Source organism: Lissotriton helveticus, chromosome 4_1 (genome assembly GCF_964261635.1).
Source record: "Lissotriton helveticus chromosome 4_1, aLisHel1.1, whole genome shotgun sequence".
NCBI classification, from domain to species: Eukaryota; Metazoa; Chordata; class Amphibia; order Caudata; family Salamandridae; genus Lissotriton; species Lissotriton helveticus.
Window position 1 is genome coordinate 1,240,536,691 of NC_136063.1, and position 72,089 is coordinate 1,240,608,779.

Below are 72,089 nucleotides of genomic sequence, written 5' to 3' on the forward strand. Positions count from 1 at the left end.
GAAATAACAAAAGAGGGACAGGAGAAGAGTGACAATACAACGATGGAGATTCCAGCGACATTAAAAGCACTAAAAATAACATTGCTCACTCAATTAGGAAAGCCAGGGCTGAAGGAGCACCAGGGCCCAACAGTCCTCCCCAGGCCCTGTTTAAATCAGATGTAGATATGTGGTCAGAACACTTGGCTCCCCTGTATCTACACTGCAGGCCAAATAATACCATCCTGGAATCTTGGAAAGGTGCTATTATCCATCCCATCTATAAAAGTGAGAAGAGAAATTACCCTAAAAATTATAGAATGGTAGCTCTCCTTGACGTCGAGTCTAAATATTACACCAGCATTTTATTGGAAGAACTGTTGGCCTGGGCAGATACAACAAACCACCTTCCTTTCAACCAAACCAGCTTCGTGGCAAATTCCGGAACAACAAGCAATTTACTCACCCCATCCGTCTTGGTAGAGAAAACGTCAGTCCAACGTAACCAACTTCACTGCTGCTTTGTCGATTTTATTGCGGCTTTTCACAGGGTGCCCCGTGGTCGGTTATGGCAGAAACTAGAGCTCTGGGACATACCTCCTAAATATTTTAAAAGGAGCTTTTTTATATCAGCCCCTACCTGGAGCGAGAGTCACTTCGCCCCAGGTCTCTCTCTCGCATCCTACAGCGCCACTGTTGCCAGGCGCCAGGCACTTCACGAGAATCTTCAGCCGCCATCTTGGCCTGGGGAAGGCTCGCGTTAGAGATCTCCGCCCCTCCGCCCGCCCAGGATACTTAAGGGTTGGACTTCCTTGTGCTCGTGATACTTTGCCATTACTCACCCTTGAGGCGGAAGCCGGGGGTTCTTTGCGCTCTCTTGCGCGCTGTTATTATTGTGCTCACAGTTGGTTCTATTTGACTACTAAATACACTCACTTTTAAAACTTGTAAATATTTTAAAGGGAGCTTTTTTATATCAGCCCCTACCTGGAGCGAGAGTCACTTCGCCCCAGGTCTCTCTCTCGCATCCTACAGCGCCACTGTTGCCAGGCGCCAGGCACTTCACGAGAATCTTCAGCCGCCATCTTGGCCTGGGGAAGGCTCGCGTTAGAGATCTCCGCACCTCCCGCCCTCCTCCCACCCCTTTAGATGCATATAAACAATCGACCTGCCCGTCCGCGCAGCGGGCGGGCGCAGCGGGCGCGCCAAAGGCAAGCCTGTCTGCGCCCGTCCGCGCCCATACAAGCCCAGGCCCAGTCATTATGCCAAATTTACCAAGTGCCTCTTGCATTTATTCCCGAGATGCACTACTTTGTGCTCGCTCTGTGCCACCCTCATATTGTCTTTCATTTCAAGTGAACCCTCTTCCTTTTACTCACTGTACACTCTGCCACCCCCCCAACCGAGTAGCGGTAAAACACACATTACGGCTGGGTCTTCTGAACTGTAGATCTCTCCCCAGGCACTCGCTTGAGGTTAACCTCCTCATTTCTGAACAGGAATTGGACATGTTGTTTCTTACTGAAACATGGCTTACGCAAGGTTCAGACGCAGATATGGTGAACGCCCTTCCCCCTGGCTTTTCTATCCTTACCCAGGACAGGCCATTGGGTCGAGGAGGAGGCATCGCCATTCTGTATAAGAATTGACTGACCTGCAGAACCCAGAAAGGGGAGGTGGAAGACTGCGAGAGCTGCAAGTTCTCCTTCCAAATCTCTCACACTGTCGCAATGTCGGGGCTGTTAGTTTACCGCCCCCCAGGAAACATTGGAAACTTTGCCAGCTCACTTATGGAAACGGTAATGGTCTGTGCCGCCTCTGCCACTAATTTCATTACCCTGGGAGACCTCAATCTCCACTTCGACGACCAGGAAGACCGGTCGGCGACTGCCCTCCTGCATGATCTTAGAGCCTGCGGGGTTGATCTCATTAACCTGGAGCCCACTCACAACAAGGGCCATTTGTTAGATTCCATTTTTGCAAATATCCCCACTATGAAAGCAGCCCCTCCCATCCCCTTGCCATGGACGGATCACTTTTTGATCCCTTTCACCTGGGAAATTAAAACTGAGAATTTCCCTCCCTCCAGTGTTGATGCACTAGAAAGACCTTGGGCCAGGCTATCTGTCGAAAAATTTTCACGAAGCCTTGAAGCCTCACGCCCACCGCTTTCACAGGACCCTGTCATAGCAGAAGCTGATCTCTGTAGGAGGATGTCGAACACTCTAGATGCCGTCCACCCCAGGAGATCGGCAGGAAAAAAGGAGAAAAGACTACATACTGCCCCTTGGTATACACCCGGAATTGAGGGCTATGCGGAGGGAATGTAAAAAACTAGAGCGTTCCTGTAGAAAAAATTGGGAAGTAGCTAGTAAGACGGAATACCGATCAGCGATAAGGAGCTATAAGCTCTCTATCCGGCTAGCCAAAACTCAGTTCTTTGAGGAGAAAATTAGTAATGCCTCAAACTCCGCAAGAGAAACGTTCTTGGTGGTTAAAGAACTCTTGAGGGCTCCCACACCTTCTGCCCCCTCGGAGAATTTGGAAAACAAATGCAACAATTTGGCAGAATACTTCCACTCGAAAATTGAAAAAATGTTGAGCTCCCTACCTCAACCCAAGATAGGACCTGAGCCTCTGGAGAATGAGAGCCTGCCCCAGAAGATCTTGGAATCCTTTGGCCCAATTACTCATGATGAATCCCTTAAAGTCCTCCTTTCCATTAAGAGTGGCTCTCCCTGGGATGTCGTCCCCATGAGAATTCTTAAAATGATCACCCCTTCCATTGTGGAGCCCGTCACTGAAGTTATCAACGCCTCTCTAGGCGCGGGCATTGTGCCTCCCAATTGGAAGAGTGCAATAGTAAAGGCTCTCCTAAAAAAAACCAGCCTGGACCCCTTAGATATGGCTAACTATAGACCCATCTCGCTCCTCCCGGGACTCAGCAAAATGACGGAAAAATTGGTTAACTCTCAGTTGTCCAACTTCCTCGAGTCCAACGGTGTGCTAAAAAGCTCTCAAACAGGTTTTCGCCCGGGCCAAGGCACTGACACCGCCTTGCTGGCAGTCACAGAGGAGGCACGCTGCATTTTGGATTCAGGAGGATCAGTGGCAGTGATCCTCCTGGACCTTAGTGCAGCATTTGACACTGTCAACCATCGAGTATTACTCCAGCGACTGTCAGACACCGGAGTGAGGGGGACTGCGCTGAACTGGCTCAGGTCATTCCTCAGCGAAAGATCCTTCCAGGTCTGGAAAGGAGGCTCACGATCGGCATCCACCCACCTCCATTGTGGTGTGCCTCAGGGCTCATCCCTGAGTCCCACACTATTTAACGTGTACATGGCCCCTCTGGAGGATGTGCTGGCTCCTTTTGACATCAAGATCGTGAGCTACGCCGACGACACCCAACTGGTGTTCGCCCTCTCCCAATCCACGGAGAACTCTCAGACACTTCATGCGTGCCTTTCAAAAGTCCATTCTTGGATGGGGGACTCAGCACTAAAACTGAATGGGTCTAAAACGGAAATAATGCTGTTGGGCCCTAAAACTCCCTCTCTTCCCTGTTCGGCCTGGCCTAGTTGTTTAGGATCTCCTCCCGAACCCAAGGCTGAGATCAAGAGCCTGGGTATTTGGTTGGAACAAGACCTTTCCTTTAGGACCCAGGCCTCTAAACTAGATGGTCTCTGTTTTGGCCTCCTTCGATCGGTACGTAAAATACTGCCCCTGATACCCCCTCTATCTCGGAAACTTGTAATCCAGGGCCTGATCATGTCCAGGCTGGACTTTAGCAATGCGATCTACCTTGGGGCCCCTGAGGCCACCCTGAACAGACTCCAACAAGTTCAGAACGCTGCCGCACGAATGCTATATAACATCCCTATGTCTCGTTCGGCCAAACCAGCTCTGAGGGCGCTACACTGGTTGCCCATACGGGAAAGGGTGAAATTCAAATCCCTTTGCCTTGCGCACAAAATCTTGCAAGACAAAGGTCCCCCAGCCCTGCAAAAGATGGTGGTCCCATATAAAGCCTGCAGAAGCTTACGCTCGGACCAGCAACACCTGATCAGCGTCCCCAGAGTAAGAAAGGCCCGATCAGGAGGAAGGAGATTCTCCGTTAATGTCGCCGCCCTTTGGAATGCCCTCCCCCTAGGTCTACGCGCGGAACCTTGCATTTTGCGTTTTCGTAAACAGTTGAAAACCCTTCTTTTCTGCTAAATCTCCTTTTCCCCTCTGCTCGTATTAATACTCTGTTTGGCAAAAGCGCTGGGATGCTCCAGGGTAACCGTGCGCTGTACAAAACCGATTTAATAATAATAATAATAATACCTCCAGCCCTTTTAAATGCCTTTATTCAACTCCATTCGGAACTTGGATCCAAATTAAGTTGGGAGAAGGCTCCCATGTATCCAGGAAGATTGAGACCAAAAGCGGGGTCAAACAATGCAGCGTGTTGGCCCCACTTCTTTTTAATTATACTCAACAGCATTACCAGCCCTCCCTCCAAATAGACGGAACCCGCATTAGCAACTTTTTATACACCGAAGACCTTGTGTTATTAAGTCACACAAAAGTAGGCCTACAGAGGCTACTTAATAAGCCGCTCCGCTATACAACAAAAAACCTCCTTGACCTGAACGTATCAAAAACAAAAACAATTTATTTTGAGAAGCAAAAGCTGCAGAGTGGAGGGTGGCTCTTTAACAACAAAAAGGTTGAATCTGTATTGCACTACAAATACTTGGGAATTGTTCTTGACACCAGAGGCTCTTTTGTAAAGCAGAAAGAGGCACTAAGGGCCAAAGCACTGTCACTTCAGGTTGCCTCAGCGAAACTTACAAAAAAACTACTCGGCACAAGCCTAACTCTAAAGCTAAAAGTGATGAAGGCAAAGATAACCAACTCCTTGTCATACGGGCATGAGATCATGAAGGGCGCAATAAGTATTTTATTAAACAAATTAACCATCAAAATCTTCAATCCCGCTTTTCACTTGCCAAGATCTGCATCGCCAGCCCAAGTTAGACTTGAACTAGGCTTATTAGACAACCACAGTGTTGAGGCAGGTGCGTTTATAAATCTTTGTAACAGATTACGCAACGCCCGGGAGGGCAGCCTGGAGGCCAGATTTTGGATCGAAATATCAAACTGCCAATCCAGCCACAAACATCAGCATCATCTGAACTACTGCCTGCAACTACTCGGTGTCAAGGGATATTGGTGAACAAATGCATCTCAGCCGGCGTGAAAGGCAGTCATCAAGAGAAGCATCCGGCTGTGGTCTTTCCATTCCAACTGGACAACACTGCCCAGAAGGAAACATGCCTGGGTGAAAATTTCTGATTTTAAACCAGGGGTAGAATCATCTTATTTATCAAGCACGCTTGTACTTTTTTGGAAGCTAAAGTTTATGGTCCGAGGATGGGAGAATGTCCTTTTTTAAAGAACCTGCCCAAATGGCGCCGCTCCAGTACTATTACCAAATGCAGGAAGTTTGGCTATCACTCTGAAGCAATGGAGCACATAGCCTGTGAATGTCCCACCCTGCTCTTTGACAGACGGTCCTGACTGTACGTACATGTCGACAAGCCATAATTGCTGCCTTGAACTCAGACAATACGAAGCTTCGGTTCATAAATGTGTTATCAGAGCAGCCAATTCGCTGTGAAAAAACAGGTCCTCAAATCTCCCTCAACCTGGCTGCGCTGTTACGTCACTTCAAGTTCAACCCACGGACTCTTGATCACTCAGTACCGTTGATTGGAATATTGCCTTTTGCTTAATATTAAGGGGCAGATTTATGTTAACTGGCGCATCCCCAGGGATGCGCCAGTTAACATGCGCCACAGTGCGCCACAGCTCCGCCACCCATGGTGCGCCGCATTTATGATGCGGCGCACCATGGGGCAAAAACGGCACAGATGCGTGACGCATCTGTGCCGTAAAGGTGACGCATTGCTGGAGTTGCGTCGCAAGCGCGACGCAGCTCCAGCAAGGCTCGGGGGTGCCCCATCTCCACAATGCTGCGTCAAGACCTACGCCTGCTTCAAGCAGGCGCAGGCTTTTGACGCAGCATTGGCCTGAAAGTGACTGAGTGAAATCTTGTAGATTTCACTCAGCCACTTTTGCGAGGCGCACCTGCCCCGGAACGCCCACCCTGCGCCGGAACGCCCACAAGCGGCGCAGGGCTTTACAACGTGACGCATCTGCCTAGATGCGTCACGTTGTAAATCGTTCGTAGGGATGCGCCACGTTTACGCCGCCTTGCGTGACGCAACAGCGGCGTAAACGTGACGCAAGTGCCTCATAAATCTGCCCCTAACTGTTTACATTCCTTCAGACTGCTTTTTGAAAATGCTTGTTTAGCTGTTTGCCTCCAGATTACAAAAAAAAACGTTTCGACCGACCCGACACCCAGGTTCCTGAACGTCATAGGCAATTAATTAACATTAGAATATTTTAATAACACCTTCCTATTTTAGATTGTCATAGTATTAATCTGAGTCTTCTAAATCTTTGTTTTCTGTACATATGAATAGTACTCGTTTTTTAATCTCAAATAGAAAAATGTTGATGGTTTAAGTAATCACGCAATAAAGTATTATTATTATTTGTAGGAGAATAGCTCTTGATAAAGATCTGTTTGTTTCAAAACAACTCAATACTTGTGTGCTGATGTTCGGGTTTGGTAGCAGGGTTGTACATTTTCTTTAGCGGATTAAAGATTCGCAGACAAATATGTCTGACTGCTAACGCTCTTCCTCATAAGGGCATACCTCTTTACAAGATGTGCGAGAACCCTGCCAGTCTGAAAAAGTTGCAGTTACCTTCTGCGGATTAAGCAATCCAACTGGTTTAACCCTCCCTTAAATTTAAGGGAATTCAGCACTCCAGCGGTGAAGTGTATTGTGTGTGTGGAAATCTGGATAAGCCTCACCAGAGTTTTAGGCTGTGATCTAAGGGTACAAATCTAATTTGCAGCTGTCTCTCTAACTTACTGAACACTTTGAAAACACAATTCTATGCAGGAGTGAATGAGCGAGGTGCGGTTGTGTTTAGGTCAGAGGTGTAACAATGGCATTTTAAATGCTTTATGGTCTCAAAAACAAGCAATGAAAATCTCCCTTGTGCCTACCATTTCGGTAGTGCAAGACATCCACCCAAAAATGAGGTGCAGTGGACCTCTCACAACCACAGGCCCCTGTGGCACTGTAATTACTTCACGTTTCATAGCCACACCCAGGGTTTAGGGGCTTTTTAAATTTTTACTAAGGGAAATTATGCAACCTATGAAGGGTCAGATGTAGGTAAATTCAATTTAGTGAGTCCTTAATAGCGATTTTTACCCATTCGCTATTAAGGACTCGCTAAATTGAATGTAGGTAGGATTCGCAAAAATATTTGCGATTCCTTAATATTCCTTAATTGCAAATCGCAAATTGGGATTCGCAATCAAGGAATACCATCCAATTCATTCCTATGGGCCAAGAGGCCCATAGGAATGAATAGGATTTGCGCCGGCAATTTCGGGCGCAATCTCAAAGGTGCAGGAGTTCCAAAAGGACACCCTGTTGCACCCCTTAAATTGGCATGTGTGCACATGTGGTGCACATACATGCTCTAAGGGCATGAATGTGTGCCACATGTGCACTTTTAACAAAGCAAAAAAGTGTTTTTTTTAAAGGAAATAGCTAATTACCACCAACTTGAAGTTGGTGGTAATTAGCGATTCCTTAAGGCTAAAGTGCACTTTCTTTTGTGCTACTTACATTGCATTTAAGGAATCGCAATTTGCGATTCCTTAAATGCAATCGCAAAATAAGGAATCACAATTTTTACGATTCCTTATTTTGCGAGTAGGTTTAATCTTACCTACATTGCTCAGAGCCAAATTGCGATCGCAAAGGCTGAAATTCTGCGAATTTCTGCGTTTTGCGGTCGCTATTTGGCTTCCTACATCTGGCGCTAAGTTCTCTGCATTGACAGTTGTGGTACCTCCTGAAATTATGTTTGATGCAATATCTAGATAAAGTTACACTTTATCTCTTCCTAAAACATGTTAGTTTAGATCCTAATGTAGAAATCTAAAACATCAATCATGGCAGACTGTTTGTAGGTCTAAAGGGGTTGAGTGAAGGAGCAGATCTGTTAGTCGAGCATCGCCTTGCCTCATGTTGTTGTTCCATATTATCAATCAACCCGATTGCAAGTGGAAATAAGATACTACAATATTGATAAAACAATATAGGTTGGAATGTTTCATTATTTGCAAACTGCAAGCCCGCTCGCAAGCCATTTCTTGCCATTGGGACTCTTGTTGGGAGCCTGCCCATACCACGGACTCTGCCCATACCGCGGACTCTGCCTAAGGATTGTGGAATCAAAGGACTAAAGCAACGCTGAGGAGGGCGCATTGTGGGGATATCGACAGCAGCAGCAGCGTGGGCCGGGACTGCGAGAACCAGCATCCCAAGCGCTATCAACTCAGCGCAGCTGGTGTCTCTTCCCGCCCCCGCCCTCTGTTAGACTATTTACGGGTGCCGCTCGCAAGCCGTTTCTTGCCATTGGGACTCTTGTTGGGAGCCTGACCATACCACGGACTCTGCCCATACCGCGGACTCTGCCTAAGGATTGTGGAATCAAAGGACTAAAGCAACGCTGAGGAGGGCGCATTGTGGGGATATCGACAGCAGCAGCAGCGCGGGCCGAGACTGCGAGAACCAGCATCCCAAGCGCTATCAACTCAACGCAGCTGGTGTCTCTTCCCGACCCCGCCTTTCAGCCACCCCTCCCGCTATATTAACACGCTCAATCCCGCGCATTGCGGGACGCGCGCGAGTCGTAGCCCGGGACGAAGCCCGGGCATAGGGCGGGCCGTTTGAGGCCGTTAGAGGACGGTAGAGACCGGACCAGGCCTCCCCTCTAACGCCTTACCTCCTAGGTCACCTTTACCGCCCTGCCCAGCCTGGACGCCCAGAAGTGGGGGATCAAACAAAATGTCTACAAGAGATACCAGAAGCAAGGCAGCCTCCATGGCTTCAGGTACTTTGGATAAATTCCTTGCCAAGGCAAACACAGTGGTTAATAAGGGACTAACTGTGTTGGAAAAGCAAATTGTGGAGGGTATAGAAAATTCGCATCTGGCTCCACCGGGGTCACCATCTAATGTCAGGTCAGCACTGCTTCTTGATGCCACGCACTTATCACTCATGGATAACATTGACCAAACCATAGAGTCGGTCCTACAGCAGCTAAGGACACCATCCAACTCACACAGGGACAGTGACTCATTACGTATTATTGATGAGGTGGAACCCTCCCACACTGTTGAGCCAGTACCAACTAGGGCTCTGGGGGATGGTCCTACATCAAATGAATACATGGGTCACAGAGAGGACGCTGCCCTGAAAAGAAAAAGATCTAGGAAGTCCAAAGGTGTCAAAAGGGCTAAAGTTGACTCCATCATGAATACAACTGTAGATAGCCTGAACGCCCCTAGAACATCTGTCCTTGGGAACGTTATGGAAACGGTGAGTATTCCACCTCCCACTCCGATTCCCCCGCACACCGGTCCATTTATTTTCGGTAGGGCTATTTCTAATACCACAGAGCATACTATCTGCTCACTCACTGGCATCCTTAAACGCCTTTTGGATCCTCTCTCCCTTAAATTAGATTCCATAGAGGCTAGACTTGTAGCTATAGAAAGACTAAGTGGAAGTGGTGGCGGTCAGTTAGGACCAAGAGTAAGCATACATGGAGCCCATGGGGATAATGCCGGGATTTCTCATCCCCCTATTGTTACAACCACTGTGGCCCCTATTCCATCAATAGCCCCCTCTGGGGATAACACTAGTATAGCCACGGTGCCACAGCCTGCCCCTGTACCTCTTCCTAGGCAACTGCTTCCGGTACCAACTGTAAGGAGGTCGAAGCTACCCACCTCAGCCAGGTTACTTGGCCAGGAGAGACCATTAAATGGAACAGCTAACTGCTCAAATCGGTTAGCTAATTCCAATAACCGGCGAAAAGCAGTTAACTTGCCTCCAGAGGCGGCACCCTACACTGTGATTCTGATGGGGGCACCAGAGCTTTCTAGCGACGTGGTAGAATCCTATGATTCCCTACGCAATAAGGTCATCAGTTGGTTAAATATTCAAAGGCCCTTACCACCTAATCTAAAGGGAGAGGTTCTTATGGTTAGAAGGGTTCCATGGGTTGGGCACACCGCCAAGAAATGTGTAGGGGACTGCCTAATTGTAAGTTTTAAGAGTCCCCAGGTTGCTACCTACATCTGTAATTGGCTTGGGGGTGCAGGAAATACTTCCATAGAATTGGTTCCCCTGTCATACTTCTACCCTAATGTACGTGATTTGACTATGAGGAGAGATGATGGCTGGACAAGGGTGGGCTTTGCTGTTGATGGGTCAAGATATAGGCCCACTCGCAATGTTACTCCTGCCTGTGGCACCTATGTACACCCCAACAGATTCAGCTGTCTCGATCAGGTCAATTGACTCCAAAAGGGTGCATATTCACGACGTACCCAAAGTATCGTTAGTGAATCTGCTGGCGTCATTGATGATATCATTCGAGAAATTGATGTATCCCCCCCGGGAAAGCTTAATTCCTACTGGCTCCCAGGGCCGAGTAAGTGACTTGCCCTGTAGTCCACCTGGCCATGGTCTATCACCCGTAGCTCCGCCTGGTCCTAACTTAATACCCACTGCCTTATCCATCCTGGAAACATCACTGCAAGGGCCCACAGTTCCATCACTGGACAGTAAACCAGAGAAAACCGGGGGGTTGGGCTCAAAATCTCCAGCTAAAACCCTGAAGGTCCTCTCTTGGAATGTAGCGGGTATTGTTAATAAACTACACACAAACGATTGGGATTCCCTAGTAGGCAGTAGTGATATCTGTCTCTTCCAAGAGACATGGGCCAGGGAACCTCTGTGTAGAGTAGGATATGCAGTTTTTGAAATTCAGGCCAGGTGGAGTGGTAAAGGGAGGCCCTCAAGCGGTTTGGCGGTTTGGGTAGCTAGTCACATTGGGTGTAATGCGGAGAATGTACCGACGTTCTCGCAAGACATCCAGTGTGTTCTACTCAGGTGGCCTAATGCGGTAAATCTGGCAATTATCAATGTATACTCTCGCCCAGTCAGTGTGGCCATGGATTCACCTACACTAGAAGATCTCTCGTCATTCCTGGGCCAACTCCCCACTGATTGTAAGATAGTGATGGGCGGAGATTTTAATTGTCACTTTGAACCACTGGAAGGTTTAAAGGAGGGTGCCCTTACTGCTGAAGATGACTTTTGGGGTGTTCCGTTATGTCAATCCCCCCACCCTAAATCCTGGTCCCCTCTCGCAGTGCAAATTATGTCCCTAACACTAAATTTCGCGTTAAGGGCCTGTAATGGACGCACTCCTTCTGACACCCCTTCATCATGCACCTTCAATAGGAAGGACCATGAATCAAGGTTGGACTACATTTTTTGTGGACATTGGTCTGTGGTCCAAGGTTCAGGATTTTAGGGTAATTGTAAGAACAGACATTGACCACAACGCACTTTTATTAGATATGGTGCATCCTGCACCTGCGGTTGGGTCACTATCCGGTAATCCCAGTGAAGATCCAGGGAATTTGGTTCTTAGCTCTAATAGACGTAGGGTAAAATGGGGGAAATTGGCAAATTCAGAAGAGAGTTTAACTAAAATCTATGAATTAGCACTCCCTAAGCTAAAAGAACTGGATGTACTAATTAATCAGCCTAGACCACCAGACTTCAATCAGAAAGTAGCTCAAATTCATGTAGACCTAGTGGGAGCTCTAGGTGAGGTTCTTTACCCAGTGGTAGTCCCACGGAAGAGAAAGATTCGTACTCCAACTTGGTACAATTCTTTCTGTAAAAAGATCAAGACAGAGTTAATAGCTACAATAAAAGCAGGTTCTGATAAGGGTAAGGTCGCCGAGCTTAGGTGGAAATATAGGGGAGCCATGGCAAAGGCAAGGTCGGAATGGGACTGGAATAGATGGCAGGACCTCTTTCCCTAGCGCTAGAAGCAAGGGATTTCAGAAAATTTTGGTCTTTGGTAAACTCAGTCACAGGAGAACCTAAAGCTGCAGTGGAGCCAAACATTGCATATTCTGTCTGGGAAGACCACTTTGGCAAATTATATCAAGATACCTTTGAATTTGTCAATGATGTGGACCCCGATGCTATATTCGATTCTGTAGTCGGATTTGAATTCACCCTCGGCGAGGTGGTCAGTGCAAATAGAGAGACTGGCGAAGGGGAAGGCCCCGGGACTAGACAGATTGCCCGGCGACCTCTTTAGACATCACCCAGAGATATGGGGCCCGTACCTCCTCATTCCGTTCAATTCAATTGCGGGAGGTATGGAGATCCCCTGTACTTGGCTGGGGGCGGAGATAGTGCCTATTTTTAAAAAGGGCTCTCCTCTTCTCCCAGCCAACTACAGGCCGATCAGCCTGATAGATGTCCCCCAAAAACTATTTTCCCGCCTCCTCCTGGACCACCTTCTAGATTGGATGTAGGAAAATGAAATTCTGAGTCCCCTCCAGGCTGGCTTCAGAAAAAACACGTCCACCATGGATCAGATTTTCCGCCTCGTTCTCCTCTATTGGAAAACTGTGAGGATCGAGCGGGGGAGGCTGTACATGGTGTTCGTGGACCTAAGGTCAGCCTTTGACCTTGTCCCCAGAAAAAATTGTGGGAAGTTCTTAAGAAGCTGGGTGTCCCTACCCACCTACTAAATGCCATAGTTAGGCTCCACGCCAGTAATTTTGCACAGGTTAGGTGTGGGAGGGATGGAGCATTGTCATCTAGGTTCCCAGTGCTTAGAGGGGTAAGACAGGGTTGCGTTTTGGCGCCAACCCTGTTTTGCCTCTTTGTTAACAGTGTCATATCTCATCTCGACAATGTTAGGGACAATGACGCTCATTTTTTGGCAGGCAGGAGTGTACCGGCTATCATGTTCGCCGATGATACCCTCCTGCTATCCAAATCCCCGATGGGGATTCAGCGGATTTTAGATGGATTTGGTCTTTTCTGTAGACAACATGGTCTTGAGATCAATACAGAAAAGACCAAATTCATGATATTTAATCCCTCCCCCAAAACTAGACCTAACCCATCCTTGGGCCCAGCAAGACTGGAAAGGGTAAAAACCTTTCAGTATTTGGGTGTAACCCTACAGGAGAACCTATCTTGGGATCCCCATATAGCAAGATCCCGGCTAAAGCTGTCTCAACTGTCGGGTGCAATTTTGAAGGTCGCGAACACTTCAACTTTTAAGCCCATTACCCCGGAATTAGAAATGTATAAAACCCAAGCTAAAGCGGCCGCTTCCTATGGAAGTGAGCTATGGGGGTATAAAGCAGGGACAGAACTTCTGAGTGTAGAAAATATTTTTCTTAGACGTCTCCTAGCCCTCCTCGTGGCACACCCCTGCTCCCCTTGAGATTAGACGTGGGTCTCCCTTCCATAGTGGATGATCTAGAATTAAAGCCTTTAAGATTCTGGCATAGGCTTGAGACTGATCCAGCGGCCTATAAGAAATATATCATAAACAACGCTACCCACCTTCATAACCTATAAACAAAATTCTACACTAACTTATGGACCCATTTATAAACATGACATATTTGGGCCTACTGAATCAGGTGGTCAGATTAAATCTATATACACATTATTTACAAACTATATACAAATTTATACATCTGCGTAAGAAATATTGTCATTAGAATAAATCCTAACCATTTAAACGACCACCATTGGCGATGGGATCTAGCTAATAGTAACCTGCACTTCTGAATAACCAAGACCAGCTTGTATGTCAAAAGTAAGATTTTATTTACTAAATTATGGTATTTCAAAATGTAATTTTATTATTGTAATTTTATTAGCATTAAAGTAAGCATGTTTTAAAAGCTTCATGAGAAAAATACAGTTTAAGTAAGAAATTCAAAGTTTAAATAAAATTTTAACAGTTTAGCATTTCTAAAGCCTAAGTCCCTAACTAAGCTAAATAAATGGAAAATAAAGTAAAGTTCTTTGAGGATTCTTACGTGCTCCACGCAAAGTCCAGCAGCACTTCACCCTCATCTGAAAGTCAGAAAGCAGCAGCCAGCCCATCCCTAAGGGCATGACTTTTTATACTTTTCTATGCTAGCTAAACTAAGCGAAGGAAAGTTTTCATAAATCCACGAAGTCCCATTGGTTGAGAGTGACAAGTGACATGTCACCCACATTTCAAAAGTTCCATTAGGTCACGTTTCTTAAAGACCATTGTCTTTTCCGAATGCAACCAGGAGCTTCCTTGGTTTGCAACAATTGTAAATTAATGTTCTCACAGTGTTCATTTCATTTCCGCGGGTGCCAAGTTAGAGCTGACAAAATTGTCCTTTATCACTGACTTCCGACCTTGGCCACGTCCGACAAAATGGTGACAGCATGTCAGATTTGCTTAGTGAATGCAGCTTTGACGAACACTTTTTCAGAATGGGCATCTCGTGACTTGTGCAGAAGTAAAATTCAGCTTTAGTAAACTCGAGCAAACTAGGCCCAAAAGCAGGCAACTTATGCTTTCTAGTAATAAACAAACACAAGAAAAGTATTAATGTAAGAAATAATGTTGATTCTGTATCCACCCTAGGTTTACTAATTAATTAACCCTCCCGATTAGTCTAATGTTACCTAGCAAATGCAAACAAATAAAGCAGCGTTTATATCTACCAGTCTTCATGAATCCATGAAACTTATGTGTACCTAGAATAGTAGAAATGACATCACATAGACAAGGAAAAGCAAAATAAGCACATGCTTCTTTTAAGTTTGCTGCAGTTAATAATGACAAAAACGAAAACAACAATTTATTTTTATTATTTTGCACGAACAAAAAGATGCAACATTTATGCACGTTTATGAGCACACATGTTAGTCCCCCCATGTGTAAAGTTTAATCTAGATTGAATTAGCACGATACATCACAAATCATTAATATTATTATTCATGTTATGGAAATGTGATTTTGCGAGTTTAAACAAAATTTTGTTTTCTATCTCGCTCCATCAACTCCCTCATCTGGTGATTAACAAATCACCACACCAACACCCAAAATTTTGGTAATTTAAATTTCCGAGAAATTGATTCAAATTCATTTGTATCAATAATCCTAAAAATCTGTTTCTGCATAATCTTTGGAATTAGCATAACACTCTCTATGTAACTCCTGTAATTCAATCTCCCTTTCTTCTTCTTTTCTAAGTTTATAGATTCTTTTCTTTTCTTTCAACTGCTTCTTTCTCTTATGCAACAAACAACCTATTTTTGTCAAAATAAAAATGAATACTATTATAATCAAAGGTGCCAAAATCTTGCCAAGAATTGAACTACCAATGTTATGAAACCAAATTTTAATTGCTTGGAATCTTTTTGAAAGTTTCCCTGTAAAATCATCTTCTTCTAAAGGAATTATCTCTGAATGCATTTGTGTAATGTTTTTAATGTACATCTCTATATTCTTACTTTCATCAGGTATGTATGTGCAACAATGTTGTACATGTAAAATGCCACAGACTCCTCCCTCCTTTGCTAGGAGTATGTCTAAAGCAAGGCGATCTTGAATCACCATAGATCTGATTGCAATTACCTCAACATTCACTAATTGGAATCCATCAGCTGTGTCTGTTGACAATCTGTCAACAATTGTGGACAATTTTCTAATTCTCCCTGCGTTTAGGGTTATACCAACAAAAGGTATCACTGCTTGAAAAATATCTCCCAGAACTTCTGTAAAAGTTTCTCTTTTGACTCTATTTACATAATTATGAATTTTGAACAATCCTTCTGAATCTCTATCAACATGAAACACTTTAGGAAAAACAATTCCCACATAACAAGTTCCATACCAATGGTCTGGAAGGTTGTAGTAGGCTTTGTCACCACAAACAAAATAAATCCCAGGGAAGATTGGATCTTTTCCACCTTTGAATCCCCAACCTCCCAAAATCTGATAAGTATCTTCACAGTTACTTGCACCTACAAAATAATTATCAAAAAGTGTATTATCTCTTCTAATGCAAAGCTTTCCACTAACTGGTTTATCTATGTGAATTGCAACATTTTCAAGCATTTTGCCATTTAATTTCTCATCCTCTTTTTGCCAAAATTTTGACTTAGTCTGCTTGACTAATTCATTTCTTTTGTAAATTGCTCTTCTCTCCTCAACCATATTCAAAAATTTCTTTCCCTCAGCACTCAATTTGCAGGTTAGATTATTCTTATAAGCATACTCATAAGTGAGTTCATTAGTAACAAGGAAAAATTCTCTCATTTGTTTGGCTTTCTTGTGCTTATTTAAAGCACCCTCAATCTTTATATTCGCAAAAATCTCGTCAAAATCTGAATAGTAATATTCTAAGCGTCCAGTTTGATAAAATAAGCTAGTTAACACACTACATGTTACACCATATGTAAGAGGAAGCATATTGTATGTCACTCCCTCAGAAACAGAAGCAGGTAACTTGACGCAGACATAGCAGTCTTTAGCATCCATTACCTTGACATATTCACTCAAAAGCTTAGTAAATGTATTACTTGAAAAATCACTAATAGATTTATCTTGATGAATGTTAGGTTGATGATCAATAACTTTAGCAGATGCACTATGTTTAGTTTGACTAACCAAAGCTTTGCTTGTCATGTTAACTTTGTGTAATTCTCTATTCATCTCTAATGGGATGATCACAGCTAAAACTAACCAGAGCAGAATTAAAATGAGCAGACACACCAGAGTCATCTTACAGCATCTCTTAAAAACAGAACACTTTGAAGTGCTCTCCTTAACATAAGGCATTTTGGTTAGTTTTGCCACAAAATTAAAAACAAAATTTATTTTAAAATTTCTAAGAATTAAACTATTTATACCCCCCTTTTAAAATAATTTTATTTTTAAAACCCTAAACAAGTTTTCTTCGACCTTATGTCATACATAAGATTTCTTCAACTAAACAGTTTTTCTTCGACCTTATGTCAGCTAACAAAATTTCTTCAGCCTTTTGCCAAATTAAAATTTCTGTACTTCAATCATTGTCACTAATTTCCTCTATTTCGTTTTCTTCTTCACTACTACCATAAATGTCAATAACGGGTGGAATTACTAAATAAGTCCACTCAGGAGACTTGTATTTCTGGTTTGGTCTCACTATTCTTTTTCCTTTTCTCGACACCACTTCAATTTTCCTTCCAACTCCCACTTCCTTTCCAGGACTCTTTTGACTACTGATTTCTTCAACTTGCTCTTTAGGTTTCTTGATCAACCTGACTCTCAATCTTCCACCAGGCCAGTAGTCTGCTTTTCTCACGTATTTCTTCTTTGGTTCAGAAGCATTTGATTCTGACTTCCAAGCCCTTTTCTTTCTGTTTTCACTTTCACCATCCACGTCACTTTCTTCAGTTTCGTAGTCTGAAATTTCAATTGACTCAGGAACTTCTCTATTCGGCAGTTTTACTCCTTCAGGAACACTTCTCTGATTTCCAGTACTGGTACTTGGTAATTCGTCTTCTTCTTCTTCTTCAATTACCTCCAACTTCCCAGACTTTGGATTTCTGTTCCTTACTCCAGAGTTTGTTTTCTGCTTTTCGATACTCTCCTGGTCTGAAACTTCTTTTTGTTTCGCTTCTCTGTCTTCAATAGAAATAACTGAATCCTCAGTTATCTTTCCTTTTAACAGATTCTCTTCACCTTCAGAATCTATTTCGATAATTTCCAAGTCTTTTCTTGTCAAATTGTCATTCACAGGTACAGGTTCCAGATGTCGACCTTCTTGTCGATCTTCAGAATCTGGATTTATTTCACCTTCTGCTTCAGAATCAGAATCATCTGTAGTATCACTTTCAACATCAGAACTTTCAGGAGTTGGTACTGGAATAGTATGACTAGGATGAATCCAATGTTTCAATCCTTTGCATTTTACAGCATTAGTAGTGATCAAAATTATTTGCCTAGGCTTCTGCCATCTAGGAGCCAGACAATTTCTTCTCCGATGTACTTTCGTTCTGACCCAATCACCAGGCCTCAGGTCATGTGTCAAAACTTTTTTGTTTGATTGTGCTTCAGTTCCCACCTGATTAGATACAGAAGTCACTATATCAGATAACCTTTTACAGTAATCCAAAATAGCACTGTCATTTATGCTCAACAGTTTACCTACAGGTACAAAGGCTTGCCTCATAACTCTTCCCATTAAAATTTCATGAGGACTCAAACCTGTCTTTTTATCTGGTGTACTTCTTAATGACATCAAAACAAGTGGAAGAGCATCTGTCCACTTTACACCTGTTTCAAGACACATTTTTCCAATTCTGTTTTTAATTGTTCCATTAATCTGTTCAACTACCCCAGATGCCTCTGGTCTGTATGCACAGTGTATTTTCTGCTCAATGCTCAAAGCTTCACAAATTAACTTCATCAGTTTGTTATCGAAATGGCTTCCTCCATCACTCTCAATAGTGACTGGAAAACCGTACCTTGGGATAATTTCTCTGAGCAGTAGTTTTGCTACTGTAATTGAATCACAATGTCTTGTAGGAAATGCTTCTACCCATCTTGAAAATAAACAAACGATCACAAGAACATATTTTAAGCAATTGTGTAAGGGCATTTCAATGAAATCCATCTGTAACCTGGTAAAAGGACCACCCTCTCGACCAATTATTCCTGTCCCCACCAATGATTTTCTGTTTGGATTCATTTGTTGGCATGATAAACACCTTTGACAAAAAGATTCTGCAATTGTTCTGAATTTAGTATTGAACCAAGTTTCTCTGAAAAGTCTAATCATAGAATCTCTTCCAAGATGTGCTGGGCCATGATATAATCTGGCCATATCTGCAATCAAGCAATTCGGTAAGACTACTCTGCCATCTTTGTAAACCCACACTCCATCTTCATCACGTGGTCTACAATCTGATCTTAACCACAGATCTTTTTCCTCATCATCTGCTTCATTTTGTAATTCTCTAATCTCATTCCATGTTTCTACAACTGTTGTTAGCATTAATGAATTTGAATCAGTTTCTTTACTTCTTTCCCGATTGTATGAATAACCTTTTCTTGCACAGAATTTTGCCGTTTCATCTGCAAATGCATTGCCTTTTGAGATATAATCAACTCCTTTAGTGTGCGCTGCACACTTGACAATTGCGATTTCTTTCGGCAATTGTATTGCTTCAATTAATCTCCTTATGAAAACTGCATTTTTAATTGGAGATCCTGCTGATGTCATATAGCCTCTCTGAGACCAGAGTTGTCCATAATCATATACAACTCCATACCCATACTGACTATCAGTAATGATGGTAACTCTTATATCCTTTGATACTTCACAAGCACGAATTAAAGCAATCAATTCAGCCACTTGTGCTGATCGAACTCCTTCAAGACATGATGCTTCTTCAACATCTGCAACTGTGCAGACTGAATATGAGGCTTTCAAGACACCTCCTTCTGATCTCAAACATGAGCCATCTACAAAGTAGACAAAATCTGATTCAGATAGAGGTCTATCTTTGATATCATGTCTTGGTTTCGTGCAGAATTCCATAACATCTAAACATTCATGTTCTGTTTCGATGTTATCAATGATCTCAGAATCAGGCAGTAATGTAGAAGGATTCAGATTCAAACATCTTGAAATCGAAACATTATCTGCTCCTAGTATGATTTTCTCATACTTTGTCAATCTGCTGCTTGTCAGATGCTGAGTTTTACCTCTTGTCAGCAATATTTCAACTGAATGAGGCACAAAAACTTTTACAGGAAATCCCATAATGATTCCTTCACTCTGTTCAAGACTAACACTTGTAGCTGCAACTGCTTTCAAGCAACCTGGTAATGCTTTTGCAATGGGATCAAGAACTGCAGAGAAGTATGCAATAGGTTTCTTTAAATTCCCATGTCTCTGAATCAATACAGACAATGCACATCCTTCTCTTTCGCTGCAATACAGTTCAAAATCTTTCTCATAATTCGGCATACCTAAAGCAGGAGCTTGGCATAAGCTCTTTTTCAAATTCTCAAAAGATTCCATCTCAATTTCATTGAGAATAATTGGATCTTTTACATCAGACTTTGTCAGTCTCTGTAGTGGTTTTGCAATTACTGAAAATCCACTTATCCATTGTCGACAGTAACCAACCATTCCCAAGAACATCCTGACTTGTCTCTGTGTTCTTGGAGGTTGCATTGCTTGAATCATTTTAATTCTCTCAATTGTCACTTGTCTTTTTCCCTTTGCAATTCTGTGACCAAGATATTTTACTTCTTGTTTGCAAAACTGTAATTTTCCTGGAGACACTTTATGTCCCTCTTCTGCAAGGCGATTTAACAGTATTATTGTGTCTGTCACACAATTTTCTCTTGTCTTTGCAGCTATCAACAAATCGTCAATATACTGCACTAACGTAGACCTACCTGGTAAGTCCAAGTTTTCCAAAGATCTTTTTAACAATTCGTTAAAGATTGAAGGATTTTCTGTATAGCCCTGAGGGATTCTAGACCATCCGAGGGTCTTACCTTGGAATCTGAAAGCAAAGATTTCATAACTGTCTGGATGTAAGGGAACAGTAAAGAATGCATTACAAAGATCAATGACAGTGTACCATTCAGCATCATGTGGAATCTGGTACAGAATTACTGCTGGATTTGGAACCACAGGACAACATGGAACAACGATTTGATTAACTTTTCTCAAATCTTGTACAATCCTAAATGCTCCATTTGACTTTTTAACTCCCATAATTGGTGAATTACAAGGACTACTCTCCATTTCTTTTAATACACCTTGTTTGATTAATTTTTCAATTATAGGCGTAATACCTTCGATTGTTTCTGCTTTCATTTTATACTGTGGAATATTAGGAAATTCTATTCCCTGTTTCAATGTAATTTTTACTGGATCTACGTTTTTCATCAGACCCATCTCGTTCCCAGTAAAATCCCATATATCAGGTTTCACTGTTTCCTTGAGCTCTTCAGGCAAATCTTTCTTTTCAAATGCAGGAAACAATTTTGTTTCTTCTGCTTCCATCATCATCATTGTCATTCTGTACAAACCATCTTCCTCAACTCCATCAGGAGAACAATATATTCTGCAATTCATTTTACACAGAATATCTCTGCCTAGTAAATTTACTGGACTACTATTACAAACCACAAATCTGTGTTTATCTCTATAATTTCCAATTTCAACTGGAACTGGATCAGTTAAATCAGTTTTAATTTGTTGATTGCTTACTCCAACAACTTGGATGGTATCCCCAGAGAGAGGTAGGTTTTCAATTTCCACTGATCTAACAGTAGAACGGGTAGCGCCAGTGTCCACTAGAAAAGTGATGTCTACATCGTTAACTTTCCCGTTTACAAATGGACCGGACTGGTCAACCTCAAGAGTGGCTCCAACAACACACTCTTCCTCCTCTCTCGGGCACCGTCAGCAATAATCATCAGAATCACTGTCTTGGCTTTCTGTTAACAAAAATTGTTGTGAAGCATTTTGCATTTGCACCCTTTGTTGTCTTTGCTGTTTTTGCGGTTTTATTACCTGTTCATTTCCCTGAAATCCCACATTTGGATTATATTTTTGAACTCCCCCACAATTCGGAAATGGTGGTTGTGGCAATTGATCCTGACAGTTATTCACCTGTTGCTGTTGCTGTCGCTGAATGTTTAACTCGTTTAACCCCTGTTGCATCTGTAGCTGTTGCTGCAGGTCAACACCATTCTGCATCTGTGGATTTAATAAGGGATTCTTTAAGTTTCTAGGAGGTTTAGGACACTCGTCTCTCCAATGTCCAATTTCGCCACAATTAAAACAAGGTAATCTTTGTTTCAACTCCTCAATCTTTGGGCTAAATTTTCTTGGAAAAATATTACCTTTAAGCTTTCCTTGTATCTGGTTCGTATTTCCAGTTTGAACAAAATTTGTGTTCTTATTACCCATGCTGGCAATTTGTTGCTCAGCCACCTTTACCTGAGCCCACATGGCCTTCTCTTTGAGCTTCTTTTGTCTCACCTCTAACTCATCACTGCAATACTTAGCTTTTCTCAGAATATCATCCACAGAAAGTGATTGCCATCCTACAATGCTATTCCTGATCATATCTGCAATTTCAGGTTTTAGTCCATAAACAAATCTATAGATAAAATGACTCATGTCCTTTTCATCTAATTTTTCATAGCCACTGTATTGTTTAAAAATTAACAGTAACCTCTCATAAAAAGAATGAACTGATTCTTTTGTTTCCTGATTTGTCCTTTCTATTTTAACCCAATCAACTTCTTTGGGTGGAATTTTGTTTTTCATCCAAACGATCACTTTTTCGTAAAAATCCATTACAAGAGGATTTGGGGCACCTGTTTCTTTGATTCGCTCAGGTTCTGTTTTTGGCCAACTTATTGATATTTTACATTCTGTCCAAAGATCTGATGGTACGACAATGTCGAAAAATCCATCTAAATCAATCCACAGAACTTTTGACACTTTGATAAATCTATCCACTTGTCTATACCACTCTACTGGTTTCTCCCTCAATTTTGGAAAGTCATTTGTGAATAGCAGTATGTCCTGTCTTGACCAAGGGACATGAACATATCCTCCACCTGCAATCTCTCTCATTGGAAATTGTTTTGACAATTTTTCCAATCTTTCATCTTCCTTCTTTTTCGTCCATTTTACTCTCCACTTATTGAGTTCTCCCAGCTTTTTGATGTAAACAATCAAATCTTTTATATGTAGTATTCTTCCCATTGAGTTCAAACTCTCAATGTCACTTTCTGAAAAGTCTAGTCTGTAATGCTTTGCAAAATTCTTTTGTTTACTCACATCAATTTCAAGTTCCGCTGCTAGTTCCTCTAGTTGATCATATTTATTTTTAGTTTTCCACTGTATACTTTTACAAATGAACAGTAGTTCATCATCTCGATAATAATTCAAACTATCTGGACCAATTGTTCCAATTATTAATTCTTCGATATTTGCTTTTAATTTAGCCACATCAAGTTTCGGAGTAGTCACCCTAACTTCAGGACTCCCTACATCTGAAATAGCACCCATTGGTGTTTTTGGAGATAAATCCTCATTAAAAGTTAAATCTGGCATTCTCGATCTTGAAGAGTTTATTTCAGATATGTCTGAGTAAAATTTTTCAGCAACCTTTTGAATTTCTGCATTTAAAGGAATAGTTAACCCTGTTTTGTTTGATTCTCTTTGGTCAAATACAGGCTGAACAGGACCAATCGTTACTGGAACTGTCACAGCTTCCATGCTTTTTGTCATTCGTCTAATTAATTCTTCTTTAGATTTAAAATATTCAGCAGAATCAACAGCCTCAACATTTCTTGTTTCTCTTGCATAGTCTTTTGGAGCTTCCCTTGCTCTTGGAGTCATTGTAAAATGTCTACCTTCATTTCGAGCATTATCAAATTCTGGTCTTCTTGGAGTTTCAATAATTTCACAATTATTTGGATAAAGTTTTGGAGTTTCATTTATTGGAGGTGCACTCGGTGAAGTTTCAGTAGAAACCACCGGAGTAGACCATGATCTAGGAGGTCTCAAAGGTTGATTCTTTCTAGCTGTAGTGTATATTTCTTCCATAACTGCATCTTCAGATTCGCTTTCTATAGATTTCCCAGCAGGAGTACCCATAACCATTTCCTGAATTAAATACAATCCTTCACTCATGTTTCCCTGCCTCCACATTCGCAACCTGTCTTCATGAGTATCTCTTCTCCAAGCTGGAGTTTTAGTAGGTCTTTTAATTCCACTAGCTTCTCTTTGTAACTGATACATCTCATCTTCCCACTCAACTAAAGCTTCAAATTGAGTTGGTCTCGGTTTTGGAATAAGAGCATTCATTTTCTCTCGTAAATTTCTCAAGACTTTTACATTAAATGAACCATCATCAGGCCAAGTTAAAACACCGTCGTTCTTTGTATAGCGTTTCCAGCTATCAAACCATAAAACAGTATGATATCCATATTCACCTTCCATGTACGCTGCAGGTGTTTTATACTTATGAAGTAATTTACCACCTCACGTTTCGATTTTCTTGTCAGGTGAAAATAAATTTTTAAGTTTCTGAAATAATGTTGGCTTTTTCTCAACATGTTTAAAATGATAACTCATTTTTAAAAGTTAAATTTAACTCGTAAAATCGTTCGTAAAATATTTCCGGGATGTTCCGCAAAGCAACCAATCCGTGCGCGAAACACACCAACAAGCCAATGACAGTTGAGCTACGTCACTTTCCTGCTCAACGAATAAAAATTGGAGTTTTTCTGAAGGACCAATCAGCTTACAGGTCGTCAGAGACTCAAGAGCCAATCAGAATATAGCTTGTGACGTAGGTCACCCAATCCCAGCGCGGCTCTGTGACGTACACAGCAGCTGCGGTTTCTCGCTTCTCACTCCTAGCGCTTACCCCTCCTTCACAAAATCTTTTCACAGCGCCATTTTAAGGGCACTTTTCAGTGTAAATTAATTCTTAAACAATGACAATAAGGACTCATCTGTTTGTTTCACTATTTAGGCTAGTTTACATACATTCAAGTATCCACACTTCGGAATAGTCGGCGCTATTCACACTAAGGATAATTTTCAATTGTCAGTAGAGTAACTCTTACCCCACCCTTCTAACACGTACAATTATGAACTCGTTTTCCTCTGAACGCACCGCGAAGTGACAGTTCTAAGAGTTCCACTTGAACATAAATTACAAATCAAATTCGCACTTTCACACGGAAAATTCCCTAATTTTAAACACACATGAAATCCGTACAGGACTCTCACCTGTTTATAGAAATCATGCACCGTTAGCAAAATAACGACGTTATCCGTACAGGACTCTAACCTGTTTATAGATATAAAACATGTACCCCTACAGGACTCTAACCTGTTTATAGATAATCATGCACCGACGCTACTCTGCCCTTCATTCAAGCTCGGATATAACTAATACTTTTATCACAGTGAGTTTTATGGAAGGCGCTTTGTCCCTATTCTCATGCTGCTCTAATTTCTTAGAAAACCCTCACTTTACAAGATTCACACCTAGCCCTAACACTGTGCTGCACGGCGACAACACTAAGGTACACGGCGATACCACTTGTGATACTCGGCGATATCACTGCAAACAGAACAGATGACTTGCGTGACTAATTTCTCGCCACACAATCTATACCGGTATAGCTTACAGATAGCACGAAAAACAAACTCAACATGTGTTAAAACATCGATCCTATTTCCATACCATAACACTTTAGTAACCCTTAGCAACCAACATATTACCTTGGTTACCCTTAGCAACCATCAATTTCTGCTACCAGAGAATTGATCCAGCGGCCTATAAGAAATATATCATAAACAACGCTACCCAACTTCATAACCTATAAACAAAATTCTACACTAACTTATGGACCCATTTATAAACATGACATATTTGGGCCTACTGAATCAGGTGGTCAGATTAAATCTATATACACATTATTTACAAACTATATACAAATTTATACATCTGCGTAAGAAATATTGTCATTAGAATAAATCCTAACCATTTAAACGACCACCATTGGCGATGGGATCTAGCTAATAGTAACCTGCACTTCTGAATAACCAAGACCAGCTTGTTTGTCAAAAGTAAGATTTTATTTACTAAATTATGGTATTTCAAAATGTAATTTTATTATTGTAATTTTATTAGCATTAAAGTAAGCATGTTTTAAAAGCTTCATGAGAAAAATACAGTTTAAGTAAGAAATTCAAAGTTTAAATAAAATTTTAACAGTTTAGCATTTCTAAAGCCTAAGTCCCTAACTAAGCTAAATAAATGGAAAATAAAGTAAAGTTCTTTGAGGATTCTTACGTGCTCCACGCAAAGTCCAGCAGCACTTCACCCTCATCTGAAAGTCAGAAAGCAGCAGCCAGCCCATCCCTAAGGGCATGACTTTTTATACTTTTCTATGCTAGCTAAACTAAGCGAAGGAAAGTTTTCATAAATCCACGAAGTCCCATTGGTTGAGAGTGACAAGTGACATGTCACCCACATTTCAAAAGTTCCATTAGGTCACGTTTCTTAAAGACCATTGTCTTTTCCGAATGCAACCAGGAGCTTCCTTGGTTTGCAACAATTGTAAATTAATGTTCTCACAGTGTTCATTTCATTTCCGCGGGTGCCAAGTTAGAGCTGACAAAATTGTCCTTTATCACTGACTTCCGACCTTGGCCACGTCCGACAAAATGGTGACAGCATGTCAGATTTGCTTAGTGAATGCAGCTTTGACGAACACTTTTTCAGAATGGGCATCTCGTGACTTGTGCAGAAGTAAAATTCAGCTTTAGTAAACTCGAGCAAACTAGGCCCAAAAGCAGGCAACTTATGCTTTCTAGTAATAAACAAACACAAGAAAAGTATTAATGTAAGAAATAATGTTGATTCTGTATCCACCCTAGGTTTACTAATTAATTAACCCTCCCGATTAGTCTAATGTTACCTAGCAAATGCAAACAAATAAAGCAGCGTTTATATCTACCAGTCTTCATGAATCCATGAAACTTATGTGTACCTAGAATAGTAGAAATGACATCACATAGACAAGGAAAAGCAAAATAAGCACATGCTTCTTTTAAGTTTGCTGCAGTTAATAATGACAAAAACGAAAACAACAAATTATTTTTATTATTTTGCACGAACAAAAAGATGCAACATTTATGCACGTTTATGAGCACACATGTTAGTCCCCCCATGTGTAAAGTTTAATCTAGATTGAATTAGCACGATACATCACAAATCATTAATATTATTATTCATGTTATGGAAATGTGATTTTGCGAGTTTAAACAAAATTTTGTTTTCTATCTCGCTCCATCAAGACCACAAGCGAGCTTGCTCACTATAGGCAAGATCTCATTCATGTAATGAACCTGAACAAGCGTGACAGAATTCCTTGGTTGGTCTTCATTAAGAAAGAACTGTATTGGCTGAGACTCCTGGAGTTATGGGAGGTTCCTGAACAGGGCTGCCAAAGGGTTTCTCGTAAAAGACTGGTGGAAATATACAAGGAAAAAAGTTTATTCTCTTTGGTAACGGCACCGAATAATGGCATTTTAAGAGACCGATTTCTGGATTCCAAAAATTCTTACCAATTTGAAGGTTTTATGGACATTATTTTCCCCATTTTAGCACAAAAATTGTTCATCCAATGGAGATTAGGCACTCTGCCCATTAAAACTTTTACCTGCAAATGGACTAAGAGGGATGATAAAATCTGTCCAGGGTGCAACAATCATGATGAGGAGGAAATTCATGTTCTGTTCTTCTGCCCAGCCTACAATAGACCAAGGAAATATTGGCTTGTGCCACTATGTAGGAACTTGGGCATAAGGAGCCATCTGCACTCTTACAGAATATTGAAAACTTGTACTCTGCCCCACATAGTCTTTGCAGTTGCAAAATACATAATGGCTATGTGGCAGATAAGGAATAAACTATTAAAAGACTGACATTGATATGAATTCTAAAGCTACCCCCCTCTATGAATTGATCATCTAGGAAATGATTTTTTATGATATGTTTTTAATGTTTTTTAATGTTGAATGTTTTTATTGTATCTTTTATGGTCTAAAAGACCGAAATAAAGAATGTTTGGATTGGATTGGTAACAATGGCATTTTAAATGCTTTATGGTCTCAAAAGCAAGCAATGAAAATCTCCCCTGTGCCTCCCATTTCGGTAGTAAAAGACATCCACCCAAAAATGAGGTGCAGTGGACCTCTCACAACCACAGGCCCCTGTGGCACTGTAATTACTTCACGTTTCATAGCCACACCCAGGGTTTAGGGGCTTTTGTAATTTTTACTAAGGGAAATTATGCATCCTATGAAGGGTCAGATGTAGGTAAATTCAATTTAGTGAGTCCTTAATAGCGATTTTTACCCATTCGCTATTAAGGACTCGCTAAATTGAATGTAGGTAGGATTCGCAAAAATATTTGCGATTCCTTAATATTCCTTAATTGCAAATCGCAAATTGAGATTCGCAATCAAGGAATACCATCCAATTCATTCCTATGGGCCAAGAGGCCCATAGGAATGAATAGGATTTGCGCCGGCAATTTTGGGCGCAATTTCAAGGGTGCAGGAGTTCCAAAAGGACACCCTGTTGCACCCCTTACATTGGCCTGTGTGCACATGTGGTGCACATACATGCTCTAAGGGCATGAATGTGTGCCACATGTGCACTTTAAAAAAGCAAAAAAGTGCTTTTTTAAAGGAAATCGCTAATTACCACCAACTTGAAGTTGGTGGTAATTAGCGATTCCTTAAGGCTAAAGTGCACTTTCTTTTGTACTACTTACATTGCATTTAAGGAATCGCATTTTGCGATTCCTTAAATGCAATCTCAAAATAAGGAATCTCAATTTTTGCGATTCCTTATTTTGCGAGTAGGTTTAATCTTACCTACATTGCTCAGAGCCAAATTGCGATCGCAAAGGCTGAAATTCTGCGAATTTCTGCGTTTGCGGTCGCTATTTGGCTTTCTACATCTGGCCCTCAGTTCTCTGCATTGACAGTTGTGGTAACTCCTGAAATTATGTTTGATGCAATATCTAGAGAAAGTTACACTTTATCTCTTCCTAAAACATGTTAGTTTAGAGCCTAATGTAGAAATCTAAAACATCAATAATGGCAGACTGTTTGTAGGTCTAAAGGGGTTGAGTGAAGGAGCTGATCTGTTCGTCGAGCATCCCCTTGCCTCAAGTTGTTGTTCCATATTATCAATCAACCCGATTGCAAGTGGCAATAAGATACTACAATATTGATAAAACAATATAGGTTGGAATGTTTCATTATTTGCAAACTGCTAGCTGTTGCAAATGGGACACAGCTTCCATCATGCTGGAGTGTGGTGTGAAAGTTACAGGTCTTCGTAGTCAGATAAAGCCATCCCTGTATTTCTGTGGAAATATGTAAAGTGTAAAAATGATTTCAGATAATCCACCCTGTAATAAAATATGAAGTCCTACCTAGTATGATAAATTGTGTGCTTTGTGATCTGGAGTTTCATTGGCTGGTAAAAAACAGACATTCACAATCAAAATACGGCTTTTGAGAAACTATCAGAGAGATACCTGCACACTACAGTGGAAAACATCAGACATTATACGAAGAAGAAACACTTGAAAGTCCATTGGTCTGAGCAAAAACATTCTCTGCAGGATATTATTTTCCTAAGTGATATTTTTAGCAGCATGGCACAATGGCAATGTACTTGGCATCATCTGTTCTAAACAGTACAGTACCAAGTGAAAGGTTCAGGACGTCGCAGGCCAGTGTCGGAATTGTATTGTATTGTATTGTAGTTAAATTTATAGGGCGCGCAGCTACCCACAGGGGGTCTCCCAGCGCCAAAGAAGTAGTCGTTACGCATCGCAGTTGTTATTGAGAAAAGAGCCAGGTTTTAAGGTCTCTGCGGAATTTCAACAAAGATGGTTCGAGTTTCAATGTAGCCGGAAGGGAGTTCCATAGCCATGGGGCAGCACAGGAGAAAGAGCGTCCGCCCATTCTCGTCAATTTGAAGCGTGGAATTAGAAACTTGCCATGACCTGATGATCTAAGATGTTGGGATGGAGAATATTGTTGGACAAGAGCCTGGAGGTAAACTGGGGCTGACCCTTGCTTGATTTTATGCATGAAGCAGAGGGCCTTGAATTTGACACGGTTGGCGATGCGGAGCCAATGAAGGTCTCTAAGAAAAGGGGAGATTGGGGATCTCCATGGGACCTTACAGAGGAGGCGAGCAGCTGAATTCTGAACTAGCTGCAGCCTCCTCTGAAGCTCCAAGGTGGCTCCGAGGTAGAGTACATTGCCATAGTCCAGGCGGGAGGTGATTAAAGCCTGGACAACCAAGCGTCTAGTCCCTACTGGGAGCATCCATAGTATTTTTCGATGCCACCCCAAGATGGAAAAACACGTGGCTGCCACCTTGACCACTTGGTGTCGCATGGAGTGCGATTCATCCAGGACAAAACCAAGGTTGCGAACCTGGGTCACTGGAAGGGGTGGTGGGCCCATTTCTGGAGGCCAGTGCACAGGGCTCCAGAGGTGCTTCTGCTTGCCCAGAATGAGCACCTCCGTCTTATCTCCATTCAGCTTCAGGAGATTCTCCTGCATCCACTCAGCCACTCGGCTAAGTCCAAGTTTAAGAGCGGATGGGGCGTTTGCTGCGGCTGAAGAGAGGGAAAAAAGGATCTGGGTATCATCTGCGTATGAGTAGAGGGATAGACCAGCGTCTTCTACGATTGTGGCCAGGGGTCTCACGTAGATATTAAAGAGCATAGGGCTCAGTGAGGACCCCTGCGGGACGCCATACGCAGATGAACGGACAGAGGAGGAGGAACCGGAAGAGACAACCTGAAAAGTACGGTTATTCAGAAACGAAGCCAGCCAGGCAAGGGCAGGTTCGGTCACTCCAGCCATTTTCAGGGCTCGCAGGAGAATGGGGTGTGAGACTGTGTCGAATGCGGCGCTTAAGTCTAAAAGAATAAGCGCCGCGGTCTCACCATGGTCGAGACGAGTGCGTAGGTTCTCAGTAACCCCCAAGAGGGTAGTTTCAGTGGAGTAGTGGGAACGGAATCCTGACTGGGATGGGTGTAGAAAGCCTGTAGTCTCCACGTGAGAGGAAAGATGGATGTTAACATGCCTCTCCAGGATTTTTGAGAACATGGGCAGCAGAGAGATGGGCCGAAAGTTGGCAAGCAACTTGGGGTCTGCACCGGGTTTTTTTAAGAGTGGTACCACCAGGGCTCTTTTCCATTCCTCCGGGACTATAGATTCCCGCAATGAGGAGTTCAGGAGCTCTTGAATGACTAGTAGAGCATCAGGAGAGAGCTGGCGGAGGATGTTCATAGGGATTGGGTCCAGGGGGGAACCTGAATTGACCTTCGTCATGCAGGTAAGCAGTGTAGTGGAGTCTAACAAGGGCCATTTCGAGATCTGAGTTTTCTGAGATAGCAGGCTCAGAGGGTCCAAAGTGGAGGGATCAGGAGGTGGTTTAGGGGGCTGAGGACAGAGTATTGTAGATGGTTTGACTTTAGATATAAAAAAGTCTGCAATTTCATTGCATTCCACTTCCCCCAACACGGGTGGAGTGGGGGCGGTATTTGAGCCTGCTAGCTTTTTAACCATAGAAAAAAGGGCTTTCGGACGTTTGATGGCCTTTTCAATAGACTCTGAGACAAAAAGGGCTTTTGCCTTTCTGCAGGCTCGGTGGTATAGCCTGAGAGCTGATCGATAAGTTAATTTATCATTCAGGGCGTTTTTCGCCAAGATCTCTCCAGATGTTTACATTCAGATTTGATAGCTTTCAAATCGTCCGTGAACCATGGGGCTGGGGCAAGATGGGAAATTGGTCGACTGGGACAGAGCGGCACGTGGCGATTGATGTTGGAGGTAAGCCAATAGGATACTTCCTGAGCCAGGGAGGTGCACCAAAGGTTGGTATCAGGGCCGGTGGCAGAAAGTGAGGCATTGAATGCCGAAACGTTCAGCTTGGACCAAGCTCAGTGATTGCCCATAGGGCCAGGAAGGGGCATGCCCTTTATAGTATCCGCAGGCAGGGTGAAATAGATGGCAAAATGATCGGACCAGTCAAGGGGGAGAGCAGGGGGGGTGCAGTCAAACAAGATATTGGAGATGATGGGGTCAAGTAAATGGCCAGCCTGAAGGGTAGGTCCTCGGTTGCGCAGTGTTAGGTTGATGGCCTCGCAGTCGGATAAGAGCATTCTGCTTAAGCCATTCTGTATATCCTCTAGATGGAGATTAAGGTCTCCCAAGATCGTAAAATTGGCTGCCTTCAAAGCGTGGGGAGCAACGTGTTCAGCAAATGAGGCTAGCCACTGCTTAGGCTTGTCAGGGGGGCGATAGATGAGAATGCCCGATAGCGTCAGTCGAGGGGAGACCGCTATCTTGAATATAGCAGCTTCGCAATTTGGAAAAGGGACAGCGTTCAGGGAACAGGAGTAGATGTCCTTAAAAATTATCGCTATCCCCCCGCCTTTCCCGGTAGTTCGGTCTTGCCTAACTATGACATATCCAGGTGGCAGGGCACTAGCCACCTCTGGGCCGGAGCTCGCATGGAGCCAGGTTTCCGTTAGCAACAGAGCATCTGGCTGAGTGGAGATTAATAGGTTCAAACAGTCCAAAAAGCATATTTCAAATTCTGGACAATATCTTACACCCTGACTGTGTCAAAAACCCCATCCCTCCTTCTCAGTCTTTGTGTGATAGTCTCGCTCAGTTTTTTACTGACAAAATTGAGACTATCATTAATAATCTGACCTCATCCCCGTCATCCACTCCTCACACCCTCCCCGAAATCAATCCCACTATCCCCGAACCTCTGAGGGAGGTCTGTCCTCCCACGAATAAACTACTGGTTTTTCCGTGCATCTCTCAAACAGAATTTGAAATAATCGCACAAGGTATCACTTCTGGCTCCCCTCTTGACCCTCTGCCGCCGAAAATATGGAAATCTTGTGGGTGCGAACTGTTTCACACTCTCCAGATGATCTGTAACCAATCCCTGAGCTGTGGCGTTGTTCCCCGCTCCTGGAAGCAAGCACTTATAACCCCGCTGCTAAAGAAACCCACGTTAAACCCAGATTGTCTGTCTAATTTTCGCCCCATATCACTCCTGCCTTTTCCGGTGAAGGTGCTCGAACGCTGGGTCAGTAAATGCCTCTCAACCCATCTCGAGCAGCACCATTTTCTGGACGAATTCCAATTTGGGTTTCGCCCAGCCCATGGCACTGAAACCGCGGTGCTCACGGCCATGGAGGAGCTTCGAATGCGCGCAGATAGGGGCCAAGCTGTGGCCCTGATTCTACTTGACTTATCTGCCGCATTCGATACCGTCAATCACAGGATCCTGCTCGAACGGTTGAGAGAGGCAGGGATCGACGGCACGGCCCTGATCTGGTTCCACTCCTACCTCAGTGGCAGAAAACAGGCTGTTTCCCTCCCCCCCTTCCAATCGGTCTTTTCCCCGGTCCCTCATGGTGTCCCCCAGGGCTCCTCTATCAGTCCGATTCTTTTTAATGTTTACTTAAAACCTTTGGTCACGTTAATTAAGTCACATAACATGACCACAGTAAACTACGCGGACGACACCCAGCTCCTTCTCTCGTGGGAAGGCGAAGACTCCATCTCCTTGCTGGCCTTCCATGACTGTTTACGAGACACGGCAAGCTGGTTGCACCGGAACTCACTTCAGTTCAACTCCGCGAAAACCGAGGTAATGTACTGTCCTGCGAGTCGCATACCCCGCCCTCTGCCCGTTGAGTTTTGGCCCCCGGAGAACTCCAACAACCCTCCACCAGTCACCACAGTTCGTAACCTGGGCGTCATGCTAAACCATCAATTGAGCATGGAAACACAGGTCTCAAGAACAGTCGCCACTTGCTCTGGCCTTATGCGCTCACTGCGCAAAGTTTTGCCTTTACTTCCATCCTCCGCCAGAGCACTAGTAGTCAGGTGTACTATTCTTAGTCGCCTCGACTACTGCAATGCCCTGCTGCTCGAATCTCCTGCGACACTTCTGGACAGACTCCAACGAGTCCAGTCGGCAGCAGCCAAACTGGCTCTTGGATGGACCAGGAGATCCTCGGCCTCGGCCGCACTGGCCGAGTTGCATTGGCTGCCCCTGAGGCAACGTACTGCCTTCAAGGCCCTCTGCTTGGTCTTCAAGGCATTACATGGAATAGGACCCAGACCTCTTCAACGTCTGTTCACCTGGTATACCCCTACCAGAACACTTAGGTCCACAACTGCCTGCCTTGTGCGAGTACCCAGATATAAGAGGGCCAGGACGGGAGGTAGATCGTTTAGAGTAGCCGCAGCCAAGCTATGGAACAGCCTACCTGCCGACATCCGCCATATCCCTACTCTCCTTTCTTTCAGGAAACATATTAAAACTTGGCTCTTCCCTCTACCCCTATAAGAGCATCGGCCAGCCTTAGTCCACCCTCGTCAATAAACCACAGGAGTAGCTACCAGCGCCAGGATACCTGCCAGGTGACAGTTGCGCTTTATAAATATTTTAAATAAATAAATAAATATAAATAAATATATGGTCTCTGTTTTTAGGAGGAGATCGACAGGAATGGCCTGTAAGGCATCTAGGCAGACCCCGATGGGCTGCTCTGACGTCAGTATGTGGGCCGTTTTTGGGTTGTTTGAGAGCCTGTTTACGTTCTGCTTTGCCGGCTTTGACTGGGAATATACATGATAATAAAACAAACATTGCCAAGCAGTAAGCTCAAATATACACGGTCTTCCATCCTTACTTTGCAAAAGAATTACAGCTCAACCTTACAAGCTCACACCTGCCCCAATTTGCAAACAAGGGCCAATTTTTTGCTATCTATGTTGCAACCTGTGCTTTTTTTTCTATCCCAGTCCGACTCTATCGCAGGCATGGCATCAATTACATCATGTGCACCTCAAGAGCCACACCAAAACTAAATTGTCACAACGGACAGTACTACAGAAGTCATGCTGGAGTTCAAAGTATTGCTTAATTTGTAAATAAATAAGTACCAGGGCTCTCGTCAAGAGGCCACTACAGCTTGCAAAACACATTGCCCTGCTATGCTGCCAATGATAGTAACAACACAACTACTAACCATCACATTCCTACAAATGTGACAATTCTGACTATTTCAATTCTCCAACAGCCATATGCATCAAGCATCCATTTTGCGATTCCTTATTAGCGAAAAATAAGGAATCGCTAATAAGGAATGGCAAAATGGTATGCAAGAAGAAATCGCTTAAAAAATAGCGATTTCCTAGAATTCCTTAATTGCGACTCGCAAATTGCGACTCGCAATTAAGGAATACCTCCCCATTCATTCCTATGGGCCTAGAGGCCCATAGGAATAAATTGGAAGACAATCTCAATTTGCGAATCGCAATTAGCGATTCGCAAATTGAAATTGCAATTTCAAGGGTGCAGGGGTGTCCAAAGGACACCCTGTTGCACCCCTGAAATTAATCTGTGCACATATGTTGCGCACACACATGCCCTTAGGGCATGTGTGTGCGCAACATGAAACTTTGAAAAATGCACTGTGGTGCATTTTTCAAAGTTTTTGCAAATTACCATGAAGTTGTACTTCGTGGTAATTTGCGTGCCCTATTAGCGAATTCGCTATTTTTGAAACTTTCATGCATTGCATTTAAGGAATCTCTATTAGAGATTCCTTAAATGCAAACAATCGCAATTTAGCGAATTCTCAAATTGCGATTTTTGCATTTGAGATGATGTATCCCAAATGCAAAAATACCGGTCGCAAAGGGGCAGATTCTGAGAATCTGCCCCTTTGCGACCGGTGTTTAGCTTGATGCATCTGGCTGCAAAACTATAAGAATGGCTTGGGCAGCAGGTAATAGCAATGTTTAATGGATATTGAATTAACAATTACCTGCTGTGTGGCCATCTTTAAATTAGCCAGACAACGCCACCTTGTGGCAGACTGTCAGAAACACCAGTGCTGACAATTAACTGGGAACCACCGACTGAAATTAAGCACAGGTTCAAAGAGATTCACATTAAGTGGAATCCCAATACATAATGGAAATACTGCCCGGGTAATTTCACTACAATGTGCAGCAGGTCAAAAGTCTACTTTACGCATCCCTAAACCATGTGGTAACTGTTTATGGATATGCTGACAATGCTAAACGCTGTTTAATAACCAGAGTCACTGTGGACTAAAGAAAACCATTTGATCTGAAGGTGTGATAGGCGTGATAGCATGCAGACAATAAGCCTGTGGTGATTGTATAGGAAGTGCACCTTGAAGCCCCAGTGGAAGATTGTGTTGATCATGGAGTAAATATTTTTAGGGTCTAGGAAAAAGGAAATTAGAACAGGTCCCTCAAGCAGTACATGACAAATGTCTAAATCTCTGAATGTTGTCCTGATATTCCTGACAGTCTGGGTGGACACTAGAGAGGTGGAGGCCAATGAAATGCCATTTCTTTTTAGGATCTGTCAGATGCAGGGTGTCCACCAAATAAATGGATCCCAATGGCTCTGTTTTGACAGGATGCACAGGACATAGGCCAATTTTTGCTGGATGTCAAGCATGCTCTTTTTCGTTACTCACAAATAACGATTTAATAGTAAGTTTACGACTGCAGAGACTCACATAAAAATCCTTTGTTTGTGAATACTAAAAAGGGTAAATTTACACAAAAGTGTAAGTTTACCTTTGTGAATCAGACCCATAGTGTTTATTCTTGACTAAAAACTATCTTCAACATATGTTGAATCAGGGGCAGCTCCTCCGCAATGGCGGAGGAACTTCACCCCACTGGCTCTGAGCCATCAGCAAAAAAAAATACAATATTGCATTATTTTTAAGCCGCTGGCTCAGCCAGCGTGTGCAGGAAGGGGCAGTGCCGAAGCAAGGGAGGGAGAGGAGGAGTGCTATGTGCAGTCTCTAAGTGCTCATGTGTGTTTGGCCGGCCGTCTCAGGCTGACCAAAACATACATATGCATTTAGGTTTCTCTAACCCGGCTCTTTTGAACAACAGGGTTAAAGAAACCCCACAGACTCCCTGGCCTATGCGGAGCGTCTTTGCAGCCTACACAGGCCAATCCCTGCACTGCTCTGCAATGCAGGGATTGGACAGGGAGTCAGTGACGAAGTCACAGTGTCTGCTGGGACAAGGAAGTCCCAGCAATGAGGTGTGACTCCGGAGGCAGTCGGCAGCAGGTTAGTTTAACTTTTTTTTAATTATTATTATAGATAGTCCTCATCCCCCCTCCCCTTGCCCCTTCCCGTGTTACCCCCGCTCCCCCTCCCCGCCCTACCACTTTTTGTATGTGGAGGCTACCATTATGTTGAATCAAAAGGCCTCCTACCATATTAGCATTACATGTGACAGTGGACCATAACTTGTGAAAATTGTGTATTTCTATTGTTGGGTTTAAATTGTACAACTAACCATTAACTAAATAAATAGAAGTTAACACTTGAGAAGTACTGTGCAAAGAAGCTGGGTTTCACTTCGACAAATCTATTGAAACAGGACGGAACATTTTCTATGTATATCAAAGTTGTAAAGTTTTCCTCGCTGCCAATTGTATAAGCAAAACCAAGTTGTTTGCTGGTATAGGAATTGATGTGTAACCATTGGGTGGATAAATCAGTGTAGCTGAAAATATACTTACCAAAAAGTGTATCCTACAGATAATCCACTATAGGTGGTTGGTGCAGAGAGATCAGAACTGATGCAATGTGATCACATTTACTGGTTCCTCCTGTGAACCATGCTAGATTGCCAGACTGAAGAGCTGCTAAGAGAGGTGCACTTTAGGGCCTGGAGTTGCAAACGCTTTGAGTCAAGTTTGCATTACTTTTCTAATGCAAACCTGACGCCAATTATTCAGGTGGGATTTACTGTACAATGAAAATTGTGACTTGCACTGGATAGTGACCCACAGAAACAGAAATTTGAGCAATGCACTGCCATATGTTACATTGCATCAAGGGGGCATTCCATGGGTATTGCATGGGCTTTCCTATGCAACCACCTATTGGTTTTGATGCAAATGCCTACCTACAAAGAACTGTAGAAAGAAATGATTAATTTCTCCTAGTTTTTCCCACTTTGCATGCATGCTGCATTGTACACCACACATACAAAGTAGAAAAAGTCTAAAAACATAGGTTTTGTGGTGCATGGGTCCCCTTCCAGTACTCAATTAAAACCAATCCTTCAGACACGAGGCACCCTCTCACTATGGCACAAAAGTGTCTACATTAAGGCACTGTATAATATCTTTATAAATCTGTGACCAGAGGGCAGATGTACGACCATACCATTTTGCGAGTAGCAAATTGCAACATTTTCTGACTCACAATTTGCGACTGGCAAAAGAGAATGCACAACAGTTTCTCAGACACTGTTTGCAATTCTGAATGGGGTCACTAAAGACCTACCCAATTAATATTAATGAGGTAGGTTGTAATGTGTGACCCCTTGGGAATCTCACATATCACAGGGATGGTGGCCTGCTGGGGACAGCAGGCCAGCATGTCTGTGTTTGCTTTTTAAATAAAGCAATAGTTTTTTTTTTTTTTCAAATGCAGCCCATTTTGCTTAAAGGAAAATGGGATGTGTTTAAAAGAAAAAAATGAAAAGTTTCTTTTCATTTTTTAATGGCAGCCTGCTCTTAAAAGTATTTTAGCATACATTCACATTGGCAACTGCTAAAAAGGGTCATACATCTGCCCCAGATGTCAGGAAGACTTGTGAATAATGCATTCTCACATTCAACTTCAGAGATCACAATAGTTTGGCCTGAAGTATGCAGGTCTTTATTAGAGAGAAAATGCAATTTTAACTCCCAAGTATAGAGATCGTTTTCACTGTTTACGTGGGTGAAAATTAGAGATGCGCCAAAGCCTTCTATTTTGGCCCCTATATATAGCTGGTTTTGGAATACTATTTGATTGTCAGAAAACATGGCATGGGTTTCTTTCTGGTCTGTTTTATGTGGATAACATGGTGCTTATTTCTCATATTCCTGATGCATTGTGAAATGTTGTTAATGTCTATATTGTGTCTATTGTTGCACTATCTAATAAAACGTTGACTCAGACTAAAAGCATGATTCTGGACTCCGGTAATCTAAAATGAAAACAGATATGCATCACTTAGACATCGCTGTAAAAAGTTAATACCTTTGCCATTTAATTTGACATGAATTTAAAGTTGGCAGAATAAAGCATGTAAAAAGTACAGTCATGGCCTGGTTTAATGGAGCCATATTGAAATTTACTCATTTAGTAAATTGGTGAAAATGTTGTCTTATCATGAATCAGAGCTGATGAAGTCAAATTAGGGGCTGCCTCTGTTTTAGCAGTGGTCTACAGCAATATGCTCACCCCTGCTTGCTTCAAAAAGGAAAATTGATTCATACAAAGACTTTTTAACTTACACTAGCTGGCCTCAGCCTTCTAAATATACAATGAGACAGTGACTAAGGAGCCTAATATGATGTCGGGCGTCGACCGCCATCATCAGTTTCAATTCCGACTAGCGAGTTATAATACAGCGAGTTGGAATTGAAGCCGGCCGGTCATTCCGGCTAGCGTCCGACAGGCTCAAGGAGCCCGTTGGCCAGTCAAAACGGCACGTAATCCATATTGACGGCATATTACGCCGTCCAGATTATGATGCATGGTTTCCAGCAGGCTTCCCATGCTGGGCTTTCCGACATGGAAAACCAGTTGGAAAGCATGTTTGGGGACCCCTAGCAGGGCCCCCTTTCCCTTGATGCCTTCGGTTGAGAGGCTTAGGGGGCACCTATAGTGCCTCCCCTCCAGTAGGAGTAGGACGATCCATTTTTCTAACGGAACAAACTGGGAACAACAGGCATTCACGAACTGTAATAGTCGTAATGTGATCTACCTCATTACTTGCCCGTGTGCAAAAGAATAAGTTGGAATGACTTCTAGACCCGTCAAGGTGCGCATAGGGGAACGCCGTAGGAACGTATGTTGCAAAAAAACCAACTACTAAAATGGCCACCCATTACCTCTTGATGGGACACAGTACGCAGGACCTACAATTGACAGTGGTTGAGTCCTTTAAAACTGATAAGAACCTTCTGGAAAAAAATCAGCGATGGGTGTTCCGTCTGGGCACTCACATCACTGGACTTAACGATGACATACCCTGGGCGCAATTGAACCTGTAATGATCACCCCTGAGTTTGGAGCTACAAACCATGGGTCATCATTTATAAACTACCAATCATACACACAGAACGATGACAAACTATCTGCGCAACTGAGCCTTTATTGATCACCCCCGTGTTTGGAGTCACAAACCATGGGTTATCTTTTTACATTACCCACCGTACATAGCCTCATTAACAAACGGAGGGACCTCATAGCATACTTCCCACATTGTTTGACAGGTTTGTAGAATTGTACACCCATTTTTCACCATTCCAAGATGGCGCCTATAGTCAACCTAGCCTTAGTTATCACCAGTCACCATTCCAAGATGGCGCCTAAAGTCAACCCAGCCTTAGTTATTGCCAGTCACCATGGTTACTTCCCCTGCTGACCAAACCCAGGTGCACGTAATTAATCAATTCAGACCAGTTTAAAGCAGTATATAAAGGGCATCCCCTTTCGTAAAGGCCACAACACGGATGCCGAGTACGAGGGAGGATGCAAGAACTATTTGTGGCCTAGTAAGTACGGCATCGCCGAGATAGGGAGTGCTGAGGACTCATTATTGTCCTGTGTACCATAATCTCCACTACTCCAGGCACAAATCCTTGCTATTTTTAATCTCCACAGATGGAAGTTCCATTTACCCCTCATCCCTATCGGCTCATGGGGCATTAACCCCTGCTTGTGACTGTATGTATCTAGCAATGTTTTGACTCTATTTGTCAACCTGGAATCTGTGTCCCCATCTTTTTACATGTATGTCTATGTTGTGTTTTTTGTCTATTAACAACATGTAAGTGTGTCTCTTCATCCCTTAACATAAACCCTGGACCTAGTATTGTCATGGTCCATCATGGACATGCTTCTATGTCACTGTAAATTTTTTCTCCCATTTTAGGAGACCTATTGCGCTTTGGGATTCGCGCTAACAACATTCACGTGCACTTCTTTGTTTCTTGCAGGCCCACTATTCAGCAATACTGATAGGACTGTACACTATAGGAATTAATACATACCACATAGATATAGATTATCTTCACCTGTATATACACATTGCACATACTGTGAATCAACATTAGTGAGTGACAGAGGGATCAGACCCCGTCCTGATGAAGAGGCGTTCTGCCTCGAAACATGTTGATGCCACTAGGAGATTAAGCTCATTGTCAAGCCTATCAGTCTCCGCTACACCTTTTTAACGATACCAGCTTGTGACTTATAAATAGTTTTTGGCTTTCACAAAGCCATGTATCATTTTAGATTCACTTATCCAAACACCCCTGACCCTACCTACACTCACTCCAACTCACATAGCACTCACAATTATTTAAGGTGCTCCAGCGTAGTTGCTAGACGTAGCATGCCCCGTCCCGCAGCGGAACGGGAAGACCCCGATGATGAAGCATGACACCAAGGGACCTTTTGTTGTGTGAGCGGTATTTTAACAAACACTGTGTATGCCAACAATATCTGGACTCACAGTTAACTACTTGAGGTTGGACCTTTATGATTATCTGAACCGGTTGTCATTGGAGAGCAGACCACCCGCTTGCGTTTCCTTGCCCAAAAGGAGAACTTTTAGGGGCATATTATTGAAGGAAAAATTGCTGCTTTTTCGGCACATAGCGCCGAAAAAGCGGCGGTCCTTTTATCACCATATTTGCAAGGACACACTAACAAGAGTTAGCGCGTGTGTCCTTGTGACTTTGCATGTCAGCGATCAATATCGCTAATGACATGCAAAGTAGGCGCGCCCTAGCTAAACAACATGGAAAATCCATGCTAACACGGCTTTGCGATATTAGAAAGCCGTGCAGCAGACCCGCGAAGCGATGAAAATAACTGCCCTAACTGCGGTTATCTCAGGTATGTAACGCCTGCTTTTAAAATGATTTCGGCATACTGATAATGGGAGGTGGATTGCCATGTTAGGTCCACACTCCCCTATCAGCAAGGCTCTCCTTAGCGCTGTGAAATCTTAGCTGGATTTCATGCGCTATTCCGGTTATTTGCTGGTATTACATCACCTGTTAGCAAAACGTTGATAATACGTCGCTAACACAGCGATGTAATACATCGATAATGTGACTCGCGCTAAGCGCGATTTGTGATAAATATCGCATGTCCTTGACTATATGCCCCTTATTCTTTAAAAGAAAAAAAAAAAGCCCATGTGCATTAAATGGACAGTTGCTGCTTTTAGAAACGTGTTTTCTGTTTGGGAGCACACTGGCAGAGCAAATGATGATTAACTGCAACACTGCCTGCCCTTCTGAGGCTACCTGACATGATTCCCAAATGGGAAGCTGTCCAAAGAAGACAGCTTCCCTATAGTGAACCAGGTACCACCTCTTTTAAAATGTCTGTATCTGAGCTATAGTCTGCAATTGTAGTTGCACCTTCAAAACATTGATTTATTCTATTGTGACTCCCAAATAGGTGTGGGGCTCCATTTCAAGTACTCTCCTATTGACAGTTGTTAACAGTTCTCAAACACCACCAAAGAGGTCTGCCCCACAGACCTAGAGGACAACGAGGAAAGGCAAGGCAAAGCTCGTCTTCTGCTCTTTGCTTTTGAGCAAGCAATAAGATTTCGTGCACCTTAATTCTTGGCTGTATTTTGAAATGCTAGACGCATTTGTTGCTCGAGCAGCCAGGTCTCCTCCCTACTCAGCACCTTGTCGCTTTTCAGTATGTTGACTCATCATAAAGGCGTAGTATTATGATCTTGTCTGGCTTCCTTGCTTATCAGTGCAGAAGCTGACACGTTCCCCCTCTGCAACGGTATTGATCCTACATGCAAGCATATATTAAACCAACCTTCTTGCTATCTGTCACCACACACATTCCTCCCTGCGTGATATTTCATATTTCTCTTGACTGCCGTTATTAAGGTGCAGAGCATTTTTGTAACTTTTTTTAACTTCTGTTTATTGGCATTCTAGCATTCTAAACTGTTGCGAATTACAGATTTTTGTCATAAAACGGTAAACTATTCAGGGTGCATACACACTGATAAACAATCTATTCCAATCTTATTTTTTTTTTAATTTCCCGGAGTTTTTATATGGCGCGAACTTGACGCGAAGGTTTCAGGTATCAGAGCGCTTTACATGAGCAGCAGTTGTGTTGCACAAGGACACATTTTTTTTTAGGCACGGGAGATTAAGTGATTTGCCCAGAATCACAGGATTTTAAGGTCACATGCCCAGACTCTAACCGGGTTCTCCTGCGTCGAGGTCGGCCTCTCTAGCCCTAAGGCCACATCCTCTCCCCTGCACAACTTAATGTACATAACTTCTATTTAACGGATATATCCCCATGCTTTTTACGAAGGGGGGTTGTTAGGTAGTGCAATGCAAGGTAATATATTGCAATCAAGGAAATAGCCAACGATGCAATAAATGAGGGCAGAACTACCCAATGAGGGGGGGGGGCAGGTAAACAAATAAAAAAGATATATAAGCACAAGTGAAGGATCCAATTAGGTCCACTCTGACAGTCATTATCATTCGTGAGGGATGAATACTGGTTATAAAATGGGCGGTGGGGGGTAAATCAGTAGTCTGTCTCTAGGTAAGTCCTTTCAGGTGGTGCAACAGTTAACCATACCAGCAAGGGCATCATCTCCAATCCTGTAGAGTAGAGAAAAGGATCTCCACTCCCCAGTTCACAGCGCTGGGAAAAGAAACCGGGGCAAGGGCCACATGCTTTCCCACCAAATAAATGTTATTCTGTCTCACCCATTTGTTCTCCTGGTATATCCACTTTCCCTCCTTGAAGTGAACCATCACTCGCCTCTGTGTCTCCCCATTGAGTCATACTCTAGGTGTACCCAAGCCACCAAAACCTCGGTCCATAAGTCCGCTATAGGGTGTCTTCTCACCCCTCTAGCCTAGGATCCTTTAGGATCAATGCTGGCTCCTCTGCTCTTTGCCACTGAGTCACATCAGTAATCCAGGTTCCAACCATTGGTCCGATCACATATTTCCTGGTCATCGCTATACCCCTCTTAGCTAGCACGAGGGCCAGATCTACAAACCATGTGTCCACCTTTCATGTGCTCTGCCTCAGGAACAATCCCAGAATACAGGCCTCTAAGGAACAAAGGGGTATATTATCAAGGGGTTTTATCTCCGCTTTTTTGGCTTTAAAAGCCAAGAAAGCGGAGATAAAATTATCTCCCTATTACCAAGCTGTCGCTAACACCAGTTAGCGACAGCTAATAGGAGATAGCGACCATCATGGGCCCCACTTTGCATGTCAGTGATATTTATCACTAATGATATGCAAAGTGGGCGTGCCAAGATGTTAGCGACTGGAAACAGTCGCTAACATCGCTATCTCCTATTACCAACTTTTGGAGATATTTGCGCTAAGGGCGAATATCTCCAAAAGCTAACACCTGCCCTGAGCAGTTCTTAGCCATGTTATCCAATGGGAGGTGGATAACATGGCTAAGAGCATTTGCTCGATAATGCATGAATATCGCTGACTTTTCAGCGATATTCATGCATTGCGGGCGTTTTTTATCGCATTTGCGATAAACCTTGCTAATAGCAAGGTTTATCTGCGATAAAAATCGCCGATGTGCGGCGATAATTTTTGTCTCTAAACAAGTTAGAGACAAAAATTATCGCTAGTTGTTGATAATATACCCCAAAGGGGCATATTACCAACCAATAGAGATAATTTTTGTCTCTAACTTGTTTAGAGACAAAAATTATCGCCGCAAATCGGCGATTTTTATCGCAGATAAACCAAGGTTTATCGCAAATACGATAAAAAACGGCCGCAATGCATGAATATCGCTGAAAAGTCAGCGATATTCATGCATTATCGAGCAAATGCTCTTAGCCATGTTATCCACCTCCCATTGGATAACATGGCTAAGAACTGGTCCTGGGCAAGTGTTAGCTTTTGGAGATATTCGCGCTTAGCGCGAATATCTCCAAAAGTTGGTAATAGGAGATAGCGATGTTAGCGACTGTTTTCAGTCGCTAACATCTTGGCACGCCCACTTTGCATGTCATTAGTGATAAATATCACTGACATGCAAAGCGGGGCCCAAGATGGTCACTATCTCCTATTAGCTGTCGCTAACTGGTGTTAGCGACAGCTTGGTAATAGGGAGATAATTTTATCTCTGCTTTCTTGGCTTTTAAAGCCAAAAAAGCGGAGATAAAGCCCCTTGATAATATGCCCCAAAGTGAAGTAGTGCCCAAGCGTGGAGTCCATGTCAGCAAGCACCTCATACCAGAAGGGACCCACTCACTGGCAAACCAAACCATATGAACAAAATCAGCATCCAGGTGTCTGCATCTTGGGCAGAGACGAGGCTCACCCCATAGACCACCTGGACTTTGTGCAGTATCACATAGGTCACGTAAACACAGTTACATTGGAGGTATTTCAACATTGTGTTCCTAGAGATTTCTGAGGGGGAACCTATTCAGGGTTTAGGGTCTGTTAAATCATGCTGTAAGGCCTTTTCTCATCTTTCCAGCAGAGCGGATAAAGGGCCATGAACCGTAGTTAAGAGGGAGTGATAGAACCAGATTACCAGGTGTCTGGTAGTGCCTATTGAGACCAACAGCTGCAAGACTGCATGGCATGTGGGTTCTTCTTGTTCACTGGCTCATGTGTCTCAGAACGCCAATGTCAGTGATTCATACATAAGGAAATGGCCATCAGGTCAACGACAGTAATGTGCCCTGATGATAACAGTCTCCAGCCGTCACCAGCCCAGCGTCCATCCAGGCAAAAAATTGACTGGCATTGGACTAGAAGAGAGGTTCACCACGCGGGAGTCCCACTAAGGGCAGTGCCAGTGCATAAAAAGGTGCTCCTGCGGTCCTCAGGATGCATGGGAGCCAACATTTAAGCACTAGAGACAGCAGCACTCCCGGGCGTGGGATTATTACCATTATGTTAAGCAATTGTGCCAATAAAGTTTCTTGTACGCCCACCATCTCATCATTACCATCTCCCCTAGATTGGCTCCATCAAGCCAGTCTAATCCACTGAAGTTGAGAAGCCCACAAATATAATTCAAAGTCTGGGACACCAAAACCTCCCTCCTATTAAGGGTGTTGGAGGAAAGCCAGGGACACACGGTGACAACGACCTCCGTCCCATATCAAATCATCGACCAGAGTATCCAGTTGTTTAAACCATGAGACTGGCACTCCCACCAGTAAATTAGCAAAAAATTATAGTAGTCTCGGAAGCATAACCATTTTAGACACTGACATCCGAGCCATAATGAGAAGTTTAAGAGAGTGCCAAAAGGGAACGCAGGACCTCAGGGACCAGAGCATCCTCCCCAATTTGCCCTCTCTGAGGTCCGACAGTAAATAAAAGATCTGGATTCCCGGATATTGAAAGAAGGTAGGCGACCATGTCAGGTCTGGAGAAAGGTCAGGTGGCTTGACTACACTGTGGGGCCTTGACCTTATTAACCCAGAGACCCTATACCCCCTCAAAGTTTCTCAGAAGTCCCAGTGCTTTCGGAATGCCCATGGATCCATCGTTTAGGTAGAGGAGAATATTGTCCGCGTAGAGGGAGTTTATGTGTTCTTGTCCTTCAACCACCACGCTGGATCCCCCCTCATCTGTCTAAATGTCAATGGCCATGGCGAACAGCAGTAGGCACAGCGTTCAGACTTGTTTCGTACCCCGAAACTACCTGTACTGCAGGGAGAGCAAGTTTTGACCCTAGCTGTCGGACGGTATATAGCAATTTTACCCATTTAAACCAGTCCTACCCTGGCCCATCTGTGACATCAGCTCAAACAGAAAATCCCATTGCGCCATATCAAAGGCTTTTCTTAGGTCTACTGTGATGAACAGAGCCTTCCGGCAGGCACAGGCCTCAGGAGGGTACATCACAGTGTTTAAAGATGAACTATGAGTGAGTATTACACCATTCTGGTCCCCATGAACCAATGCCGGTAGGTGTAGGAGCAATCGGCACGCCAATACTTTGCTAAGGATCCTAAAGTCGAGATTTAACATAGAAAGGGCATGGGATTCGGTGACCTGGGCTCCCTGTGTCTTAGTCTTGGGTAGACGAATAACTACAGCATTATTGGTAGATACTGGAAGTGTGCCGAGTCACCAGGAGCATTTTTAAGCTGTAGGCCAGGGATCCAACAAATGGTGCAAGCATAACTGGTGTTTTACCCCCGCCATTTCCCTGATGGCCAGACGGATTTCCTGCACAGTCACAGGATTTCCTTAGCCCTCATGTTGTTCCTTCGGTAGCATATCAATGGTATATTAGCTAAGAAGGTTGCTCGTGTCTCTATCGGAAGGATCCAAGGGGCAGCATACCGAGTTCTGTAATATTCACAGAACTCATTGGTAATGGAGGCGGGAGAGTATAGGGACTGGCCATTCACCCGCTGAATGTGTATGATTGTGGTCTTCCTGATTGTGAGCTTAATAATCCACACTACTAACTGTCCTGATTTCCGTTCTTCTTTATGCGCCTTGGCAATATATTGTTTATAATCATGAGTGCGCAGCCTCTCCGAGGTGGCATTATATCATACTTGTGCGCATTATGGTATGCAGTTTACCATATAAGACCTGGAGTTCCTGGTTCAGCTCCCTCAGGATGCCAACAGACTAGCTGATACAATGGCCCTGCACTACCACCTTAAAAGATTCCCATTCTACTATGCTTGAGCATGCAGATCCCTGATTATGAGCAAAGTAATCATTGATTACTTCTGCTAAAGAGTCACAGTAGCAAGCATCTTACAAAGAAAATAGGTTAAGACACCATTTGGGGATAGGCGGTCAGTCCCCTAATAGTCGAAGACTCAGCCGGGCGGGGCTGTGATCAGCCAATCTGCGCCTTAAGTGTTTAGAATGTGTAATGCATTGACTAAGCCTGTTAGAGCACACAAATCAGTCTATCTGGGGGTGAAGCTTATAGAGATGAGATAAAGATGAGTAATCTCAGACTTCCCTATGTTGGGTCCTCCAGATATCTTCCATCCCCCAATGCTCCAGCCAGTCCTCCAGACCCTCTTCCATCCTGTGAGCCGGAGCCCCCATCAGACGGGGGAGTAGAACGGTGTAGTACTATGTCTCGTACACAACTAAAGTCACCACCAATTAGTGAGGTTTTTTTACCTTTTAAAATTGTGCTACTAGTATACACCCACTCGTGTGCATTGTAAATGAGAATAACTTGGAATGTATTGTGTACAGTTGGGGAAGACTTGATTATTTTCTAAAAATGTTTTCTTATTATAAGCTTCAATTTAGTTTTTAGTTTTAGTGATCATCTTAATGATGACTGTGGATGCTCCTATTTATCATAAAAGTCTTTCAGGGTGCTGATCATTATAATCTTAGGTACTGATACACATCGTATTGTCATTGTTACTGCCAATATTGTTGAAGTGCTCATGTTATTCCTTCAATGTTGTAAATGGTCTTTTATGCCTTTCTGAGTAGGATTTTGAGCTTGCTAATGCAAAATATTCCTTTTATTCCTCTACCCCAAATGAGCTCCAGTGCTGTACCAGAAATCACAAATACCCTGCTCTTCTACAGCACTATTCTTCCCAAAAAGCAAAGGCTTCCCAGTACAATGTAGATGCCATCAGGGAATATTAATCAGATTCTGGATAGTGTATCCTCTTTAGACGATGGAACACTCTACTTCTAGTCAATAAACAACATCAACCTTTTGTGAATTTACAGAGCCTTTAGCTCTAATCCACAGAAATAATTAGGAGACACTTGGCCCTTAGTCTGGCCCTTACCTTTGAACTAGCCTGCAACATAACAAAGGCCATCTTAGCTGTAATTGTGCTGTTATTAAAGTCATGTCTTCACTCAAATAAAAAATAGCATACATCATGCTATGTTTAATATTTGTAGGGGTATTGTTATTGTCAGAGAAACATGACTCAGAGAAACTGGAATCTAATCTGTGCCATAATCCCACAATTATGAGGAAGGTTGTACTTTGTTCCAGAAGGTTTGCAGTTATTTGCACCAAGAAATATCTCTCAAGTTTTATGTGACAACATCTTTAACTTTTTTAAAGAAAAAATTGACACCATATGTGAAAAATGTCATAGGGACTTCAGTATTCCTGACACTTCCATTCAATTTCTTACAGTTTCTAGAAAGGAAGATGCCGTCTTAGCAAGCTTTCCATCCCTGCAGGTTTCTTAAGTCGAACAGTTGCTAAAAACAGCTAAGTCAGGTTCCCCTACTGACATTATGCTAGGTAGAGGGTTTACCCACTTGTCAAACATCTTTCGCCCTCAATTTGCACCTTACTAAACCATTCCTTGAGTTAGGGGATAGTGCCCCATGTATGGAAAGTAGCTCAAGACCTTCCTATTTGTAAAAAGGTCAATGCACCGTCAACAGGTGTATCTAACTATTGCCCGATTTCACTGCTTCCGATCATGAGTCAACTCCTTGAAGGATATATCAATTCGAAGCTCATTGAACATATTGATGCCCAAGTATGTCTGGACCCCTCACTGTATGGTTTTAGACCAAAATACTCTACCAAATCTACCCTTATAGGTGTCATGGACTCTATTAAACTGCCTCTAGATAATATCAATGCAGTGTCATTAGTACTGCTGGACTTGTCCGCTGCTTTGGATACCGTAGCCCAACATAAGCTACTGCAAAAACGTATTGAAATAGGAATGGAGGGGCTGGTCCTTCAATGGCTTTCAAGCTTTTTAGAGCGCGCACACAGACTGTTAATTTGGGTCCCTTCCGCTCCTGTGCTAGATCCCTTACGAAGGGCGTACTGGTAAACAGTTAAAATATCGAGTTTTTAATATCAATGTGCATTAATATCGATTAAAAAAATGGAATCGACACAATATCGACTAGACAGAATTTAGACTACAAAAATATCGACTAGGATAGCATTAATATCGAATTAAAAATATAGAATGGACATAATATCGAACGGACAGAATATAGACTACAAAAATATAGAATGGACAGAATATAGACTACAAAAATATCGAAATTGAGGTAAGTAAGTTATTATCAATTTTAAAGTGTTTTATATGTTTGAAAAGTGTATATTTATTTTATTATTTATATTAATTAATTATTTTTATGGTATTTAATTTTTGCGTAATATAATTCTGTAGCGGGTTGTGGGTTTATAGGGGAATAGGGTGGGAAGTAATTTAATTATAATTAATGAAATATGTTAATTTATATATTGGTATTCATTTTGAATTAGTTGTTAAATAATTATTAATTGGTAATTAATTAAAATGTAATTGATAATTAATTTTAATTAAATGATTAATTGATAAATATGTTAATTTTAGTAATTTATTTTCTGTAGTGGGTTGTGGGTTTATAGGGGAATAGGGTGGGAAGTTATTTAAATATAAATAATTAAATATGTTAATTTATTTATTGGTATTTATTTTTAATTAATTGTTAATTATTTATTAATTGGTAATTAATTAAAATATAATGGGTAATTAATTGTAATTAATGTATCAATTGATAATTATGTTCATGTTAATAATTTATTTCCTGTAGTGGGTTTTGGGTTTATAGGGGAATTGGATGGGGAGTAATTTAATTGTAAGTAATTATATTTTTTAATTCTTTTTTTATTTTATTTAATTTTTTATTATTTTTTAATTGTTAATTAATTTATTGTTAATTGGTAAATATTTTGCATTAGTCGGTAATTATTTTTATTATTAATTTTTATTTGTAATTTTAATTGATTAATTAATATATTATATAAAAGTGTTAAGTATTTTAATTAATTTGTAATTGGTATTAATATTTATTTTATTTTTATTTATATATGAAGTATTTACTTTCCCTACTGTTGCACTCACTGGAGTGAGAATAGTAATTTTTACCCCTACGCTATCCAACGCTTTCCCTACTGTTGCACTCTCTGGAGTGGGAATAGTCATTTTTACCCCTACGCTATCCAACGCTTTCCCTACTGTTGCACACTCTGGAGTGGGAATAGTATTTTTACCCCTACGCTATCCAACGCTTTCCCTAATGTTGCACTCTCTGGAGTGGGAATTGTAATTTATACCCCTACGCTATCCAACGCTTTCCCAACTGTTGCACTCTCTGGAGTGGGAATAGTAATTTTTACCCCTACGTTATCCAACGCTTTCCCTACTGTTGCACTCTCTGGAGTGGGAATAGTAATTTTTATCCCTACGCTATCCAGCGCTTTCCCTACTGTTGCACTCTCTGGAGTTGGAATAGTAATTTTTACTCCTATGCTATCCAACTCTTTCCCTACTGTAGCACTCTTTGGAGTGGGAATAGTAATTTTTACCCCTACGCTATCCAACGCTTTCCCTACTGTTGCACTCTCTGGAGTTGGAATAGTCATTTTTACCCCTACGCTATACAACGCTTTCCCTACTGTTGCACTCTCTGGAGTTGGAATAGTCATTTTTACCCCTACGCTATCCAACGCTTTAACTACTGTTGCACTCTCTGGAGTGGGAATAGTAATTTTTATGTCTACGCTATCCAACGCTTTCCCTACTGTTGCACTCTCTGGAGTTGGAATAGTAATTTTTACCCCAATGCTATCCAACGCTTTCCCTACTGTTGCACTCTTTGGAGTGGGAATAGTAATTTTTATCCCTGCGCTATCCAACGCTTTCCCTACTGTTGCACTCTCTGGAATGGGAATAGTAATTTTTACCCATATGCTATCCAACGCTTTCCCTACTGTTGCACTCTCTGGAGTTGGAATAGTAATTTTTACCCCTACGCTATCCAACGCTTTCCCTACTATTGCACTCTCTGGAGTGGGAATAGTAATTTTTACCCCTACGCTATCCAACGCTTTCCCTACTGTTGCACTCACTGGAGTGGTAATAGTAAATTTTACCCTTTCCGCTATCCTACTGTAAAAATATTGTACATTTTTTAATAATATTACATTTATACATATATATATATATCCAGCCACAGTGCCCCACGACACAAGCTTGAACCTTGGAGGGCGGTCAGTGCATTCCAGCGCAGGGCTTCTGGTAAAAAATTACGGGAGGCAGTCTCATTTTCAAATTGGCCCACGTGATATCCCTTTTTAACTGATTACCATGGGCCGTATTTTCATTAAGAGTGCAGCAAGGGAAACTCTTTTTAAAGTTCTTAAAGGTGCAACAGCGCTGTCTTTTCTTCTTGACGAATGACACATTTGCGCAAACACTTCTTATATTAAATAGTATCCCTTGCGCTATTTTGCCAAGTCCACCAGCCCACACAGTTCGTAATTTCAGTCTCACTCACTGCTAAGAAACGCTCCTCCAGCCAGCAGTCCTGGAATACTTTCCTCTGCTCCCAACTTGCCACACTCGGCGAACACTTTCACTGGGGGCAAGCAGGTCAAGCTTCAAATATAAAATCCAGCCACAGTGCCCCACGACACAAGCTTGAACCTTGGAGGGCGGTCAGTGCATTCCAGCGCAGGGCTTCCGGTAAAAAATGCCACAAAACCTCTTTAACCTTTTAAAGAAGTGCACCAACATGTAGCAGAGTTGCGTTTCAAAATTGCATTTAATGGTGAGACAGCACGAAGATGGGCAGCAGTCAATCCCAACGTTTCTGCTCTAGGCGAGCCTTGATCATGGGAGGCAGTCTCATTTTCAAAGTGGCTCACGTGATATCCCTTTTTAACTGATTACCATGGCCCGTATTTTCATTAAGAGTGCAGCAAGGGAAACTCTTTTTAAAGTTCTTAAAGGTGCAACAGCGCTGTCTTTTCTTCTTGATGAATGACACATTTGCGCAAACACTTCTTATATTAAATAGTATCCCTTGCGCTATTTTGCCAAGTCCACCAGCCCACACAGTTCGTAATTTCAGTCTCACTCACTGCTAAAAAACGCTCCTCCAGCCAGCAGTCCCGGAATACTTTCCTCTGCTCCCAACTAGCCACACTCGGCGAACACTTTCACTGGGGGCAAGCAGGTCAAGCTTCAAACATAAAATCCAGCCACAGTGCCCCACGACACAAGCTTGAACCTTGGAGGGCGGTCAGTGCATTCCAGCGCAGGGCTTCTGGTAAAAAATGCCACAAAACCTCTTGAACCTTTTAAAGAAGTGCACCAACATGTAGCAGAGTTGCGTTTCAAAATTGCATTTAATGGTGGGACAGCACGAAGATGGGCAGCAGTCAATCCCAACGTTTCTGCTCTAGGCGAGCCTTGATCACGGGAGGCAGTCTCATTTTCAAAGTGGCCCACGTGATATCCCTTTTTAACTGATTACCATGGGCTGTATTTTCATTATATACATACATATATATGTATTAACAAATCAATTTGTATGTTTTTTTTTTTACTTACATTAATTATTTATTAATTTTAAGGTTATTTAAGTATTTTAAGTATGTTTAAGTTAATTATATTTATTATTTCATTAATTTTTAAATAATTTAAAGCATTTTAAAAAATTTGATATTTTGACCAACTATATTTTTTACATTGATATTTTTTATTCGATATTTTTGTACTTACCTGTATGGAGATAGGAGGTCGATATTTTGGTATTCTATATTTTTACCTCGATATTTTGGTAGGTCGATATTTTGGCATTCTATATTATGTCAGTGATCCGGGCGTACTGAATGGCTTGTGCCTTAGTTGCACACTATTTAATATATATGTGGCCCCCTTGCAAATAATATTAGAGATCATGGATTTGTTCCCTTTTTGTATGCGGATGATACCCAACTCCTTCTTTTGTTTGACAATAATTTGGTTGTGACAAAACATCTCTTTGCTGAAGTTATGTGAGCTGTCTGTGACTGCATGACTAAGAATGTCCTCCAGTTGAATGCTGATAAAACGAAATTACTATTATTTGGCAAATCTCAATATCTGTGATCCCCCGATTGGTGGCCATCAGAATTAGGGCCCACCCCCACCCCTACAACGAAAGCAAAAATCCTGGGATTTTATCTGGACCACTCCTTATCTATGAAAGAATAAGTAGCAACCACTGCAGGCACCTGCTTTTGCATTCTGAAGCTCCTTCAGAGATTGTTCCATCTTTGACACCCTTATCAGAAAGTAAGACCCTGATTCAAGCTCTGGTAGTAAGTCTTCTTGAATATTATAATGCACTTTTGGCAGCTGCAAACAATACTGTGCTAAATAAGTTGCAAGTGGTCCAAAACACGGCTGCATGCCTGGACCTCAATATGCCTGCTTGAACTGTATCTCTACCACTATTAGGACGCCTTCATTGGCTCCTCATCAGTGAAAGAATCAAGTTTAAAATCTGCTGCTTGGTACATAAAACAATCAATGATAAAGGTCCTAGGGAATCTGGTGGTAAAACTCGTTCATTACCTACCAAACAGATCTCTGCGCTCTGGAGAGAAGGCTCTGCTGGCTGTCCTCCGCTTTAACAAATCATGTGCCAGTGAAAAGACCTTCTCCTCCTTGGCCTCTCATTACTGGAATTAGTTTCCTGTCCACTTACACACGTGCATCAACTTTCTCATGTTCAGGAAACTTCTGCAAATTGAACTTTTTAACAATTGATTGCCTGCTCCCACCTCTGCCCTTGCGCCTCAGTGCAGAGATACCCCTCTGGGGGTGATTCCTGCGCTCTATAAATCCTTCATTCATTCATTTTTTATGCTGCTTAATTCTAGACTGCTCATTTTTTTGATTTAGGTGACAGGTAGAGAATTGCTGTTGCATCTCCTTCATCCAGGTTTGGAGGAATACACATTGGCTGAAGATAAATACCACAAAAAAAGGGGTTTTGATCAGTTGGCCTTATCACTGGTTTAGGATTAATAGATTATAGCCCCTCGTAGCACTCATATCATGTTCCAGAAAAAAATGTGAATACTTTGGGATGTGATTTAATAAACACATATCAATTGATAGTGTCATCAATACATTCAATTACTATCTGAACTTGTTGTACAATTCTTGCCAAAGTAGTGTTGTATATCCTCATCACTTTGGAACTTGCACTGGTGTCCGGTAGCATTTGAAACTTATAGCAGATGCTGACCTTGACCTTTAAGTTACTTTGCTGCACTACACAGGAACCAGTGCTTTACTCCATTAGCGCAACAAAGTTATGAGGTCTGATGGTAAACAACTCTTGGTCACTTTGAAAAGCATTACAAAAAAGACAGAGGTTAACTCCTCTTTGGTTATTGCATCCCTTTATCCCAGATGATCTGAGGCTGGTGCTTCATATTTGCCCTTTAGGAGAGCTATGAAGACCCATTTGCCTGGGTAATGCTCGAACACTGAGAGGCAGGGACCTGTCTCTCAACTTGGGTCTATGTTGGATGTTTGATTGACACTCTTCCAAAGAAATAGGATAAGAAACTAAGAAGCACAGTTTCAAATGAAATGCATATACCTTTAGAAATATCTCCTGGTAATCCACTAGGGTGCTGTTAATTTTCTCTACCACTCTCTGCACTTCAGTTAAAATGAGTATCTGGGGTGCCGAATTTGAGCTTAGGTAACGTTCCTTATATAACTTCCAATTTCAACACTTTTATCTGGTATGTAAGTGCAACAATGTTACACTTTCAACATTCTACAGACTCCGCTCTCCTTTGCTAATAATATGTCAAGAGCAAGTCGATTTTGTAAAACCATTGATCTGATCGCAGCCAATGATCAATAAGAACTCTCCAGCAGTGTCAGTTGATAAGCGATCCACCACTGTAGACAATTCACAGATTCTTTGTGTAGTCCAAACCACTCCCACTGAAGGTATCAATGCACTAAATATATCACCTACAATTTCTGCAAAACTAGCTCTTTTATATCGTGTTAGTTCATTTTCGTGTTCATTGCTTCCAGTGATTCTTTTTACATGGTATACCTTTGGGAATACTATTCCGAAATAGCAACTACCATACCAATGATCAGGCAGCTTAAAGTAAGCTTTGTTCCCACAAATTTAATAGGCGCCAGGAAATACTGGATCAGTTCCCCCTTTTAGTCTCCAACCCCCAATTATGAGGAAATTGTGTTCACATTCACTGGAACCGATGAGTACATTGTTATACTCAGTTTTCTTTCTATGGAGACAGATTTTCCCCTTCTTTTCAAAGTCCAAAGGCATAGCATTTGGGTATCTGGGATTTCATTTCAATAGCTTTTCTATGGAAATCGTGCCTCCTTTACACTACTAACTGTAAAAATATATTTTCCTCTTCGTAAAAATTACATGTTAAATTGTCTTTGTGTGCATTAACTATATCTATTTCTTTCATTATTTGGAAAAATTCACCAAAGAATTGGGCATCTTTAACACTAAGGACAGGATTAATTTTTCTATGTATAGGAATCTCAGGGAAAATAACATCTATGTTAGAATAATAATACTGTAATCTTCCAGTTTTATAAAACTGGCTAGTTAATATGCTACAGGAAATGCCATAGGTCAGGGGTAAATGATGGTAGGTAACACCTTCAGCTAGAGAAGTGGGTCATTTCATACAGACATAACAATCATTATTCTGCATAGTCTCTACTTTAGCTTTTAACTATGGCAAGCTCTGTCAATGTCCATTGATTCAAGTGAAATAAACAGTTATTGAAATGGGCACTTTGCAGTTGCTGTGTCTTAGAGTTTCTCCTCTTCGACAGACCCCCTCCTTGATGGAATGGAACCTGCACCCCCCACCCCTAGCGCCTTTAGACCCTTACGGGTGAGTAGTCGCGCTTTAACAAACTCCTGATTGATTGATTGATTAGTTAAGATGAATGCAAAATAATTTAACTTATGTGTCTGTTTTTCACATTTTTTCATAGACTATATTCTTAGTGAACTCATTTTGACAGACACATTGTTGGTGTTCCTGTCAGCTTTGTCAGTTTGCCATTTACTCTCACCCTCTGGTCCAGAAGTCTCTATTAGCTTCTGCCCATTTGCAATATATATGCACTGTCATAGCAGCAATTGGCAAGCCTCAGTGAACGTATTGTTCAGATTGTGTATTTGTACCTGACAATCTTCAAAAATATGCTCCTATGTTCACATTACCATCCTCACGGATCAAGTGTGAGCCCACTTTGCTCCATGTCTTTCACCCCTTTCTCTTTTAAGCAGGTCTGATCCACCACATGCATACAGGTGAGTGCTATGTATACGGTAGATGTCACTTCATATTGTACAGAAAAGTCTACTCTGTTCTGCCTTATGGGGTACAAACTCCTGTTTCCCTAATCACCTTGATGATCATTCAGTACTACAGAAACTACCTGTTCAGGATGATAGTATCCTTGTAAATATTAATGATTAATTATTCTAATCTTCTGGACCCTCTACAAATCAAGGTTTTTAGTAACTCCTCATCCCTGTCATTCAGACAAGTCAATGATTGCTGCAACACTTGGAAATGCATGTTTAGCAATAGGATACTTCCATGCAGTAGAAGAATCCCCACTGCAGAGTTATTGATTGCACTATGATGTAGCTCTAACAATATGAACAGATACCAGTATGGGGAACAGAAGCATCTCCTCCGATGTGTAGTTATATGACACCTACTTTGCCATGAACTAGAACTGTGAGTCCAGGTCATCTAGGTTGATATTGAGTGGCCCATGTTCTCCTTTGCTACAATGGAATTTGAAGTGGAGATATAGCTGCTCTAATGTAATTTCATACCACCCAGCTCCTGACTTTAGCTGAATCTCAAAATAGAGTTCAGTAAGTGAAGTATGTTCTAGAAATAATAGAGGAATCACAGGATTACCACATAATTTACAGCTTCAGTCAGAATTCAACATAATTCTGAGCGGCCCTGGGGCTATCACAGGTTGGCTTAGACAAATCAGGAAAAAACGACTACAAAAATAGTCCTAAACTATCCTATAAATGTGTTTGCATCCAGCAGTTCTGCCTCTAAATGTCAAATCTGACCCACCAGATATCTCAAAGTGCCTGCAGCCTTGTCAAAGGAGGATCTGGAAACTCGCTGACTATCTCTTTCTGCAGGGGAGCCAAGGGAAAAATACAAGACTGTCCTGTGCAATGCTTTACCCCTACTGTGGACCTAAACTTTTCTGCTTCCCCCAGCATTCCCATAATAAGAGGTTTTGAATGCATGTGACCAATGTGATGTGACCACATGTTAATTCATATGCAGTGCCAGATGCATAGCCCTTCTAGCTATATTTCCTGGTGTGTGCAGCCCATAGCAACTACACAACCATCACTGATGGAATAGTACATTTATTTCATGCTTCCCCATCCAATCCCAGAGAAAATTGGAAAAGAAGTAATTTCTGAATACATGACTTCCGGTCCTAATCAATGAGAAATTTACCAAATAATGGTGGAACTCAGCTTGAGGCAGATAAGTAATGTCAGGAAATGTGGCTGACTCAAAAGACTCAAGTCATTTGAACAAATTAATGAGTAACTGCTATCAAGTGAATGGACGATGCAGTGTGAGATTATCACTGTCATACTTAAGGAGCCATACCAGAAGATCATTGAAGTTGCACATGAGATCCACAAGGGGATCGTAGGTAACATAACATCTCTCAGAAGAAAAGATATGAATTGCAACCTTTGATGCTATGGTTGAAAATAGGATGAAAAAATGCCACATACAAATTCATTCTGATGAACAAAAAATACTCGGTGGGGAAGTAAGCTTGCTCCCTATGAGCAAGATACATTTTTCTACCTTCCTGTGTGGCTCGGCATTCCTCAAATGGAAGCTCCGGGCTAAACAAATCACTGACAGCAGCCCTGTCCAAAACATAATGATCCTACCACCACTGTGATCTGGTTTCCCTGTGGTGGTCCTGGCCACCCTGTCAAATGCTTTTTATAGTAGAGCCATCTAAGGCCCTAAAAGCATAAACCTGGCTCTTACTCTGTCTCATAATAGTGTGGGGAAACTGTGAGTTTGTCAGGGAGGGAGCCTGACAAAGTATGGAAAGGCTCCTCTCAGCCAAATTCTAAATGAGGACTGCAGGCCTTTTGAAGAGTGAGATCATGGGAAAACCAATGTTACTTTTGATATCGAGCCTAGGTAAGATACTTATTCAAAAGGAACCAGAGTCTCTGCAGTGTTAGCTGATGCTTCACCACCCAGACAGTATCTCATCTGAGGAACAATGTTGGGCTCAACACTTCTACTGGCAGAAATGATGGAGGCAAAGTGGGTAACAAAGAACCTCTACAGTGGCGGCCGCCACAAAATTCAAATGGAGGAGCTAGGTAGGGGATACAGGGTGTTTTAGGGAAATAGTAAGAATAAGAAAAAGCATATTTGTTCTGCTGCCATCTCCCTCGGTGCTCCTCTTTTCTCCTCATGGTGTCCCATAAGTATCTAGGACACCAGCCCAGGCTCATCATCCAATCCTGCTGCTGCTTTCAATAGCATGAGAGTGATAGAGCGCGCAGGGACCTACTAGCTCAATTTTACCATACTCACCTGGGCCCACATATACCATTCGCACTCCTGCCTAACGAATTACTAATTTAGTCAGCCTATCAGTGCATAGACGTCCATTTAGGACTTATACCTGTACACCATGACTTACCAATCCTTGCCACATTTGCTATAAGTCCTAGGGATCAAAAAGGGAGTTATAATAAACAGGAAATATTTAAACACATTTACATTTCCTGTAATAACAACAGACTCGGGGAAAGTTTTGAAACCTTTATCTATGAGTGATCTTCTGAGTCAAATGGAAAAAATATCCACAATCTCGTGACCATAAATGTTACCAGCAAGATTATAACCAGTAGGGCATGAAGTTTGTAAGAAATCACAGTAACACCTTTAGACATTGGCACCTGGGATTGGTGAGAAAGGAAAATAGCACAAGGACATACCACATGGATTATATTTACCTAGAATGGTGCAATGACCAATCCTGGTCACGGCTGGGGCAAATAAGGGCCAGGCTCCCGACTAATCAGGTGCCCACAGGACAAGACAGGTGCAGATCAGGACAAGTGACCTCATCTAAGTGCAACGCCAGCGTCACACCCCTCTCTCGCGGGAAAAGCCAATTAGTACCCCGACTGGGTAATCGATAATTTCCCCACACCTCGATTCTTCTGACAGATTGCTCCGCCAGCACCTCTGCTCTCGATCTCCTATAGCAGTCGCTGGGTCAGTGACAGGTCAGCTACTCGGACAAGTCGGACAATTTATCTATCTAAACCTATCTTAGTTATACCATTTTGAGGGCAATGTTGCAAATCTATGTGTTCCTCTTCAGTGATTGGTTGGAAAGATGAGGAGAGGTCATCACACCATACTAAGACGAGATCATTTCAATATTTGTTTCAATTGATTCCGGTTACCGCCCATAATTTATTTTCCCATGCACTGTTATTCCACCCTATAAAGAAAATACAATATCCCAACAGGTGAAATTCTAAAGACAATTATTCTTGCATGCATAGAGCATTATACGGACATGAAAAAAGGAGACACTTATTCAAATAACTTAGATATAGTTATTACTCTTGTATTTTCATATTAAAGGAGGATAAGGTTATATTCAAACAATTTAAACAGCACAAAATTGAAAGATTCATATGACAACCAAAGGAACTTGGTACTCAGTATGTACAAGTGGTATGTGGCGACGCAAGTGAAGGGGTGAACAGCGTGACCGGCGCAATGTGAACAAGGTGAAATAATTGTACAGTAAGTGGCTCAGTGCGTGACAAAGTTATAGTGACTTTATATCACAATTCACAATTTCAATAGAGCCACGTTGAAAGATGCGCCTATAGTAGCGCTGTGGAGTTGACGACGTTTCGGTCCTTGTTCAATTGGGACGATCTTCAGGACATGGTTATCTCATTTTCAGTGCTGTGGGGCACAAAGGGCATATGAGGGTTGCGCTGGTAACGGAGGAAGCAGAGGGCGGGGGGGACACGGGGTCGGGACCGGGAATAGTGAGGACATAGCAATTAGAATTGGTGTCCGGAGGTCCTGGGTCTAAGTGGCGGAGGGCTAAGGCCGCAACTAGCAGGGGAGGTAAAAAAGGCACCCATAGGGAATATCGGAGTAGTGAGTAGTGAGTCTAATAACAGCAGTTTATTGCGTGAGGGTGGAAGACATATATCAGAAGGGCGCTGCAAGAAAGTGGCTAGTGTCCGGTTAAAGTGGCAGCAATCTGACCCTGGTCGGGTATGACCAACAGCATGCTCCGGGGAAATTAATGGTATTGCTAGAAGGAAGTGGCGCGGATAGCTTATAAAAAGTGCCTCTATGGGAGTGCGAGTGAGGGTGGGAGAGCCGACTAAAAAAAGTCATAAAGTCGGGGGTTGAACAAAAGGGGAGGTCCGACCCGGGATGTGTGCCTGGGTATGCTCCGGTTCGAGTGAGCACGTAGAGGAGACGCGTATATGTAGAATGCTACCTGTAACGGTGAAACGTCTCAGTCCGGTTAGCAGGAGCCGGCGAGGAAGGGCCAATGGACGCAGGAAAGCTGTAAAAAGGGAAGCCAGGGTTGGTATGTGGGAGTAGTCAGGCGGAGACCGGGTGTGTGTGGGTGGCACAGGTTTAAAGAAATAAATTACCTGACAATGGCTGGAGACCAGAGCGTTATGTTGCAGGCATCTGGATAGATCGCAGCAATCAAGTAAATTGGGCAGATTGGACCTAGAAGAAAAGGGGGCAATTCAAGATGGGCACATGCCGGGCTGCCGGTGGAGTATGACATGAGTCATAGGCGGCGGGTAATACCTGTATAAGTCGAGGTCGGTGATCGAAGTGAATCCGAATGGTCTTGCAAGCAAAAGTTCAGGCTCCAGGAAGCTTCCGTGTTAGGAGGTCACGGGGCCGTTAGAGCCTGAGAAGATGATTGGGGAGGGGGCGTGGCCTGATCGCGAGCTGTGACGAGGAGGGTCGGAATGGGCGGGCCAGAGAAGCAATGCGCAAGAGAAGGAGGCAGACATGAGATTTAAAGTGACATAACAAATTTACATGGTGACATAAAGCATTAAAGATAAGGCATGCACAGCTTCCAAGACTCTGAGATACATATAGTACCAATATGACAATTGGTAAGGGAGTAAAGACCAGGGGCAGCTGTTCGGTGAGTATCACAACAAGAGAGCATTAAATAAGGCCACAGGACGAAGTGACAGCCAGATTTGCATAACGATTTATAAAACAGTTAATAAGGTGTACCAATGCATCTGGTTAGGGTCGCAGCCTAAAGGCAGTGGATGCATGATGAAAACAGGGTAACTATCAATAGTGTGTCTAACACAAGCAGGTTCTCAGGGAGGTGGCAAAGAGGCGAAATGAAGCAGGGGGGTACAAGCAGGCATTAAAAGCAGCGGGGGTACTGAATATGGATGGTATCAGTTGGAATGTATTATACAAAGGCTAGGTGGTGACTGTGTTGTTCCACTCATCTGGAGTGTTAAGGCCAGCGGTGACCGAGTTGCAGAGAGTCATCCACTTGCATTCTGCTTTGTTCAACAGGATTTTCATGTCCCCTCCTCGGGCTGGGAGTGTTGGTTTATCAATGACTTGCCACCTGAGATCCACATCGCGGTGTCCCCATTCGAGAAAATGGGAGACAAGTGGTGCTGTTATCACTTTACAGTTGATTCTGCTTTTATGCTGGATGATCCGCTGCTTGATCATTTGGGTCATTTGCCCCATATAGATGAGGTCGCAAGGGCATCTTATTGCGTAGATCACATTCTGTGTCCTGCAGTTGGTGTGGCTTTTCAGTTTGTATGTTTGTTCGTTATTGACGAAATCCTTAGTATTCAGCGTGAGTTCACAGACGCTGCAGTTTAAGCACTTATAGTGTCCGATAACGGGATCTAGTCCCCAGGCTGCAGTGATGGTGTGTCTTTCATTAGAAGATTGTGGCCATGTGATGGCATGGACCAAGTGGCTGGCGATGTTCCGGCCGCATTGGTATGAAAAGAGGGGGGATTCTGGAATGGTTTGAGTGCCCGAAGGACCGGCCAGTTCTTTTTGATAATATTGCTGACTTTGTTGCTGTCAGGGCTGAACTTAGAGACGAAAGGGATCCTCGCCATTGGTTTCTTCGGTTGCGGTGTCATCAGAATATCGCTGTGGCAATACCATGCCCTTTTTCTGGCTTGTGTGACCAGGCGGCGTGGATAACCTCTATGGATTAATTTCATGGTTAGAATTTCTGCCTCCTTAAAGTAGTCCTTCCGCCACTTGCAGCTACGTCGGATGCGTAAGAACTGTCCATAGGGCAGTCAGTCACGTAGGCCTCGAGGGTGGTAACTTGAGTATTCCAATAAAGGGTTTTTCTCCGTAGGTTTACGGTACAGAGTGGTCCCCAATTTGCCATCTCATGCATGGATTGTAACATCCAGGAATGGGAGGTCATTAGTCTTGTTCTCGAATGTGAATCTGAGATGTTCTTGGGCCTGGTTGAGCCATGTGGTGAAAGCGTTCAACGCTATGTGGTCTCCATTCCAAATAAGCAGAATGTCGTCAATGTAACGCCACCATAGGCTTATGTTCGAGATATAGGGATTAATGGTAGTGAGAATCATAGATTTCTCCAGGTTGTATGTGAACAGGATCGCAAAATTTGGAGCGAAGCACGAGCCCATTGAGATTCCCTTTATTTGCAGGTAGAAGGTGTCAGGATACATAAAATAGTTGTTTTGCAGGGCAATACGTAACAAGGCCATGATGAAATCTGTGGGTATCTTCGCTTTTTGGGGTCTGGAGAGAAGTAATGTCTTTATAACTGATAGACCCTCATCATGTGGAATGTTGGTATAGAGGGATTCTATGCCCATGCTGACCAGTAGTTGCGATGTCATATCAAATGGTTTGTCCTCTATGTTATTTATCAGGTCCATTGTGTCGCGGATGAAGGTATCAGTCATTGGGACAAACTCCTTGATCACAGAGTCGATATATTTGCCCAGAGGTTCCAGGATGGACCCACATCCGGATACTATTGGGCGTCCCGGCGGGTTGAGTTGGTCCTTATGTATTTTGGGAAGGACATATAGGACTGGAGTCCGTGGGCTGGGGTTGTTCAGAAACTCAAATTCTTTTTTCGTGATGATATTTAGGTCCCTTGCTTCGTTTGTGACCGTCAGAATTTTTGCTCTGATGTATTCTAGGGGGGTCTTTAGAAAGCGGCCTGTAATGATTGTGGTTAGTGAGCTGTCTCTGTATCTCTGGGTCATATTTGTTGAGTCCTATGACCACAATTCCTCCCCCTTTGTCAGCAGGCTTGATGACGATTTCTGCGTTGTTTTTCAATGAGAGAAGGGCTTGTTTCTCAATCATGGGGAGATTGTAGGGCGTGAAATGAGGCTGTAATTTGAGATTCATGACATCCTTCATCACCAGGCGTTCAAACGTAAGAATCTCAGGTGGCATGGAATGCGAGGGCGGATTGAAGGAAGAAGGTGGACGGAATGGTGACACTGTGAGGTTAGGAGAATCAGGTTTGTCGATGAAGAATTGCTTTAGTCTGATGCGCCTGAGAAATTTCAAGAGATTGGATTGGAGTTCCAGAAAATCTGTGCGTTCAGTAGGTACAAATGTAAGGCCTCTTGATAGAAGAGAGGTTGCCTACTGACTGAGTATGTGGTCTGATAAATTGAAAATGGGTATTGAGAGATCAATATTTGCTCCAGATTCGGTCGTGTTTATTGTTGGGGCCCCCATTGGTAGAATCGATTGCACGTTTGGCGTTCACCCGCGAATGTTGGTTGGTACTGGCGGTTTCTTGTGGGACGGTTTGCGGGAGGAGGATGGCCGCATCCGCGGCCCGTGCTAAAAAAACAGCGGGTATTAGTGGTTGTGGTCTATTAGTGGCACCAGATGTGCTTGGGCCGTGTCCAGAGTCAGAGTCCTCGATGGAGGTATTGGAGGAATCAGAAAATTTAATGCACTGGTTGTTCCAATAGCGTCCCCAGTTGCATGTTCTTGCAGGGGTATATGGAGTGTTGTAATATTCCTCACTCAAGTATGGATATGTCTGCTAAACCTTATAGAATTTGATGTCTTTCTGGATTTTGTTAATCTTTTTATTGAGTTCAAATGTATTGAAGGTGGTGATGGTGGTATATATCTTTTCTAGTAGCCTCTTTGCGTCTGTGAAAGAGGTGTCTGCTAGGATCAGTTTCTCTAGTTCTGCGATTTCTTCTAGCTCAGCAATATTGGTACACATTTTGATTACATTGTATTTGGTAGCTTCCTCTCTCGAGGTCAGATGAGCAGGTTCCCAGGAACATTGTGGGTAAGAAGAGTGCTGGCTGAGGTTCAATGCCAATGCTATAGCAAATTCGGAGTTTGTGTGTGCATGCCCAGCATCGCCCAAGATGGAGGATGTGACAGCATTCATGCCCAAAGTACGAGCTATCAGCAAAGTCAAAGAGAAACATTTTAGAATTCAAAAATAAAGGTATGCAATGTATTCCACTTATTTCTACTCTAACCACATTACTTTATTTTAACTTTCGAATTAATAGTTAAGCAGAGCGAACAAGCTTAGTACAAGCTGCAGCATAAGCATTAGCATGTGAGATTTAAAGCAGCCATTTGTGGCACTAGTGCGCAGAAGCGAGAAATTCCCACCAAAGCAGAAGTATGTCACACCACGTGAGTGTGGCAGACGCATGCATAGTGCAGTTCCCGCTTTTTCGGCGGCCAATTTAATGCATTCGAGTTACCGTTAGTAAAAGCACATAGGCGAGCTTTCCCTATATACTAGAAATGTTGTGAAATGCAACTATTAGTAAACAAAACATGTTGGTTAATATGTTATAGGTTATTTCGAGAGGTCTGAGTCCAGCAAGTTTCTGTAAATGTGAAACCTTGCTCCATTAAGAGCAGCACCAGGATTAGTCGGTTTACTGCTCAGACAGTGCCTGGTAGTCTATCCTCTTTCTCCAACCCAGATGTGCAACACAGATGGGTTGGAGAAACCTAAGTGCGCATGACGGTTTGGCCGGCCTAAGACAGCAGGCTAAAGTGTCATGCACACTTACAGTGCTGCACAACTCCTCCCCTGCTGTCATCCTGGCCCAGCCCAGACTTGGCTGGCTCTAGCGGGGAAAGAAAAATAAAATGATAATTTCTTTTTTTTCCTGTTTTTTTCAGGGGTGGGGGGGTTGGGGCAACGCTCCTCCACCATAGCGGAGGAGCCACAGCTACACCTCTGATGTCTATAGCTGACCATACCATATTTTGCAGGTTGTAAAAGTCCTTACACGATCAAGGCAGCTCGTATCCATGTTGCCCCATCATTTGCTCGAAAAACAGGGAAAGATGAAATGTCTAAAGCTGAGTGTAAGAAGTAATTATCATAGATTTATTTGAGGGGAATAAAGAGAATTCACAAGTAGCACTAAAGTGTGCCCTTCTCGAACCGAGAGATGATTAAGGGATCACACAACCTATAGCCCTTTTGGGACTTATAGAGTCTTGAAAAGCTCCTGAAGCCTTATGGGTTTTGAATGTTACACTACAATGGCTATCCTCTTTCTTAAGTATAATAGTCCAGCATGGACCCGTGAGGGACCCAAGATTTACAAGAGAACCTTCCTGTATTTGGGGATCAGCATGGGCAGTGTTGTCACTTCTGTTTGATATTCTTTTGAGGTATTCGCGTAGATCAACAGAATATATGCTCTTTTCTCCAACAACATGATAATGAAACAAAGTTCAGCAGTGGTCTTGGTGTGTGGAGGACAGCTGCTAAACCAAGAAAAGTCTTGTATTTAGGTAGTTTTTGTGTGATGTTTGAACTAGGGCTCAGCGGCGACTGGCATGGCTTGTGGGTGGCCGCTCAGGGGAGTATCGGGGGGAAGTCGCACATGGGGAGTCGCGTTGGGGTGCGCAATATAAAAAAATTCACTTAACTAACTTACCTTGCAGCTGAGTCTGGCGTCTCAGCTCCATATGGCCTCATCTTGGAACAGAAAGTACAGCCAGCCCCCACTGACCAATCACAACACTGCAATGCAACATTGTGATTGGTAGGCAGCCAGGCTCCCCTGACCAATCCAACGCTGCAATCCAGCTCTGTGATTGTTCTGAGCAGCATGACACGGTGCTCAGCCAGGGGCTGAAGAGGTAGGCATGTTCTCCATGCAAGCTGTAATGCAGCCTGCATGGAGAATAGGGAAAGTGCACATGACTGGTCCAAGCCATCATTGCGCACTTAGGAGTGGGCAAAGGACTCTTCCCCTGACCTGATAGGCGAGCAGAGCAGCCTCCCCTACCCATCTGCAAGCAGCACGAAGCATAAAATGATAATCACTCAAAGTTATTATCATTTTATGTTTCATACTTTGCACTGCTTAAAAGCAGTGGGGCGATGCATATCAGAGGAACCGGCCCCTTTAGTAGTGTTACACTTTTGCTGTAACAATAGTTCCTAAAAAAGAAAGTAGGACTAACAAAGGGAAAAATGTACACACTGTCTGTCTGCAAATGTGTAAATTAATGTTAAATATAATCTCGATTGAAATTAGCACAGTTAAAAATAGCATCAATCTGTGCAGTTCATTTAATCCGACCTCGTTTATAGAGCAATTCTAAACTTTATAAATATTGAATAATTTCAAGATTTCCATTACGCCTAAGAAAATACACAATTCTCCAGTTTTGTAATACTTGTTTCCATACAGTACCAATTTTCATTGGCAATGCGACCGTAGGGCACTTGGTGCAGGCAATGCATTTTCTGTAAAGTGACAATGAATAGTTCATCACTTCTTTTCCTCTTGGTAGCGCGCTTTCTTCTGCAGGTTGTTCAATTAAGTAAGAAACTATGGGCAGGGATATTTTAGTCACAAAGACATTAGCCTTTAGTGTCTTCCTGGCAGTTTTAATCAGTCAAAAGTCATATATAGAAAAATGAAATACAGTGCCGTGTTGAAAAAGATGGTGGTGCTTACAATCTCACAATGTTTAATAAGATTTCTAACCCCGCAGGGCATATGTCAGTAATATTAAATTTCTCCAATTAACTGAAAACCCAGCTTTGAGGCTATGATACAGCTAAAGCCAATTTCTTTCAATACTGGCAGCTTAGCATAGATTTTTTCCTGTAGAATATTTCAAAACTTGTGTATTCAAATCTGGTTATGTTTTGTGCTAAATAGCTTCACCCGTGTTTTTATCTTTTAACGGTCTTTGGGGCATATTATCAAGGGATTTATCTCCGCTTTTTTTGGCTTTAAAAGCCAAGAAAGCGGAAATAAAATTATCTCCGTATCAGCAACAGGGTGCTAACACGCAAATTCGCATGTTAGCACCCTTTTTCTCTACGCTTCCCCTTGCATCTTTAATGAGATGCAAAGGGGGCGTTCCAGAGAAAAATAATAGGAGAAATGTTGTTAAGCGACATTTCTCCTATTATCAAGGATTTCGCTAACCCTGTTAGTGATAAAAAAAAAGCAGCGCTAACCGCGGTTAGCACTGCTTTTTTTACATCTGGTATTTTCCTGACTTAGCCATGATATCCTATGGAAGGTGGATATCATGGCTAAGTTTGTGAGCCCCTATCATCAAGCTAACTCCAAACTTCGAGAGATTATCGTTGGTTTTCCAGCGATAATCTCTCATTTGGCAGTTAGCGCGAGATTTTTATCACTTCTGAGATAAACCTTGCTAATAGCAAGTTATCTCTGCGATAATTTCCGGCGATGCTTAGCGTTAAAAAATTTGTTGCTAAGCCTCGTTAGCGATAAATATCGCTAATCGTTGGTAATATGCCCCTTTGTATTTAGAACATGTCAATCCAAAGTTCCATGAGGGCTGGATACATGTCTTAATTTCAGGAAAACATCTGACAATGTGAATGATTCTCATTTACATTAATCATATGGAAATGTATTCCCCATTGATCTCTCGTAGAACTGGCAAAGACCAGACCTCTGTGGAGCAACACATGACACCTTTAGAACCAGAACTCGCCAAAAACGCTAAGAAGGGTTGAAAAAAAGAACAATAAGCTGGAATTACTCATAAAATGTCTAGAACTAATCAAAGGTTTGATAAGATGGTATACAGAAATCTCGTCGGACATAAATATTGTTCCCTAAAAATTGTTTACAAACAATGTAGTTCCACTTGGTATAGATATGTACTATTGACTCCAATATTGTGGTATCAATGAATTGAATTGATATTTAGAATGCAATCAAGAGGGAGTCAACTTCAAGTTATCTCAGGTGGGCCCTCTGGATATTGGGAAAATACCTTTTTTCATAAAGGAACTCTCATTCACTGAGTGTTATCCAGTGACATGCTTTATCATTGGGGCAGAATGGGCTAGTTGGGATAACTATCACTCCTTGGCCCTTAAGTATGATGGACTAGTTTATGTCCTGATCTCTTAGAAGGTAGTCCACTTCAGGATAAGTAAAACATGTAGTCACAGCAGGGGACATAGGTATGGTCTAAAACATGGTTCTGGTATGACCTATATACGTGGAAAAGACAGAAAGGTACTGCATGTACCGTGAGGTCAAAAAGTTAAAACAGAAGCTGGTGCATGTGTCAGTGTATTCTTTTCTGATATAAGCAAGGTGAAACACTGCAAACACACACAATATGTGAGAGTTTAAATGCATATTACAGACGTACACACTTAAATGTAATGCTTACTTATTTAGTGAACGCCTGGTGCCTCATAGGGATCTCAGAAGGGTAGTGTCACAAACTGCAAGGAGAATTGGTATTGTAAATAGTTTGCCATAGTTCGTATTGCTGGAACTACACCGCTGCTTCCTTGGGTAAATTGCCATGTACTCATGTCATCATGGGTCCCCACTTGGCCAAAGACCTGATTCACCTCTTCGGAAGCCTGCTTGTTTTTTTTAGTTTTTGTTTTATATAGCGCAAACTCAACCCAAAAGTATGAGAGTGCTTTATTTGAGTACCAGTTGCGTTACAGGGTTCATTTTGTTGAGTGATTTGCCCAGAATCACAGGACTTTGAGTTTCCCTGTCGAGACTTGAACCTGGTTCCCCAGCTTCAAGGATGACCGCTCGAGCCGATAGGACACATCCTAATTTTTACTGATTGCAGTACTGAGCAGGAATTAAATACATCCTCGCAATCCCCAACAGCTCTAAACAGCACTCCTGGAGTGAGCCATCAAAACACTACACCTTACAAGATGGCTTCCCAGGGTGAAGCCACTTCCTGGTTATCGGCTGAACCGCCATAATGTTATATGGTGCTAGAGGCATTGGTTTATATACTGAAAAACTGTAGTTTCAAAGAGTCTGAAGGGTAAATAAAATGCCCAAAGCACTTAAAACACCAAAATGTGAACATGTTATAAAATGTTAGAGATGCACAAAAACATCAAAATACACTAAACAGACCCAAACTACCAGGAATTTCTGGCAGATGAGATGGCACCTCGGATGTTTGGCTAGGTTTCAGATTAAAGCTTCTGGCATAGAATTGGCAAATATAAATAGAAAAGATTTCTTAAAAATAAGTGGGCAATATAATGGATACAAATGAATAAAAATAGTTTCTAATGATTTAAAACGTTGGTGAGCAGAATCTTTATGGTCTGGGGAGTCACTACTGAGTATCCGAGGTGATGAATAAAAATTGGTTCTGTTAACTAAAGGAATTCTATGGGATCTCATAATTGAGACTCGTCTCATGTGTCTGCTGTCTATACACCCAGTGCTGTTCTCTTTCAAAGCGGATACTCTTAGAGTTACTGCTTTTATTCAATTGTTCCAAAACAACCCAGTTCAAATCACAAGTTGTGTCAGGGCATCTAATGAAATGGGTATCCAGTTTGTTGGTTTCTCTTTTACATCTTATGTTACTGCGATGTTTGCAGATTCTGGTTTTCACCTTCCTACTGGTCCTGCCAATGTAAAGTCCACATGGGCAAGTTACCATATAAACTACTCTCTCTGAATTCTAATTTGCAAGGCTATGCAATTCCCATTTGGAAGGCAGACCCTGCTCTTATCAAGTTGCAGAAACTGCAAGACTCACAAGGTTAGTGACTAGTAGGCTTACATAGGTCCCATAAGATAATCAGACAGCCTTGTGGCTGTGTCTTAGGGTGTGTGTGAACTAGACAGTCTCTGAGTCTAGGGGCCGTTTTATTGGAAAAAAGTGTTTTTTTTTAACTACAATGCACCTGCTTTTAGTACATATCAGTGTTTGATGATAATTTTTCTAACTGTGTCATTGGCTATATTGTAGGTGGTTACGCAGATGAGGCATAGCTCTTCCTTGTTCCTGATAGTTGTTTCAAAATTGGGGTCCCTGTGGTTGTTGCAGGCCCTTTTGTTAGCTTTACAATGATGGGTTGTGGGTAGTGTCTTTATCTCAATTTCAGAGTGAGAGCCTTTGCCTGTGATTTATAACCACTGATGTTACTACAGTTCCGTCACTATCTCAGGAACTGTCTGTAGGAGAGTTTCCCGTAGAGGGCATGTTAGAAATGGGATTTCTGGTTGGCTGAGGCTTGCGCCAAAGTCAGGCAGAAACCGCCACTCTAGTCAGGGAAAGGGGGAAACACACTGTAGATAACCCTGCTCACCGCCTTGGTAGCTTGGCACGAGCAGACAGGCTTATCCCCAAAGCAATGTGTAAAGTATTTGCACTAACACTCACAGTAACACAGTGAAACATCCCACAGGTATTTATACAAATAAATATCTTTATCTGAAATTAAGCATGACCAAAAAAAACAAAGATCCAAAATATACAATAAAAGTTGTTTCAAAAATGTAGAAAAAGTTCCTTTAAAACAGTTCCCTGTAGCACACTGAAGCAACAAATACTTGTAGGCTCAATGGACTGTGAGCCTTTGCTGCCAGCGTGGATTAATCAGGGTAATGGTGCCCATATCAAAGAAAATCGCCCTGGTGTAGCACGGAATGTGCTGCACTGGTTTGTGTGGGCGCGAGCCAACCACCGTGTTGTGAGGCTGTAAGACTGCCAACTTGGAAATGCCGTAATCTGCAAATCACCCCGTGTCACAAAAGGCGCTTGAGTCAACAACCGCATTGTAATGTGGTAGTACTGACAACTTTGAAATACTGGTTACCTTTTCACATGCCAGAGATAGAGGGGAGGCTTCCCATCCCGTGCCGGCCCCGGGTCAAACAGCGTCCTTCTTGCACGGATTGGGCTTCAGACTCAGGGTTCCTCGTCATCGGGGGGGGGCGTGGAGGCCTCGTTGCTAGGAGCCGCCCCACGCCTCCTCCAATCCTGGCGCGGCGCCATAGGGATTAGCCTC